Below are 72,089 nucleotides of genomic sequence, written 5' to 3'. Positions count from 1 at the left end.
ATTTCTATGTTGGAAAAGAACTTAATGATCATCGATTCCAACTAATACCTGCAAGAGAGTTTCTCATGTCATGTACCCAACTAATGGCTTTTCAGTCTTTGCTTGAATATGCCTTAGGAGGTGGAAATCATCACCTACTACTAAGCTCATTCTAGTCAGTCAATCTATTTATTTAGCTCATTCTGTGTTCCAGGCATTGTGTTCCAGGTGCTGAAGAGAAAAAAAAAGACAAAAAAGGCCGTGCCTTCAAAGAATTCATATTTTTTTAAATAATAGCTTTTTATTTTTAAAATACACACAAAGATAGTTTTTATCATTCACCCTTGCAAAACCTTGTGTTCCAAATTTTTTCTCCCTTCTTTCTGCCCCCAACTGTGTCCCATAGACAGCAAGTAATCCAATATAGGTTAAATGTGCAATTCTTCTAAACATATTTCCACATTTATCAGGCTGCACAAGAAAAATCAGATCAAAAAAGAAAAAAATGAGAAAAAAGCAAGCAAACAACAGGAAGAAAGATGAAAATACTATGTTGTGATGTATTCTTAGTCCCCATAGTCCTGTCTCTGAATGCAGATGGCTCTCTCCATCACAAGTCTGTTGGAACTGGCCTGAATCACCTCATTGTTGAAAAGAGCCACGTCCATCAGAATTGATCATCATATAAACTAGTTGTTGCTGTGTACAATGTTCTTTTTTTCTACTCCATTTACTTCAAGAACTCACGTTTTAATAGGTGAGACAATATGCAAACAACTTTGTATATAGAAGATAAGATATACGTAGGATAAATTGGAAATAATTTCTGAGGAAACTCGCTAGCATAAATTGGGTTAAATTGTCTAAGAGACATATCATCCTAAATATCCACAGCAGGCATTTAAAGGCCACTTAAGAGAGCTCCAATTTTTTTTTTTTAATTAAAGCTTTTTATTTTTCAAAACATATGTGTGGACAATTTTTCAACATTAGCCCTTGTGTTCCAATTTCCCCCTCTCCCCTAGAAGGCAACTAGTCCAATATATTTTAAACATGGTAGAAATATATGTTAAATCCAATATATGCATACATATTTATACAATTATCGTGGAGAGCTCCAATAACTGGAAAGTTTGTTTGATTGGTTTCTTTAGTATCAGATCTATACTGGTCTCTTCATGGTATCCATCTCTTGCTCCTTGATCTACTCTCTAGAGTAGGGGTAGGGAATGCTTGCCTGCAAAATCATTTACAAAAATTTACAAAATCATAAGACATTACAAGACACAGGAGATAATGAGCTGAAAGTTAGTTAAACAACCTCTCAGTGCTTGAGTTCTATAAATTGATAATTTTGTATGGCTCTTGAATGAGGTTATAAATATTTGAAGACCCTTGGCAGAAAAAGGTTCCTCACACCTGTTTTAGAGCCAAGCAAAACAGATGCATTACTTCTTTCATCTGACAATGCATCAAATAGTTGAACCACTGTCCTGTCAACTCCAAGTTTTTCCTTCTTGTGCTAAGCATGCCTTGCTCCTACCACTAATCTTCAGATAGCATCATTTCATGAGCCTTTGTGATCTAGTCTCCTTTCTTCTGGATGCTTATCAATGTCCTTCAAAAAATATGATGTTCAGGACTGAACAGGACCAAAACAGGACTCAATGAGATGATCCCCTTTAACAAAGCCTAAAATTCTGTAATTTTTTGTGCACAGTGCTGATTTCATATTTGAACCTAAAAGCCTGAAGCTATATTTATCTACACTATTTTGTTTTGTCTGTTTTGTCTGAACTGACTGGCCAAATGTCAACCAATTCAGTAAGAATTACTTGGTTGACCAGTTTCATGACTCAACTGACCTGCCAATTGAGTTAAAATGATCAAATCAGTTATGATTTGTAGAAAGTATGAATTTGAGGTCCCATAGTGAATGCTCCAGCAAATTCATTCAGGGAATAGAAAATAAATCCAAGGGCATGAGTATTCTTTTATTACAGGTCAAATGCCTTTAGAAACTACTCTTTTTCCCAAATCTCTGAATAACAGAAATGTTTGTAAGACCCAGCAAATGGGTCACTTTTATCAGACAATATTCAAATTGACAATTCATGCTCAAAAAGATTTGGGGGTTTTAGGGGATTGTCAACTCAATATGAAGTTATGAGATCCTGCGGAGGACCCTAGACAAGAAATTTAATTTCTTTTAACCATGTCATTCTCCTATTCAATAAATACCATTGGCTCCCTGATGTATCCAGGAGAAATTATTACCTCCTCTGGCCTTTAATGCCCTTCATTATCTAGCTTTAACCTACCTTTACAACTCTAATGTTACTCTTCATCATTTACTCTATAGTCCAATCAGACTGACTTTCTTACTATTCTTCATAAATGATGTTTGATTTGCACTCTCCACAGGATCATTGATTGAGAGTTACAAGTTACAAGCTTAGAAGACATGTAGATATATTTAACACCTCAGACTACACATGAGGGAAATCAAGCCCAGGGTCACATAGCTTCCAGATTCTTAAACTGTGAGTCACAATCCCATACAGGATCTCATAACTGAATATGGGGGTTGTGAAATTCTGTTTTATTATCATTAAATGTTTGATTTGTCTACCTATTTTATATACCTGTATACCTGGGGTCACATAAAATTTCTTGGGTGAAAAGGGATTATGAGTAAAAGAAGTTTAAGATGCCATGAAGAGTTTACAACTCTCTAAGGCAGGCTAGTACTGATCTTTCTGATCCCAAACTTAGCATTTTAGCTACTGTACCACCTGGCTAGACTCTTCAAATCCATACTATCTTCCAGGACTCAATTCAATAAAACGTTCTACAAGAAGTATTTTGATTTGCCCTCCTCCCTAGCTGCTAGTGATCTTCCCCATCCAAATCACCTTGGATCTATTTTGTATGCATTGATAAACATACCTGGTATCTATCTCTCCTTATAGAATATAAGCTCCATGGGGGAATGGGGTATTGTGCTTTCTTAGTATCTTATATGGTATTTAATCAATTCTTGTTATTGATTTGAGTTTGTTGCATCTCATTTTTTTTCATTTACAAACATACAAACTCTCCCTCCAAAATGGTAGATTTTTTCTATGTTGAGATAAAGATCAAAGACAGGATTGCACTATTTAAGGGTAGATGGTGCAGTATAATAGAAAAAATGAAACTGCTTAATACTTATTTTGTTTCCATTTTCTCTGTTAAAGAAAAGATATTTGCAATATGAAGAAGAGAACAATAAAAAGTCCCAGGTATCCAAGATAAATAAGACAGTAAGAGTAATTGAATGCCCCTTATAGTTCCAGTCATCTGACTCACATGAACCATATCCTTTGGGAATGAAAAAACTGATTCAACAACTTTCAATGATTCTGTACTCTAAAAAAAAATTCAGTTGTGTTTTCTAAGAGATTTTTCCCCTGAGTTGGAAATTAAAAAGCTAGATGGTACAGTGGAGGGAGTATCAGATTTAGAGTAAGGAATAGTGGAATTCAAATTAAATCTCAGACCCTTAATGGTTCTGTGATTTTGGATAGGGTACTTAATATCTCACTGCCTTGGATCTCATCTGTAAAATGGGATTCATGATAGCACTTAGCTCACAGGATCCGTGTAAAGATTAAATGAGATAACATATGTATAGCCCATTGCAAAGTTTAAAGTCATATATAAACCCAAGTTATTATAACAAAAATTTCAGAAGTCTTTTCTAATTTTAAGATTCTGTGACCTATTATTAATTCAGCAAGATCCTAGTACAACGACAGAATTGGGAATCTAGATTTTTCCTTAGAGATAATTAGAAATGACCTGTCGAAATAGCAACCTTGCCAGACAATATTAGAAATATCTGTCTAGCTATGAATTAAAATTATATTAAGATTTCATAAAGGTTGCCTTCACCCTCTTCTGTTCGAGGTCACAGAGACAAGTTTTGTATTAGATAATATTTATGTGGAGCAAAGAGAAAAAGAATCTGGTGGAGATAATGAGATTTCCTAAAGATGAATGAATTTTCACAGTAGTGGAGTGGGTTGGAGGGAGAAAAGGGAGGAATAGGAGTCCCTAATGAGATTATATTCAATTTTATTGCTTATCCTGACTTTCAAAATAACTAAGCCTTTGAAAAATTAATATTTTCTGTGACTTTTAAAAAGTTTCATAAGGATTCTTTGATACAGGAAAAAGAAGAGAGGTACACAATGTCCACAATTAAATAATTCAATAATTCAGTTTTATTTTGGAATTCTGGAATATAAATGTCTATAAAAGTTCAATATTCTATTAGTTAAGTCCTCCACTTATGGCTTATTCAAAATAGGAATAAGAAATGAACCTTTAATGTCATTGAGAAAGAGAATTTCGAGATGAGCAAAATTTATATCAATGAGAGATTACCTTCTTTGCAATTTATCATCTTGGAGAATTGCCTTGGACACTAAGAGGTTAATCACTTGCCCAGGATAACACAGGCAATGTATGTAAAGAGGCTGAACCTGAGCAAGGTCTTCTTGTCTCTGACATCAGCTCACTGGACATGCTGCCCCTATTGATATTTACCATACTTTAAGGAATATCTAATTTTTTTTAAAAAAATTTAATATCTAATTTTAAGTACTACTTATCCCTCGATAATTTTAATTGATGCTGATTTCCTTCTCTGAATTTTTATTGCATTGTTAGCTAATATCATCAAGAATAACATTTAATCATTTTTTGTTTCATACATTGTCATATTTTATAGTTGTATGATCCTGGGCAAGTCAAATGCCTCCTCTATACATTTATCTGTAAAACAGAGGGATTGTGAAGATCATATGAGATATAAAGTGCTTTGCATATTGTGATGTGCCATATAAATATCAGTGATGATGATGACCATGATGAGTATAATGATGATCTTGTCAGATCTCTCTCCACAACTAGATATCATGTTTCTTGACATACTTCACAATTTTACCTTTAACCATAATAATTGACCCTCTTATGCCAGTATATAGTTCCCCTCCCCCAATATATCCTCCTACATCTCTTGCTTAAGGATCGATTATTTCACCAGTATTATTGTTGCTCTAATTAAAAAAAAAGTGACTATCTACTACTCCAAGACTTCACTTATAATCCATGAGATCCTGAGTTTTGAGCTTCCTAAACCAAGTTTCCTTTCTCACCAGTTCCAGTAAAAATACCTCACAACTATCAAACTATCTCATCCCCATTCTTCCTGTTTCTCTTCTGGAACACCCTCTGGAACACCCATTCTACTAACAACAAAATACCCTTCATATCTGTATTCCACCCTTCTGAAAATTAGATATAGTACTTTCTTAATCATTCTGTCTCTCCTTCTTCTTCTTCTTCTTCTTCTCCTTCTCCTTCTCCTTCTCCTTTTCTCCTTCTCCTTCTCCTTCTCCTTCTCCTTTCTTCTCCTTCTTCTTCTCCTTCTTCTTCTCCTCTCTTTCTCTCTCTCTCTCTCTCTCTCTCTCTCTCTCTCTCTCTCTCTCTCTTTCTCTGTATCTGTGTATCTCTCTCTCTGTATCTGTGTATCTCTCTCTCTTTTCTCTCTCTCTCCTTCATGTATACATTTGTATGTATCTATATAAGTATATGTATTTAAATATATACAAATGTCAAGAAAAATATTTTTCTATACATATAATCAATTTTAAGCACTTAAGTGCTTCTTATTTATATAAATATTTTATTAAATGCTTTCATTTTTTGTTTATTATTTATATTTGTTTATATATATATTATGTATGTTACATATAAATGATATGTTATATATTATTTAAATGTTTTTGTTTATTTAATAATTACTATTTAAGAATAATGCTTATTGTTAAATACGATACTGGTCTCATGAATAGAAAAAGTAGGTAAGTGCACTACTAGCAAAATTTAAGTGTAGCCCAGGAAGGTCTTCCTCCAGTAGCATGAAATTTCATCATATGAAATCTTTCCGTTAATATTTAAATTCTCCAATTAAAATCTTTATAAGCACCTAAATACTCCTTAGAGATATCTTAGACCTCATAAGCCTAGACTTATAGAATGAGGAGACAACTTAAAAATCTGATAGCATGCAGTTTATGGCATATGCCAAATCTTCAGTAAATATTTGCTGAACCAAAATAAATTAGATTTTTCTTAAGTTACTGGTAATTTCTCTAAATATTTGTGAGATATAGATACAAAAGTGAGACAATTCCTCTCCTCAAGGATCTCACAATCTGATAATATTATGTATAATTTAATTTTTAATATTTAATTAATAATAATATTATCTATACATGTTAATACATAAGAGTGATAAGCAGAAAAGGGACCATCTGGAGTGTCAGAGTGATGGGGAGTTGATCCATGAGCCTGTCATTTGATACCTCCTTTCTAGAACAATGATTTCATAGTCATATTGTATTGATTTAATAACTGAGCTCTGAGTGAGTAATGAAGAAGGAATCAAAAGCAGGAAGTATGCAATGATAGGTGTATGACAAAATGACCCGTATAGCTGACTGCATAGGATTGGAAGTATGGTCTGGTCTGGTGGTCTTCAGTCATCTAGATCTAGTAGACTGATAGAATTTTAACTCTTTTATTTACCAATAAAGATAAGCTAACAAGGGGGGAAAAGTGAGAAAGGTTGCTCAGTAGCAAGTGGAGAACTTACAAAAAGATCTATCCAATAGGCAGGAGACATGAATGTGTCATGATGTGCCTTTTTGGAGGGAATACCTTGGCAACATGTTATTCCATTGGAGAAATGGAATTTTGGAGTATCTGTCATCCTGCAGATGAAGGCAATTTGGACTACAATTTGTCAAGGTATTTTTTACTCAAAAATAAAAGATCATGTTAGTCTTAAGGTGTCCATTCATCCTTGATTTAAAAAAGGGGGGCTTTTTTCTTCACCTTTTCCTTAATCCAATTCTGTATTTTTAAAAATACAATGTTGATCTCATGAATAGGTAAAGTGAGTGTGCTAATGGCATGATATAAAAAAAGACCCAGAAGGTCCTCTGATATTTCCCTCACCATCATAAAATTCTTTCATATGACAAGTCTTCTTGTGAATTTTGATTCTCTCCAATTAAAATTCTCACAAACATCTATATATTCTGAAGAGAGATAACATAGATCTTAGATCTCGGTATCCTAGAGGATTAGAATAAAAAGACAATTTAGAAGTCAGACAACACATAGCATGTTGCATATGCTAGATTCTCTGTAAACATTTGTTGAACCAAACTGAATTAGATACAGAAGAATGTTCCCATTTTCTCATAAGAAAATAAAAGGCCAAAAAGATAAAAATTATCTGCTCAAGGGCACAAACTCATTGTCAGTAGAGCCGGGATTTTAATTATTTATTGAATGGAATATAGAGTACTTCATAGAAAAGCCTGAATCATTAAAAATTGTTAGGACAGGAGCACTGATATCTAGAAAGCATTTTAAGGTCAACAAAATACAGTAGAATGTAAGCTCCTTAAAAGCAAGGACTGTTCTGTTTTTATCTTTGTCTCCTCAGTAGCTAGTACAATACTTTGCACACAGAAGGCACTTAATAGATGGTTGTTAAATGAATCACATTTTATCCTCCCAACATCCCCCTGAGGTAAATGTTAAAGGTATTATCATCTCCATTTTACAGATGAAGAAAGTGGGATGTAAATAACTGGGAAAAGAGTCAAAGCCAAATCTTCTTGATTCCCAAATCCAGCACATCATCCACTACACCATATAGTTCTTTCTCTGTGTTTGTAGATATGAAGAGCAGCAGAATTAGTGAGTGAACATGGAAGATGTATAGTAGAATTCACCCCAAATCTAAATATATTCTAGTATCTTAGAAAAAACAAAATATATTTTGGTCATAGATTCAGAAAAGATGTTAAAGATCATATATTCCAGCCCGTTCCTTTGCAGGGAAAGATATAGTGACTCAAGGATATTAAATGGGCGAATTAAAAAATAAATTTAATAATAATTTATTGTTATATTTATTAATATATTCATTTTTTATAAATTTAATAATAACCAAAAAGAACAAACATTTGATAGAATGTTTATTATGTGCAGAATGCACTCAGAATACAAATATAAAAACAGAGACAATCTGTTTTCAAGAAGTTTACATTCTATTAGAAAGATAACACATATTGGTGACCAGGGAAGAAAGTGTTGGTCTGGAAAGAGTTAGTGAGTTAGTATATATTATGTGTCCTTTCCAGCAGTGATGACACTACTAATTTTATTTTTGCCCCCAGAATAAGGAGTGGAAGATGAAAGAGTTGGATGTGAGGTAGTCAGGTAAGTGTTACTGGTGTAGTATCAGGCAAATGGGAAGATGTGAGGTCAAAGGCTGAGTGACTAGATAGGATTTGCAAGTATCTCCATAGGACTGGTCAGCAGATAAGTGGGCTAAATGATTTAATTCCTAGGAAGTGGATTGGGTCCTGGGCAGCAAGGGGAGTCCAAAAAGTGAATTAGCTTAAACAAGAGACTAGAGCCAAAGATTCTGGTGGTCAGGATATGGAAATCTAGGTCCAGGGGGAAGGTTACTGGCCATGGTAGTGTGAAGTTATTGGCCATGGTGGAAAGAAGTAGGACAGAGCAGCAAGCATAAAGCAAGCTGTTTAATAAGATAATATATATGAATGCTTAGCACAACATGTAGCACATAGTAAGAGATTACTATTAGTGGACAGAGCACTGGATCTGGAGTTAGGAAGACCTATCAAATCTGATCTCATGTCCTCACTAGCTGTGTGACCCAGTGACTCAGTGACAACTGAGACCCTCGATTTGTCTCAATTTCTTTGATTCAGAAAAAATAATAATAGTAGCTCCTACCTCGCAGAGTTATTAGGAGATTCAAATGAGATTACTTTTTAAAGTACTTAACACATAGATAGACTTAATAATTTTTTAAAATTTTCTTCTGTCCTTTCTTGCTTTCTTTCCCTTTCTTCTTTTTTTTTCCTTCACTCCCTTTCTTCCCTTCTTTCTCCTTTCTTTCTTTGTTCCTTCCTTTCTTCTTGCATGGACAACTGAATGAGATGTGAAATTGAAAGTGTCCTGTCCAAAGTCATATAGGGAGTAAGCAGGGGAGATGGAATTTGAACCCATCACCTCTGACTTTAGAGAATAGAGAATCTTTGTTGTTCCATATTGCCACAGACAAGAACCAAACTTATAAGAAAAACTATGTAGGATTTATCCCAAAGCGATTATGCTAGCATTTTCCTTAGTCTGTGTTAACATGTACCTTCTATTGAGATTTCCACTTCAGGAGGAAAAAGCTAATAAACAATCATAAAAGAGAAGTAAAAAAATAAACTCCATAATTCCTTGTTGTAGCAAAAACTGGGATTTTAATGCCAGTGTATATATTTTCTTAAACACAAATAACACACATAAAAAATTTCCCTTAGGTTTTGATTCTGATTACCTAATCACTTTCCAACATGGTATGTGTCTTATTTTGCTTACTATTATGGAATCTTTTGCAAATTTGGAGTGCCAAATTCATCTTGGTGGGAGGGGGGGGGGGGGAATGGCTGTCCAAAGGATCAAATGCAATAATACCTGCATAAAATTTGGCACAAAGCATAGCACAGAATAGGCAGGTATTTACCAGATTCTCATTTCCTTTCTTCCTTCTTTCTTGGGGGGTGGAGGAGAGGGGGAAATAAATGGTATGTGAAAATGACATGTAATATAGCTAGTAAGTATAAGGGGTGGGACTGGAAACTTTGGAGTTTCCTGAGAGGAAGAAACATTATGGCACCCTTGAGGAAGAAATCAATTATATTTTTCAAAGCTCATCTCCTCAGTAGTGTCATGGAGCAGCTGGAAATCAAAAATGTTCATCTTTTTCTCTCATTAGAAATTTGCATTTAAAAAGACTATATAATAAACTTTCCCTTGAAAATAGATGAAGTTTGCATAAAAGCAACTTTATAAAAAAGGAAAAAGCAAAGCCAATATCATTTTGTCCCTCTTCTCTATATCATTAAAATTCTCAAATATTGGGAAATTTTCCAAATAGAAATCCCAAATATGGGATAATTTTCAAAGAAAAATGTAGATTTCATTATAGTTTGTTTTTAGCCTACACTGCTTCATGAATACAAAGAATAACTTTATTGGACAAATGACTTTCTACAAGAATCTTTTGACATTCACTAAATTCTGTTATGGATCTGTAGCAATAAATCTTGGGAAGATGTTTAAAAAAAAAAAAAAGAAACTCCACTGCAGTAATGAGATTACTTAGAAAATAAAGCGGTGGATTAGTAAAATCAAATTTGGAAGTGATGAAGTGCATGTGATGGCAAGTAATTATTTCTGTATAGTCCCTGTCCATGGGGAGCTCAGAGTTATTGGACACTGCACTATGTTAATGATGTTGCCTTCTGACATTTCGTTAAACATGCTGACTGTCTGCTCTGTCAACTCCCCTTTGTCACTTCATTGACATCACTGGCCACAGAGGCTGCATTCATAATGTTGCAGAAGGAACAGGCCAAACAGATGAAAATGTTGATGAGCAGGGATGCAAGCACAAGATTTGGTTCTTTGCTATATGGTCTGATCCAGAAGCATCAAATCCTGATGCAAAGATCCCAACATTCTCCTACACATATCATTAAAAATCAAAAATCAAATCTCTCTGAGTTTTACTTGGAAAAAGAAAAGGGGAAAATCATGAAAGAAACAAACCAAGTACATAATTTTAACCTCTTTTTAAGCCCATCAAAGAGAAAATAGGATCATGAATTGAGATCTGGAAGTACTCTTACAAGGTGTACAATCCAACTTCCTCATTTTATTTATAATTTTTAAAATTAACAAGCATTTATTTTCTCTCTTATCACTTCAACTTGAAAGAAAAGACTTGTAATGAATGAGTCTAGTCAAACAGCAAATTCTTTTTTTTTGAATATTGATGCAAAATTTTTATTTTTTTACCTTTTTAAAATTTATTTATTTAAAATAAAAAAATAAAAATTTTGCATCAATTTTTCTCCCTCCTTTCTACCCCCATCCCTCTCAGATGGCAAGTAATCCAATATATTGGACATGTTCAATTCTTCTATACATATTTTCACAATTATCATGTTGCACAAGAAAAATCAGATCAAAAAGGGAAAAAACAAGAAAGAAAAAAATGCTAACAAAAAATAACAAAAAAAAAATGCTGTGTTGTGATCCACACTCAGTCCCCATACTCCTCTCTCTGGATGCATATGGCTCTCTTCATCACAAGACCATTGGAACTGGCCTGGATCACCTTGCAAAACACAGCAAATTCTTATTGTCCATGTATCTCTCGGTTAATCCTTGATCAGTGTTCTTAATTCTTTTAGGATTACTTATTTTTTCATTGTAGTATAGTATAAATTATTCTTGTTTTATTCATTTTACTCTGCATCAGTTCATTCAAGTCTTCCCGGGTTTCACTGAAAGCACAGGATGGGAAGTCATGGATGGACTGTGATGAGCCTCATTGTAAGGAGTACAAACATCAATGATATCACAGATCCACTGAACTTTTTGATATATTTATCTGTGTATATATTATATCTTCGAGCACTATTTCCTGTTAGAATATGAACTCCTTTGGGAAAGGGGAATTTATTTTTGTCCATGTTATCCCCAGTACCTACTACAAAGTACTGCATACAGTAAGGTTTTTGTTATGTTTTTTCATTTTTTGGCAAGACAATCAGGATTAAATGGCTTTTATAAGGTCACATAGCTAGTAAGTCTTAAGTGTCTGAGGCTAGATTTGAACTCAGATACTCCTCACTCCAGAGTTGGTACTCTATTCACTGTGGCACCTATAGCTGCCAACATAATGTTTTATTGAATAACTTGAATACCTGAGAAAATTTGACTTAGTACAGGAAATAAAGTAAGAATCAGTGTTGTCCAGAGGATAGAGTACTTGCTATCCAGGAAAGCCTTGGTTGGAATCCCACCTTTCAGGCTTCCTAGGAAGTGCAACAATAGGTAATTTACTTTCTCTCATCCTCAAACAGCCCTTCAAGATTATAAATTATGGATGAGTTAAAAGTAGAAAGTTCTCAAAAACGACTGAGTTCAATCAATATTGTTTTGTGACTATATTTAATATCTTTTAAAGAAACCTTTTTTATAAATTCACGAATTTTAGATGAATTTGATTTTAAAAACAACAAAAAAAAAAAACATTTCTCCTCTATAACTAATTATGTCTATGAGGTCATTTTTCTTATTAGATTTTCATGAGGAAAGAAAATTAATATTGCTAAATTATTTATCATTGACTGCTAATATTCCCTTATTGTTTTTTGTCCTTAATTTTTAAAAGGATCATGACATCAGGGAAGTATGCCATGATAGGCAAGTGAATTGGATTTAAGTGAGGGAGGGCTATGCAAGATCACCTGCCTCAGTTTTCTCTCTAAAACCATCTGGGTCCAGTGGCAAGATATAGATTAAGACAAGTAGAGATGGCCTTTATACTGATGGTAAATGCTATAGGTATTTGGGAAAGTGACTATATCGGTGTGGATTGAAATATCCAGGGAAGGCTATGGGAACTAGATGGCCCTTGTCCTGAGCCTTGAAAGGAGAGAATTCTGAGCAGTAAAAGGTAAAGCAATAGACATCGTAGACATGGAAAATAATATTAAGAAAGAATAATTCCAGATGTGGAAAACAAAAAAAAGGAAATTGAACATAGTGTCCAAACAAGGTTTTCAAATACAACTCCATCAGCTGATGCCTTTGGAAAAAGCATGGTGCTAGGAATGGTTGGGGAGCAGGGAAATATGTAAACAGAGAAACCTGTAAAAGGCAACCTAGATCCCTTACTCATAGATCAGAGGCCAGACTGTCATAAATCTCCCTGTTGCTTTATGGAAATTATTATCACTCTTATAAGTAGAGGAAAATATAACCTTCTTTATGACTTCATAAAGCAAACTACTGGACTCTGAATTTACAGAGGTGAAATTGGGCTGAACATTTAATCAATGCTAACTACTAAAGGGAATATAAAAAAAATTACTATCGTAACTGAAGGTTTGATTAAAACATTCATCATTCTTACATTGACTAAAACCTGATAATTATTACCATCATTTATTTTTCACGGAAAAAAAATACTGGAATATTCTTGAAATACTTTTTGTTGTTTGGTCATTCCAACCATGTTCAACTCTTTGTGACCCCTTTTGGGGGTTTTCTTGGCAGAAATGCTAGAATGGTTTGCAATTTCCTTCTCTAGCTCATTTATTTTTACAGTTTAGGAAATCAAGACAAATAAGGTTAAATAACTTGCCCAAGGTCACACAGCTAGTAGGTGTCTAAGGCCTATTTTGAATTCAGGTCTTCCTGACTCCTAAACTAGCACTCTATTCACCATCTAGCTGCTTGGAATTAAAAATATATATATATAATTGCCTTTTCTCTTCTATCTCATTCTTGGGGATAGGGAGAGGAGAGAATATTACCCACTCTGATATTCATAATTCAGAGCACCATCCTCGATCCCCTGCCTTGGAGGGCCACTCATTCAATTCTGGTTACTTTGAAGTATTCTCTATCCATTTAGAGCTGCTAAGTGAACCAGAAATGGCAAAGAAACTCTAGTAGTTTCTGAACATTGATGATGCTATAAGACTTCTCAAGTGAATAATCATTTACTAAATTCCTACTTTATTTTGAAAAAAGCAGTCTAGTAAGAGATTACAAATGAAATCAGGATGCAGGAGTAAGCAGGTCAGGATTACAGTGAAAAAAAGAGTATGAATCATTGTTAAGATGAGTTGTCCAAGCTTCGGAGTTGAGACATTCACAAGGTCATAGGAGTGCCATAGACCACCCACTTAGACATCTTAAATAACTTACGATTCTGGGAACCTGAATCTTGGCATTTTGTCCCAAAACTAGAGAGGGGGAAGGTGGATGGATGGAAATAGGCATGGGTGGAAGCTGTATTGATTGAGATCAAAGATGTTTTCATTGTTTTGTTGTTACTTTTCTTAATTTAAGCTGTATCTTTCCAATAAAGTTAACTTAGATTTCTTCTAAGCAAAATTATACAGTCATCTCTTCATCTGAGTTCAAGGTCACTGACACATAAAATGTCACCTACAGAGAGCTGTGATATCCTGTCAGTGGGAGCTAACATAATCAAATGAGCTCATGAGAAGGATTGAGCCTGACTCAAGGGGAGATGTGATTTAGTTATGATTTTTTTTGGATCATAGCTTAACAATTTTAATTTGAGCTTAATGACCAAATATCGTATATCCCCTTAGATACTCTTTTTGGATAAGGAGTGCCACTGACATGGATGTGATGGAGATGTGAGAACCAAATTCCAAATCCCTAGAAAACTTCTACCTCTTGACAGATGATAATTGAAACATCAGCCTTTGTACATAAAAAAAAAGATTTATATGGTATTCTAAGTCAAATAAAATAAGAAAGCAGATTGAGAAATTGAGAGACTAAGTAGGATTCAAAAAAAAGACCATTAATTTTTTTCCTGTTTTGAAAAATCATGGAACCAGCTTTGCAGGATATGGTAGAAGGAAGTATAAACACACACATAAATTGCTACCATATTGTAATTTAGAACCTTTTAGCTTATAAGAAAATCCATGAAGGGTGGATAATCTCCTAAATAGTTAAAGAGTAAAACATATACAATTTGTCCTGCATTATTCACAATCATCAGAGCTCCACATTTTCAGGTATTTTGTAGAAAGTCCCAATCCTAGTACCTTGGATTTCTTCTTTTTAAAATCAATACCTATGATTTCCTAGCTCATGTTGCAATAAGATATTTTAAAGTCTTTTTCCAATACTTTCTTATGGTGTGGAGGTGACCATTAATTCTCAAAGGCTATGTCAGCAGAAGGAACACAAACATCTAACAGTTCTTAATAAACTAAAAATGATTTTAGGGTAAGTCTGGAAATATCCCATGGGAAATGAGGACTCACCTAGCTAAACTGGAAAATGCTCAACATCAGAAGATGAGCCACCAGCTGATGAAAGGAGGCTATAGGCCCTTTACTAAGGCATAAGATTTAACACTTGTGTTAATCTAGGGGGTACCTGCACATTTGAAAGTTTCTATCATTTTAAAGAAAGTATTAAAATATGAATAAAGTATAGCTACAAAAAAAGAAAGTATTAAAATTAGAACTCTGGATACTTTAGATTCTGAGTCATAACAAAAATAGAATTTGTCCAAGGTCATGGTTAGTGCTAAATGTCACAGAAATGTGGTTTGCTGCTCCATTTTGCTCCATTCAGACTACTGATAAGGTCAATCCATCTGGAAAGAATGATTAAAATTATAATAGACCAAAATGAAAAACTTTGGGATCCTAGTTATTTTTGCAATAAGTTGTTCACTCTAGAAATATAGGTTCAAATTTTATTTCAGTTATTTACTAGTTCTGTAATCATGGGCAAGTCATTTAATCTCTCTCAATCTCAGTTTTATTATCTGTACAATAGGAAGAACTATTTATAAGACCTTTAGGCCTATGATTCTATAATCAGTTATTATTATATTTAATTACTATTACGACTTCACCTAAGTCTACTTCTTTGCCCCAACCATCATGGCCCCAGTAATGGCTCTTGCTTTGCAGCTTTTCTTTAGTCTTTTAGAGACACTCTAAACAGTCATGAATATAGAGAGGAGGTTACCCAAGGGAAAAGCGACTTTAAAGAGAATGACTTCTAAGAGTAGAGAGTTGGGCCATGAACCAGAGCAGATCCTAAGAATACAGTTTAATAACATGCCCAAAAAAGACACTACATCTGCTCTCAGGCATTATAATACCAGAGTTGCAAGTTTTCTCTGACATATGTATGCTCTATGTGTACCTCACTACCACTGCACTCTGTCTTCTAATGTACTGTCTTTAATTCTACTTATATTTGATTCTATTTGTATTTGTGCATGAATGTGAGGCAGGTCTATGGGGTGAATTTTTGTAGCTACTGTTTGTATTTTGTCAAATTAACAAATGCTTTTGCTAAGAGCCAAACATCTTTATTGATTGATTGTAAATGAAAAGTATGGCCCATAAGTTATAATTTTAGAAGTTCAGACCCTCCAGGTTACCACTAAAGTCCAAGATGCTTTCTGACTTCTAAGGACCCAGCTCTGGAGAGAGGCAGAGATAGACAGAGACAGAAAGACAGAGACAGACAGAGAGAAAGAGAGAGAGAGAGAGAGAGAGAGAGAGAGAGAGAGAGAGAGAGAGAGAATGAGAATCAAATCTTAAGTGAAAGAGTTACTAATATCTTTCTACCACATCTGAATTTTCATAGAATGTCTAATTTTTATAAATTAATCAGGAAATCTAATTAGCACACATATTAATTGCCAACAAAGCCCTAAAACATGTATTAGGAATGGAAGATGTAAAGTTTTATCTTACTTATTGTACCAGCCTTTCAGAACTTATAGTCTAGTTGCAGAGGTGAATCACAGACATCAAATCCAGACTGTCTGGTTATATAAAGTTGCTCAGTAATAGCCCTTGGCTCAGGACTGTTTAGTGTGCTGAGTATTTCCCCTTTTTTCCCAGTAAGCAATCCTCACAGCTAAACAAACTTTCCAGCTACTAAAATGAGGTAGCTTTTCTAATTGGTCAGACACAGCCAGCCAGGAGGTCAGGAGGGCATTTGTCTCGTAGAAATACCAAGCATTATAATAATTTTGAACCAGTCCACATAGGGAAGGATTGTCAGGAGGCAGAAATATGGCAGAAGAAGTTCCTTGAAGTGCCATGGAAGCCCTAGCAATACTAATCAATTTGAAAAATATTCAAACAAACATGACTGTTGTTTTGCAAATGTGAAAGCAATCAGACAGAGCCAAGAGAAGTGGGACATTATTCCAACACATTTCAGTGAATGACAGAGAAGCCCAACGGTTTCTTTGTTTCAGGCATTGCAAAGTTTTGGAAATTCAACTACTTAAGTGAGATGCTTCCTGCCCTCAAGGAGTTTACATCCTAACACAGGAAAACAACATATTTGTATAGGGGAGTGGTGACTAAGGAACTGTCCAGAGTAGATGAACATGAGATTTGGTCAGAGGCAGACAAGATAGAAAGAGATGAAGTTTCTCTTCCTTTCTCATCAATCAAGATAGCTCAAACATAGGGCAGATAGTCTATCATTAAGTGGATTAACCCTTTCAAGGAGGGGAGCTGAAATAAACTAAATGTAATACAGAACTATTGAAAATATAGTTTTTTAAGAAGCTTTCTAACTTTGGAGAATAATGATTTAACTTGTCAAAGAAATATGCAATGGAATATATGTGAGTTTAACTTTCATATATGTGGAGACTCTGAGGATATAAATAGTTTTAAATGTTTTTTGTAAAGAATAAGCTTTAATTCTTTGTAAAGAGACTGAATTTATTTCTTATGAGCTGGAGAGTCATTGATGAAGAAAGATATGAAGATAGAATGAGTATTAAGAAAGAGCTTCTTTCCTAAGAAAAGTATTTTAGCCTTTATATTACTAGGAAACATTATAATGAAAATCCTAGGGAAGCTATTTTAACAGTATCCTGAGTGAACTGAATGGTAGGACTGTGTGAACAAAAGTTCAAAGTCAAGATTAACAGTGATGGCTAAAAGTGGCTGGCTGAGATCTTGGCTAAAAGCTAAAATTTCTAAATCATTTTTGTGGGATAATCAGTGATTATATTTTTAATAAAAGAAGACAAATAAGAAGAATTTATTAAATGCTTTTTAGACGTCAAGTACTGTGTTAAATACTAAGTTCCAAGGATAAAAATGCAATCACTAAGAAAAACAGTACTTCCCCTTGAGCAGTTAACCTTATAATGAGGGGAAACAACAAATAAAAGGGAACCATGATGGTAAAGTCCAGAATGTGAGCAGCACAACCAGGAAATAGAATGAAGAATTACTGGACTGGACCATACCCCAAAATGGAGCTCTTGGAATGAATTCACCAACGGGATAAAGGAGCTGGAGCAGAGAGAGGTTCCTAAGGAAGAAAGCCTCAAGTGCTGGGGGAAGTTCCTAGGGAGAAAGTACGGAGACTTGATAATAAAATCTGGATAGTATTGCAATAATTTTGAGGTTTATTTAAGTTTAAGAGGATAGAGATTTTAGTATATACTACCACATTTGGTGATTTTATCAGCTCCTGTGAGATCAATTATCATCTTTATGTGGATAATTCCGAGACATATATCCATTTCTAGCATACCTCTTGAACTATAGTAATGAATCACTATTTCTTAGACATCTCAAGCTAGATCTGTCTCCTTGTAGGCATCTCCAACCCATCATGTCCAAAAGAGAACTCATTAGCTTTAGCCCCCAAACCCTTCCTCTTCCAAACTGCCTCACTGCTATTGAACCATTCTCCTAGTCCATGGGACTTAGAACCTCAGTGTCATCTTCCGTCATTCACTCTTACTCATCCCACTTGTCAAATCTTGATTCTGCCTTCAAATCATCTGTGATGACTATCTCCTATTCATTTAGATCAGTTCCTCATCGCTTCTTAGCTGGCTTACTGTAACAGCCTGAGAGTAGTCTTCCTACTTTGACTCTCTTCTTTCTCCAATCTATCTTCTGTTCATCTACTTTTTGCTGAGGCAATTGGGGTTAAGTGACTTGCCCAGGGTCACAAGCTAGGAAGCGCTAAGCTAGCAGAATTTGAACTCAGGTCCTCCTAACTTCAGGGTCAATGCTCTATCCACTGTGCCATCTAGCTGCTCTGTGACTTTTCTAAAATGTATTCCTGATCATCTCATAGTCCCTCTATACCTATCCCCTTCACTTTCATGATCAAAGTCAGAATTCTCTGTTGGACATTTAAAGCTTTTCATAAATTAGCCCAATATTGTCACACTTTAATGTGTTCTACATATGCTATAATCTAAATTTTTCTAGCCTAGTTGTTTCTTTATATAACACTCCATCTTCCATATCCATGTATTTGTACTGTCTATCCCCCATGCTTTGTATGCTCTTCCCTGTTACTTCTACCTCTTAGTTTAATTAGCTTCCTTCAAAATTTTAAATATGCTTCTTCTATATACTTATTTATTTACATGTGGATTCTCCCATTAGAATATAAAGTCTTTGAGGGCAGGGACAGTATTCTGCCTTTCTTTGAACCTCCAGCACTCAGCACAGTGACTGGTACTAGTAAACACTTAATAAAAATATGTTGACTCACTATACAAGGTGTTCCCAAATTCTTAGGGCAGTTTTAAGCTTAATTAAAAACTACTAAAGTTTGAATTTTAAATGTTATTTCTGTACCTGAGGATGGTAGGAAAAGTAGTGCATTTTGACTCAGCATTATTATTATTATCCCTTTAGCCAAATGGCACCTTGGAAGAGAGTACCTATTGAATGTGGAATAGCTGAAACATTTTGACATATAAATGTTTTAACTGTTTAATACTTTTATTTTCTCCAGTTAACAATTTTTTACATTTGTTTTTAAAATTTTAAGTTCCAGATTCTTTCCCTTCGTCTTCCCTCACCCCCATTGATAAAGAACATGTGAAGTTATTCAAAACATTTCCCTAAAAGTCACATTTTTTAAAAAATCTTTTAAGAAATTGTTTTTAAGAAAATAGAGATTTTCCCCCTCCAAAAAAAAACCCTCAAGAAAAAAAAAAAATAGTATGCTTCAGTTTGTGATCGGACACAACTGGTTATTTCTCTGAGTATGGATAGCATTTTTCATCATAAGAACTTCAGAATAATCTTGGATCATTGTATTCATAAGAATAGCAGTCATTCACAGATGCATCTTCCTCAATATTGCTATTACTTTGTACTCAGTACATTTCACTTTTCAGGAGCTCATGTAGGACTTTCCAGGTTTTTCTGAGAACATCCTGATCATCCCATCACAACCATATACCACAATTTAGTCAGTCATTCCCCAGTTGATAGGCATTCCCTGAATTCCAATTCTTTGACCTGAAAAAAAGAATTGCTATCAAGATTTTTGTACACATAGATCATTTTCCTTTTTATTAAAAAAAAAATCTCTTTTGGATTCATGCCTATTAGTAGTATTGTTAGTCAAAGGATATGCATATTTTTATAGCCCTTTAAACATAGTTCATGTCTTGATTATTTATCAGTTGGGTGATGGCTCTTATTTTTTTTTAATAAATTTTATTTAGTTCTGTTTATTTTTGAGAAATGAAGTCTTCATCAGAGAAACTTGCTTCAAAGTTCTTTTCATAATTACTATTGCTAACTATATTTTCCCACTGTTTATTCTCTTCTTTCTCTCCTTTTACCCTATCCCTCCTCAAAAGTGCTCTGATTCACCCCTTCCCCTAATATGCCCTCTCTTCTAAAACTATCCCCCATTCTTATATCCCCTTTCCCTCCTACTTTCTTGAAGACTAAGATAGATTTCTGTAACCATATTGACTGTACACGTTATTTCCTCTTTGACTCAATTCTGATTAGAGTAACATTCACTCACTTCCCTCCTATCTCCCTCTTCCCTCTACTATAAAGCCTATTTCTTGTCTGGCAAATAAATGTGATAAAATATGTTTTTGTCTTAAGAAATAATCATTTGGAATACTAGGAGCTGAGCAGTATGCTTCCAGAAAAGACCTGGGAAGACTTAACTAAAATGAGACAAAGTGAAATGAGTACAACCAGGGGAAAACATGGTATATGGTAACAACATTATACAATGATCAATTGTGAATGACTTAGCAATTCTCAGCAATATAATGATCCAAGATAATTCCAAAGCACTCAAGATGAAAAATAGTATCTCCCAGAGAAAGAACTGATGAAATATGAGTACAAATTAAAACATATTATGTTCAACTTTATTTTTATTTTTCTTGGTTTTTTTTTTGGGGGGGGATCTATGTTTTCTTTTACATGAGTAAAATATAAATATGTTTTTCATAACAATACAAATATAATCTATTACAAATTGCTTGTTTTTTCATTGTGACAGAGGGAGTGAGGAAGGGAAAGAATTTAACTCAAAATTTTTCTAAAATAGTATTAAATATTTTTACATGTACTTGGAAAATGAAAGATAAAAAAAACAACTACTAAAAAGAATTAAAAGAAATTCAAGGACATTGAAGAATGGATACACAGAAAAGAAAGCAAAACTAAAAGAACATATATAACGATCCCACTAATGTAAATGAAAACACTATGGAAAGATATTAGAATGCTGGTTGTTAGACTGACCAAACCTGACTCCCGATGACTGATGACAAAACATATTTTCTTCCTTTTAATAGAGAGCTAGTACTCTGTGGTTATAGGATGTTGCATGTTATCATCCTAGGTCTATGTGTTGGTTTGTTTTTCTTTTTGCAGGAGGAAGTTTTATATAGGAATTCAGGGTGAGTTATTGGGAAATAATAGTAATGTGAAGAATTATGTAAAAAACTTTTAAAAGAATATGCTGTTATGAATTAAAATAGAAGCCAAGAGAAAAAAAATTGATCAGGAAGATATGAGCTAAGATAATGAAGTCAAAGCTTGCACAATCCCGGTGACAGAGTAGGTAGAACACTTGAATATGTCAGGAAAAAATTCTGTCTGAAATACTTAACAGATATATGACAAGTCACATAATCTCAGTCTACTTGTTTATTCATCTATAAAATAAAAGCACTTATTTATCAGATTTGTTGTAAGGATAAAATTAAATATTTGCAAACTGTAAAGTGATATATAAATGTTAATTTTTAGTATTATAGCAATTATTCATTTCAAAAATCTCCTTCAAAAAATTCTTTAATTATTTTTTCATGAATTCAAACTGAAAGAATAAAGCTAGTGATTGAATGCTTATCTGTGCCAAATGTCACAAAACTACAGCATCACCCCCATGAAAAGTCTTAAAAGAAAAAAAAAATCTATTCCCCTCTCCCCTCCCTCCACAGCAAAAATATAAACAGTCTACCCCAGGAAATAACCCTCTTAAGAAAAGAAATGGATTGGGGCAGCTAGGTGGTTCAATGAATAGAGCACCAGTCCTGAAGTCAGGAGGACCTGAGTTCAAATTTGACCTTAGACACTTAACACTTCCTAGCTGTATGACCCTGGGCAAGTCACTTAACCCCAATTGCCTCAAGGGAAAATAAAGAGTAGAAATGGATAAATAGTGCCAGAACTTTTTATATGAAATACTGATAATTATATGTTGATGTCATATTCGGAGAAACAAAATGACTGCTCTGGATTATAGTAGGCTGATGGAGAAAAAAATTACATGGAAAAAATCAGATTCTTAGATTTTCCTCTAAAAATTGAGGTTTGGGGAAATTGTACAAAAAAATAGACATGTGTAAGTGTGTGGGACAGTGACCACTAACCTAAAATAATTCAAATTGACATTTTTCAGAGTCAGAGCAGAAAGCACTTTATTCAATTCCTGCAGGAAAAAATTGTCTCCTCCACTAGCATAGTGTAGTGGAGTGAGGCAGAGGATGGGCAACAGAGCAGTTTTTTTATACCTTAAACTTGGGCCCCTGCTGTCCCTAACTGAGAGTCAGATTCACAATTTGCTCCGGGAACCCATTCCACTTCAGAGTACAAGAGCAGGGGGACTATAGATTACAAAGTGGTTTGTGTGAGATTAAGCAAGGGTGAAAAGAAGAGCATTTTCCTGAAGCTGTAGCCCTAAAACATGGCAGTGGTCATTTTTCTGAGAAGGCCTCATGTCCATCCCACTCAGTGGGTAAGAGATTTATGAAAACAAATAAACAAACAAATCAGTGGCTTACATTTACATAGCAATTTGCAAATATCTCAGTGGAACCTCAAAATAATGTTGTGAAGTAGGTTCTATTATTATTCCATTTTACAGATAAAAAAAACTAAGTGAAAGGCTAAGTGACTTGTCAAGACAGCTAATAAATATCTAAGACAGAATTAAAACTTAAATATTCTCGATTCCAAGTTCAGTGCTCAGTTGTACCTGTCGCATGAATGGACAAGAGACCCTGGAACACCCAAGGACATATAATGATCTGGCTGGATTTATTTACTTAGATCCAAATGTATATAACTCAGTTTCAAATCTTCATAAATAATGATACCATTGGGAAAGATTCCAAAATTACCCAATGCATTTATTTCCCTTTAGTCAGTCAGTCCACAAGCATTTATTAAGGACTTACACTGAGTTAAGTGCCAAAAATTTAAATAGAACCTTAGCAAAAACTCACCATGATCCTTAAGGAGAGTTCATTAGCTTGATATTCACAAACACAGCAATGAGATAAAAGCATTACACACCAGTCTGTAGATCAGATTTCATCTTTAAACATTTCTTTGCAATCTAGTCATACTACCATGACATCTTCCCCAGTGCAGTTAAACTCTTAATGATCAATTTACATAATTCACGAGTCTCTGTCCTTGTAAACAATATCTACCAGCTCACCCATGTTTCCCAATATGTTTCCCATGCAGAAAAGGGATTTTTATGGATTAAGAACAAAGCTGTAGAAGCATTTAAGTAAAACATGTGGTCAATTATTTGGAGATTATTCCAATTCAGATTTTTAGGGAAAACCAAATTTTTTTTAGTCTCATCCCAAACCAAAATGGATTTCCGAATTTCCCACAGGGGAAAAGAAGGGATAGTGAAAATTTTTTGTACCTTTGACACTGAGTGCAATGAGACAAAAGAATTAACACCTTAATAGAGAAAAAAAGGCAGTGGAAATTCGTTGGGGAAAATAAGTGGGAGTAGTTGTAAAAGTTGTGACGCCTCATTTGCAGCTCTGATTGCAATTGAAAGAAGAAATATGAAGTGAAATCACACAAATTACAATGGAAATTGCAATCTCCTTTAGAGCATGCTTTTCTATCCCCTAATTTCTTTTAATTGGAACATTTCAAGCAGAAGAGTTGGATTGTTCATGTAGCAAGTCCTTTAAATTAAATTGTTTATTGTTGTAACATTTTTATTATTGATTTGGCTTAGCATTGGTGCTGAAAGTCTTAGAATTAACCACAGTACAGCAGGATGGCTTCTGTTGTATTTGGAAGCAACTAAGGCATTTGGTTAGATTGTTAAAGGCTTCCTAGGTAAGAAAATGAAATTTGAATGTTATTTGCCACTCAAAGAACATCATTATAGAATGAAACAAATAAAGGAATTCTGAACAATTTTACTTCATTAGGAAGCCTCTTATGCATTAAACCAATAAGCACTATAATCCTCATTGCAATTTTCCTTGGCCTACTACTCATTTATGATACTAGTTCTTTGGAAATAAATGTTCCCATGAAATAATTTTGCCTACTGTTAAGTTCCCAAAAGCAGGAAATGTTTCAGTATTATTCTTGTATCCCTCTCATTAAACACAATGCCTGGCACATACTAATTTATCAATAAATATTTGTTGATTAAATGATTGATTAATGATGACTAAAGAAGTGCTTTCTATGTGTCAAGCATGAAGTTTACCTTCTAATGGATAATAAATTGGAAGACTATTGACTGTATTATCTGTTTTTCAAAATCCCAGCCAATTTTCTCCTATCTATTTGCTTGTTTGCTTCTACATATTGTGTCCTTTATCTGTTTCACTAACCAAACTTTCTATTTCTTAATCAGCGCCAAGTTATTTTGATGATGACTGCTTTGTAGCAGAGTTAAAGATCCAGTATTGCGAGATATACATACTTTTCTACTTTTAAAAAACTTATTTCCCATGATAGATAGCTGTGACTTTTGTTCCTCCATATGAATTATGTGATTTTTTTCTAGTTCTATAAAATAATCTTTTGATAAATTGATTGATAACAACACTGAATAAGTAACTAGTATTGACACTGGTTTGTCCTACCCATGAAAAATTAATAGTTCTCAGATTATTTAGTTCTATATTTGTGTAAACTGTGTTTTGTAATTATGATCATCTAGATCCTGTACATATCTTAGCAACTATTTTATATTTCCTGTAGTTGTTTTATATTTTCCATATTTTTTTATTTTCTGTAGTTTTTTAAGTGGAATTTTTCTCTCTATTTCAATTTCATTTTGTTGGTAGTATATAGCAATGCTGATGATTTGTATAGGTTTATTTTATATTTTCAACTTTGTTGAAATTGTTAATTATTTCAATTGGTTCAATTTTAGTTGGCTCCCTATGAATCTCAAAGTAAACCATCATGTCAACTGAAAAAATAAATAATTTTCTTTCCTACTTCCTGCGTTTATTCCTTCAATTTTTTTTCTTTTATATTGCTATAATTAGTTTTTCTGGTACTATATCAAATAATAATGGTGCTCGGTTCATAATCTATGTCCCACTTTCGAACTATAAATACACCTCAAGATTCTGACCTGTGCCACCTTCTGTTTTCTCTTTTTATATCCACTCTTTTGAAAATCTCATCCATATGGGTGACTATGAGAGTTCCATATCCAATTTCTAGTGTCTCTTTCAAACTCTAGTCTTGCGTCACTAATTGCCTGTGTTGTATACTTTGAACTGGATATCCAATAAACATCTCAAACTCAACATATTACAAATAGAAGTCACTCCCCTTTCCCCAAGAATCCCATTTCTTTTCTAACTTCTCTGTTTCATTAAGGATATCACCTTTCTTTTTTCTAGCTGCAAAAATTCACAACTTTGGAGTTCTTCATTTATTACTCTCCCTCACCACCCTCATCCATTCATTTACCAACTTGTATTTATTCTATTTCTAGATCATCACTAATATTGATTCCTTTCTATCAATTCACGTGGCCACCACCTTAATTCAGACGTTGATCACCTCTCAACTGGATTTCTTCAAAAGTCTCCTCATTGTTCTCTTCGTCTTGAGTTTTTCCTCTCTTTAATCTATTCTCCCTTTTTCCATAAATATAGGTTGCCCCACATCAATACCCTGCTCAAAAAGCTCCTAATGATTCCCTATTGCTTCTAAGACCATAAACATTCCTCTGATTGGAATCTAAATTTCTTCATAATCTGACAATAGTCTATTTTTCCAGATTTATTATTACGCATCATCAAGATGTTTATCAGATATCCAGTTTAAAATGTCCAATAGTAATTAGTGATGGCAAGACTACATTAACTAGATTTATTATTGTACTTTATTTCCTTCCAAACAGGCCAATTTGCTATCTCCTGCACACCACATTCCATCTACCATGTCCAGGGGTTGCATAGATTGTTCATAGCCCCAAAATGCATTGTCTCCTTCTTACCCTCCTTGAAGTTTTTTTTTAATTCCCTTAGTTATTTAGTTGCTAAAATTACAATATAAATATTTTAGATTTACTAAAATTAGTATATACTGATTTTGCCAATACATTGTAAAACTCTTTGAAATAAGGGACTATTTGATCTTCATTCCTGAATCTGCAGATCCTGCAAAGTGCTTGGCACACAGTAAGTGTTATTAATGACTAGATTTATGATATCATCTGTGTAAATGAAGTTCCAGGAAGGAAAGTCCCTTCACCAATGCAGATCAGCCACTATTCAGTAACTTATAGTTTTAGAGCTTCCTGGAACCTTGAGAGGTTCAGTTATTTGCCCAGGTAACACAATCAGATGACCAAGATAGAACTTGAGTCCAAGACTTCCTGATTCTAAAATCAGGTCTCTATCCAATACAGGTATCTAAGCACATGAGATAAGCACTGAATAAGTGCTTATTGATAAAGTGATTTAGTTAATCTTGTTGAATCAGTTTCTTCATCTATTAAAGGGAAACAATAATATGAAAAAAGCTCTAATAACTGAAAGCTCTATATAATGCATTAACAAGTTGACAAAGTTTGTGAAATAATATAGAAATTTCTGATACCTTTTTCAAGTTTTTCATTTTTCTTTCACAATATTTTAATATATTTCACTGCACTGGTGTAGTCAAAGATTTTGAAATGAGAGATTGGAAAATATTTATTCAAAGAGAAAACATTGTCTTTTTGAATCCAACAAGTCAAAGTTTCATGTCAAAAAGTTCTTGGTACAAGGAGACTGTCTTTCAAAGATGCTCAGTAAAAGAATTGTGGGAGCTTTTGACCTTAATAGAACAAGTCCCAAAGCAGTTACATACATCCTTTTCCTCCTTCCTGCCCAGCAAGTTTACAATCCAGAGTCAAACAGAGTACAGATGTCTACAGATGAAAAGAAAACACATTAAATTCTCCTTTGCAAGCCAGAGAAGATCTGAGCCATTCCAAATGGGAAGGTCAATTTCACAGCTGAAGTAGAAGAGAAAGGTAAAATTTTGGAACAATTAAAACACTCTCCACTGACACTCAATGACACTAAAAGGCCAAATTATCCCGATATTTGTGAGGGTGAAAGTAAGACTTTTAAAATATATATATTTAAGCTGTCACCCAGAATGAAGAATTTCTAATTGGATCCCTAATTATTCAGAGCCATCACCAACAGCCAGAATGTAGGGAAATAAAATTTTATATTGCAGATGATGAAATGTACCATCCACCTTCTGTCAGAAAATGGTGATGAGTTCAAGGTTCAGAATAAAACATACATTTTCAGACAAGGCAAATATGGGAATTTGTTTTGATAGACTAGGCATATTTGTTACAAGTGTTTCAAATTTTTTTCCAGTGGAGTCCTTTGGAATTAAAAGAGAAATAGTAATAGGATATCTCTCCTCCCACATAAAAGAAGGAAAAGATCATTGAAAAAATGTTTTATATATAAAAGAGAACAGAAGGATGTCCAGAAGGAAACATAGACAAGCAGGACAGCTTTAAAAGGTCATGTTGAATTTATTATACCTAAAAAGAGAAACAAGCTATACATAATAGAAACCCACAGATTCGTATGTAATCCTATTTTTCTGTCCTACTTTGCATATTAACATGTTTATTTTATTTATTTAATAAGTCCAAAATAAAACTAAATTAAAAACTATGGAATGACTTCCCTAGAAGCTTCCAAAAACTCTTTTCATTGAGTAATATGAAAATGAAATGACATATTGGTCTACCAGCTGCTTTGTGATGGAAAATCTGCTCTCTAGCTTTTACTGTAGGACATCACCTGTTATTCCCAAATCTCTAGCTGCTCTTATGCTCTTGAGTCTCCATGTCTTCAGAAATCGTGGCAAATGAGACTTTTCTGATTGCTATAATTATAATTAAAGTGTTTTCAAACCACATTCATAACATAACTATATATTACTAAAAAGAAAACATTGGAACCCAGTTCACAAAAGTTAACACTAACCATCATCGTCCTTAAGTCATAGAATCAGATTAAAAGAGAACTCATGAAGCATTTTTATACTGAACAGAAATCCTTTCAACAATGATCTCAACATTTACATCTAATTTCTGCTTATAGACCTCCAGTGAAAATCTCAAGAAAAAAGTCTGAGTTTTAAAGCCTTTCCTTATATCTCCAGTGCTTGGCACATAGTAGACGAATTGATTTGGGTACTCCTTGAATTAGGTTATTCTTATTGGGGATGTCCCTCGGTGTTATCAGGCTTTTAAACTTGTTGTTTTATTTTATTTTATTCTGTATTTTATTGAGCTGAAATCTCCCTAAATCAGACTTCAATTCATTCTTCATAATTTGACCTCTAGGATCAAGGAAAATGGATGCCTTAGTCTTTAGTCTTTGTCTTACCTTTATTTTTATCTTTCCTTTACAGTCTTTATTATTCCTTAAAAAAAACTCTTCTTTGACCAATGAGACTTTCATTTAAAATTCTAACCCAAAGTTTTCATATATAGGACCAAAAGAGGCAAAATATTTTCAAAATCCAAAATGGATTCCACGGCATAAATTTTTTAGAAAAGAGCAATATGACAATTCACACAATCTTGAATCTGACAATTCTTTTTGAGTCATCTATCTGAAATTCATAGCTGAATATGAATCCCTTCCACGGCATTTCTAAGAATGAGACATCCACTTTTCCCATCCAATTTCTATCTGAAGATTGATGGTAATTCAAGAATGTCCAAAGCAACCAATTAATTCAAGTTCAACTTGCCATCCCTATCTGTGTCTATGTTTTGTCTTCTTCTAGTAAATTTTAAGTTCTTTGAAGACTAGAACTATAATTATATTTGTGTTCCCCCTCTGTATGTGGTACAATGCATAGTAGGTATTTAAAATATATTTGTTTAGTTGAGTAGAATTAAAAGGAAGAGATTAATTCAAAAGTTCCTATATGTTTCCTATATGTCCTGAACTCCTTGGGTAATCTGGTGAAGTCTATGATCCTCTCCTTAGAATAATGTCTTTAAAGGTGCAAAATAACACACTTAGAAATTATGACTTATCCAAAAAAATTCATTACTATAAAACTTAGAATTTACCTTCATACTGTTCAAAAACCACATTCACATTTGTCCCAACATCTGCTTAACAATCTTGCCAGTCTTGGAGTGACTCATCCATGTGGTCTGAAATATAGACTATTGTTGATGTTATATTGTGCATGGTATAGTGAAAAGTGTGCTAGGTTTAGTAATCCACAAGGTCCCACTTCAGATATTTTCTCTGAAACATTAACACATCCTTTGTGTGTTTGAAAAGTTCTTTCATTTCTCTGAACTCAGTTTCCTCATCTACAAAATGGAGATCCATAAAATCTTCTGTACTTAGTGTACTTGGCTTTCAGAGTCATTGTGAAAATTGAATGAGATAGTTTAGAAAAGTTTAGAGAAGATATTTTGCAAACATGAAAGTGATATGAAAACACGAGTTATTATTTACTATAAATTTTCTGTAGAATAAAATTTGATGTTCTTTCATAAGATTTTACTAGTACTACTGGTAGGTTTTTTTTTTTTTTTTTTTTTTGCCTTTTCATCATTTAATAATGTAGATCATTATTTCACCATCAAATATCATTTTCCATTAGAGTTAATTTAAGATAGGGGAAAGAAACAAATAATCCCCATATAGACCACATAATGTAATAGAATATATCCATTATAACTTTTTTTGAATGGAAAATGGGTACTGTGGGGGAACTGGCCTTCAAATTAAAGAGGGATAGCAATTTTCCAAATAAATCCTCAATGCCCCTCATTGTGGGGGCTCCTGATTACAAAGTTAACTTTTTGCAACTGGACTGATAATTCTTTACACTCACAAAATTAGTCCCTCAAAGTTGGAAAGGACTACTTGAACTTCCAAGAGAACACATCTAGAAAATGAAATCCCACTTCCTTCTGAGGCAACATATTCCTTTCAGGTAGTTCTAATTTTAGGAAGTCTTTTCATTGTTATTGTTATTTTACATTCATTTCTCTTTCTCAGCTGTGTCTGACTCTTCACGATTCACATTTGATGTTTTATTGGCAAAGATATTAGAGAGGTTTGACATTTCCTTTACTAATTCATTTTACAGATGAGGAAACTGAGGCAAACAGAATCATATAGCTACTAAGTGTCTGAGGCTGAATTTGAACTCAGTTGTGTATAGGCCATGTACTTGAATCACATTGTTGTTGTTGAGTAATCTGTGGAGTCATTTGGAATTTTCTTGGCAGAGATTCTGGAGTAGTTGGCCATTTTCCTTCTCCAGCTCATTTTACATGAGGCAAACAGGATTAAGTGACTTGTTCAGAGTCACACAGCTAGTAAGTATCTGAGGTCAAATTTGAACTCATGACGAGTTCCTGACTCCAAGTCTGATGCTCTGTGCACTAGGGCACCCCCTAGCCACTATTTCACCTGGATAAGGCATTTAACTTCTCTAATACTCTGTTTCCTCTTCTTTAAACCGGGGATAATAGTCACATGACTAGCCTCATAGGATTATCCTAAGGGCAGCTCTTTGTAAAAGTTATACTGTCCTATCTATGCTTGTTATCATTATTTCTCCTCCATGACTGCCCTTCCCTGTCCATTATCCCCTCAAACTCATACCATGCTCATTCTCACCTCCCCACCTTTGTCTACACAACTGAAAAGAACACTAGATTTTTGAGTGCTAGACATTTGCTAAGCACTGGGGATACAAAAAGAGGCAACAACCCAGGTGTTCTTGACTCCAGGCTCAAATGAGCCCTTCACTAAGCCATCTAGCTGCCCCCCCCCCCCCATCTTTCCATACATGATTATTATGACTTCTATGTGCAAAACAATAAGTTAGGCACGGAGGCTCCAAATATGGAAACAATTGTCCCTTCCCTCAATTGTCCCCTTCCTGGTAGGGAGTCTTAACATGGAGGTAATATGACACAGTAAAAACCATTCTGGCTCAAGTGCCAGAGAATCAGGCTCTGAATGCTGGGTGCTTATTGTCTGTGTGCCCTGAGTAAGTCATTTAATTACTTTTACCTCCATTTCTTCAACTGTGAATGAAGGATGTGAACTATATATTTTCTAAAGTCCCTTCCTACTTTGGATGGATTATACCATGTATAGAGATGAGTAAGAACAAAATATATATTTTAAAACAAACACAATGTAAATTTAGTAAAGAGAGATTGTCATGACTAGGGTGTGTGGATCAGGAAATGAGACACTGAATTGAACATTGAAGGAAGCGGATTCTAAGACCCCAAATCGCACCTAAATTTGCCCCTCTATGACTTCTAACCATCACTGCTACCCATGTCCTATGAAAGTCCAAGTCTAATCTCTTCCAAATGGCAACCATTCAGTTAATTAAAGGCAGCCCTCATGTCCTTGAGACTTCTCCATGCTCAACCTCCCTGTTCCTTTAAGCACTCCTCATTTGGCATCATTTTATTCCCTTGCCCATCCTGGTTACCTTTCCCTCTATGAGTTCCAGTTTGTTGATGCCATAATTAAAATGTGGCACCTAGAAGCAAACAACATACTCCAGATATGGTCTCACTAAGACAGAATCCTGCACTCCATTTTCTTTAATATTCCCTGTATTCTAGACATTCCTCTAGAAAGAGCTTCCATTTTATACTCTGTCCTTCAGTCACCCGACCACCTCTAAAGCTTTCATCCCTAAACATTGTCCTAATAGAAAAAATATCATTTCCATCACTTAGCTAAAAGAATTGATTGTTCAATGGCGTCCTTTCCTTCCATTCTCTCCTAAAGTGAACTTTGTGTTGAGAAGTAGCTATTAATTCTCATCAGATCCCAGAAAAAAAAATGAGTTAGCTCTTATTCCATGTTTTCAAACACTGGTATCTATTATTTTCATGAAGTTTATAGCAGAGTTCTCTGGAGACCTCATTCCTAGATTTGATTTGTGTCTGAGTGAAAACTGTTGGCCATTTGGCAGCAGGGTTAACAGGTGACCAGGGAGTCATTTGTACTGTTTGATACTCATGCCCTCAGCTTGCTTACACAATGGCAAGTTTGACCTAATAGCAGCTAATGAAGCTGGTTCCTCTTTTTCAGCAGACACAATATCTAGAGAGCTATGTATGATTTATTCAGTGCAGAATAACACCAAGGAAAAATATTGACCAGAGGTTAGAGCTATAATAAGGCAGATTTCTGCCCAATGTTTTCAGAATAACTCTCATCAGGAGAGCCAGCCACCAAGAGAATAGTCTGATTTACAAATTAGGAACTGGAAGAGTTGGATGATCATTCTTAGAAGAGATTCTGCAGAAAAAAATTCCTAAACTTACTAGAATTTCACCCTGAATGACCTCTAAAGTCAGAATACAATCACAGAATATTTGAGCTGGAAGGGACCTAGACCAATGCTAGCACATGGAAGGCACATAATAAATGTATGTTGATAATTTATTGATTAATTACTATAGCAATTAATACTGTCATAGCCTGAGATTACATGATTTTTTTTTGGCTTCCATATCATATCACTGTTTGGTTTTCACACTAAAATCTACAGTTCTGTATTTTACATAAGCTGTACTTCTTATTCAGTTTAAATTCTTCTCTTTGACTATGATTCTAAGAGATATGTGTTTCGATTCCAATTCTCCCTTGGAAAGTCCCCCTAAAGGAGTGCAGTGGTGATGAGATAAATAATTATAAATCAAATTTACATAGTCAATATGCTTTATTAAGCACTTGACTCTGTGCTAGAGGTTTGAGATACAAAAACAAAATAGTCCCTGCCTTCAAGCAGCATACATTTTACTAGCAACAACATATAAGAAGAAAAGTAAATATAAAATGAATGCAACACAAATACAAAATAATTTCTCTTATGGGAGAAGGCACTTAAAAGGAAATGCTCCATAAGAATATTGTCATATTCATCCAAAAAGAGATTGCTATGAAAGGGAAAATATATAGACATAGAAATAAAAAATAATAATAGCTTTCACATCGTACATTACACACTGCAAAGCACTTTTATGTATTTTAACTCATTTGATTATCATAACAACCCTGGGAGGTAGGTACTATTGTTATTTTCCCCATTTTATAGATGAAGAGACTGAAGTTGAGACAGATTAAGTAGTACAGAATCATGGCTAATAAGTGTTCAAATTTGGATTTGAACTCCTCTTCTTGATGCTTGGTCCAGTGTTTTATCTATTATGCCACCAAGTTACTTCATAAAATATGTATATTGATATGTATCTATATAGCGTAATGCATATATATGTATATATAATACATGTATAATATATATGTATAATGTGTTTAGTGAATATTTGTATATATGCATATGTATATCTAGTTGTTATCTGTCATTCTTTTTTTTAACTAAAATATTTATTTTAAAATAAGTAAATATCTATATGGGTTGCTGAAATCCACAGACAAAATATATTTGGATTTCATCAAAGCATCATCCTTCATTCTTTTCCCCCCTAAATGATAGCTTTTTACTTTCAAAATATATGCAAAGATAGTTTTCAATATTCACCCTTGCAAAACCTTGTTTCCCAAATTTTTTTTCTCCTTCCCTTCCCCTATCCCTCCCCTAGACAGCAAACAATCCAATATAGGTTAAACATACAATTCTTCCATATATATTTCCACAATTATCATGCTGCACAAGAAAAATCAGATCAAAAAGGGAAAAAAAATGAGAAACAAAAAAAATCAAGCAAATAGCAATAAAAAGGTAAAAATACTATGTTATGATCCACATTCAGTCCCCACAGTCCTCTATCTGGATGCAGATGGCTCTCTCCATCACAAGTCTTTGGAACTGGCCTAAATCACCTCATTATTGAAAAGAACCATGTCCAGAATTGATCAACATATTTTCTTGTTGTTGCCATGTATAATGATCTCCTAGTTCTGATTATTTCACTTAGCATCAGTTCATATAAGTCTCTCCAAGCCTCTCTGTATTCATCCCACTGGTCATTTGTTACAGAACAATAATATTCCATCACATTCATAGACCACAATTTATTCACCTATTCCTCAAGTGATGGGAATAAACTCAGTTTCCAGCTCCTCGCCACTTGCTGCTACAAACATTTTTGCATGTGTGGTTCCTTTTCCCCCGCCTTTGTGATATTTTTGGGATATAGGCCAGTCATCCTTCATTCTTGAAGAGAACCAAAATGGCATCATTGTGTTAAGGTACAATGTGTCAAACTGTGGGTGATCAGACCTGTACAAGCTCAAAGGTTCTAGCATAGGATGGGCACACCATCCATGTATATATAAATGTATATATCCACATATATATGCATACAAACATGTATACATATATATTTGTGTGTGGATATACACCCACACAAATAACACCACTTTTAAGTCATCTTCAGATTTTATGTAAGCAAAGTCTGGGGGGGAAATGAGACGTAGCAATAGCATATGTTCCCTTCTGATTCCAACATATTGTGGTCCTCAGAAAACATTAAATATTAATTCCTCTTCATCTTCATCAACAAATACTTATTCAGTTTTTTCCCATGCATGTGGAGAGCATTACACAGCATTAAGTTCTGTGAATGATTTACTCCTTATAGAGAAAACATGGTCTCTGCCCTCAGGAAGTTTCCTTTTTAGATGAAAGGAAAACAGGGTAGATAAATCTGCATGGCATTAATAAGAGCACAAGATAAATAACATACATGTGGGTACATATGCCCTTTATGTTTAGTCAGTTTGAGTACTGGCATGGAAGCCAGCAGAGGTGGGTCCAAATTTAAGCCCTGATGTTTAGTGGGTACATCCTTGAACCTTCTTTATTTGTCTCAAGCACATCACAAGGACCTCTCTGTGATGGATGGAGATAATTTCTGATTTGCTCGAGGGAGTTCCCACACTGGGAGCTTCCCATGTTAACAAAAACATGAATCCTTCAAGTTGTCACACTATGAAGTATTTTCCTCACCACAAGACTGTAAAGTGAGTGGGAAGAAATGTAATTCATAAGGAAAACAGAAGCTTAGAGAGATGAAAGTCAGATGATATCAGAATCAGGATTTGAAATCTGAGTCCTTTGGAGAGGATATATAGAAAGTGCAAACTTCTAGTATAAAAAAAAAATCTAAGGAGATAACAGGGTGCTGTCTATCCCTGGAAGCAAACCATACATTATGTATTTGGGGGGGGAGGAATATGGAATTTTCTGATTTCTCTTGATATTAAGTGGCAAATTTGGACCCCAGGGAAAAAAGCACAAGCTATGTTGACATTCTAATTTAAAGGAAATAAAATATGGTTTGTAGCCTGAGCAAGGGAGAAACATGGGGTATAGAGGTTAAAGCTTGGAAGTAGGAGGGAGAATACCCCTGTTCAACTGGTTTACTAACTGGGTGAGCTTAGGGAAGACAATAAAATTCTCTGAATAGCAGTTTCCTCAACTTTGAAATGAACATGAAGACAATGCTTGTTGCTACCTCTGTGTGCTTAGGCAAATCCCTTAATAATATTGGTTCTCTTTTTCTTCATCTATAAAATGAGGAGGTCTGATAGTGTCTGGGACATAGTAGGTGCTTAATAAATGTTACAGGGCAGCTAGAAGGCACAGTGAATAGAATGCCAGGCTTAGAGTCAAGAAGACTCAAGATACTACAAATTCCAAAATATCTCATCCCTGCCAGAGTGTTTCAAACTGAAAAGTCCCCAAAGGGGTGATCAGGAGCATAATGGGTTCAGGAAGCAGAGTGAAAGCTCCTATAGGGGCAGAGGTTATTTTCTGGTAGTAGTTTTTCTTTGTGTTCTCCTTGTCTGGCACATAGATGCTTCATAGTGAAGTAATCAATTAAATAAATAGTTGAAATTCAGAATCCAAGTATTCATAGTCAGAGTCACAGACTTATCCCTAAAAGAAATATCAGAAATCATATCATATGTCACCATATGAAAATAAGATAGGAACAACATTTTAATCTGGTTTAGACTGTACTCAAGAGTGTCGTAGACCTCATGAGAGTACCCAATTTCATGTTTCTCACCTCTGCTCTTGAGTATTTAAGTTCCAAACTTTAAGTCATATGATATTATAAAGTGGGGCAAATGGGATTTTAATTTCTAAGTATATGGGGAGAAAGGAAAAGGAAGATCAAAAGCAAAGGTGCTTCTAAGGTTTTTGAGTGAAAATGAATGTTGGTGCTATTGAGAGAAAAAGAGAAGGAAGGATGGAGAGATGGTTGTTGGGGAGAAGGTGTTAAATTAAAATAATCTACCAGTTGATTTAATGATTGACCTGACATGAATTTGTGACCAGGAGCAATTTTGATTTTGAAAAATTAATATTTTTAAAGTACAGGTCCAAATTATTGCCTGAAATGGGTCATCATAAAAATAGCTGAGAGGCAACAACTGCTGGCAAGGCTCCAGATGAATCTGGCTAATACATATGTTAAAAAGCACGCAAGATGTGTCTTACTTCCAACTAATGAGATTTTGAATCCGCCCTGATTGGCCCCTGTTTACATAGGGAAATTAAAAAATTGATTGGTTGCTTCCTCCTCGGCATGTGTCCACCTTGATTGGCCAACCACTGGTGGCTAGGCAACCAGGCGGAGAATCTTTGGAACAAGTAGCAGACTTCATCACAGCAGGGGCCATGAGGCTTGAAGCTCTGGGATCAATTAAAATGCCAGGCTTTTCCAGGCTGGTTTCCAGCGCATCTGTGCATGATTCCACATAAATTTAGGGAATTAAAGATCAGACAAAGGTAAACATTTCCTTGCTTTGCTTAGCATTGATTTAGAACGAGAGGATGAAATATGACAAGACCATTTGGGTCCGTAGCAAGGTTTACACCTTCAGTTTATTTTTTTACACTGGATTTCTTTATTATTTTAGGTATGTTGTAATTGGAGGCTGCTTAAATCATCTGTGTTCCTCACTCCTTTTTTTTTTTAAAGTGAAACAAAGACAGTATCTATTCCTATTTTAATGGGAAATCCAGTTAGGACATAGCTCATTCTTTACCATAAACAATTGAAAGGAGAAATTATTTTATTTATGTTTCTAATGTTCTAGCTTCCAGCCTGTTTGGTTTAGTCCCTTGTGCTCAAACAAATTCATCTGAGCCCCCTCGGAAAATGGGCGATTATTTTCTATATGTGAGGCAAGTCGAAGAATGACCTTTGGGGTGCTTCTCATTTTCTCTTCGTTGAGGAAACAATAGCTCAAGCTATTCCCCCAGCAGAGAGGATGCTGTATTCACTGCCCATATATGAAAGAGAAATGCCAGACCCCTTTGAACCTGAGGAGTTAGAGAGTAGACATATCTCTGAGATAGCTGCATAATCAAGCAATAAACAGAGGGAGAAAGCCAGAAAGATCCAGAGGGACAAAAACAGGGCAGACTGTGTGAAAGAGCATAATATTATTTTCAACCCCAAAGAACAAAATCCATTCATGTCATATCCAATTTGTGAGTCTGTACATTTATATGGAAATAAAAGTTTGGGGATGCAAGCAAAAAAAAAAAAAAAAAGAAAGAGAGCAAAAGTCTCACATCTGGTGCCCAGCATTCAAAGGGAAGGAAGACTGAGGCAACTAGCTATAATTTTGGGCAAGTCCTATAACTTCTCTGAAATTATCTCAGTTATCTCACCTGCAAAATAGAAAAGTGTCAATAGTGGGATGAGAGCAATGGTGTCAAACTCAAATAGAAATGGGGCCCCTAACCATTATTTAAGGACCCCAAAGCTGCATTGACTTAAAAAACCATATATTACTGTTGTTTATGGTCTGTGGTCTTTTTACTTATTTTGTTAACTATTGATGGAAAGCATTTTAATATAGTAGAGGCCCTATGTTTGACACCTCTGGCTTAGAGAGGTTCTCCAGTTTTAAAATTTTATGATTCTATGAATTAGATGCGTAATTAAAATAATAATGGCCTTTTTAACATAGCTCTTTATAGATATCATGTTGTACTGAGTACTACAATCTCACTCTCTCAGAACAAGACCAGAGACATCTCCCCTCAGGCTTCGAAAGGTACTACTAACTATTAGTTCAAACCTTGATTCCAGGGGTTAGTTACCAGTGATTACCATCAGTTAGTTATATTTAACCAATGGATATCAATTAGCACTTATGTTATATATATATATATATATTATTTTTAATTTATAAAATAAAACAAATATTTCCATAACATAATAGTTTACAAAGGGCTATTTATTTCAAAAATGACAAGAAAAGAAGTACAAACATCCCCTCACAACCCTTTGGGGAGGCATTCTTTCCTATAACACCTCACTTTCTAGGGAGAGTAGATTCAGATTAAACACAATTTCCACGAAGATAGATATCAATTATTTATTAAGCACTTATTATATGCCAGACACTGTCCTAAGTTCTGGGGATACAGATATAAGTAAAAAGAAAAGTATTCCCTGCCCTCAAGGAGCTTACATTCTAATAGGGGAAGACAATACATAAAAAAAAAAAAACTAAGGAAAAAAATGATGGAGTAAAAGGAATGAGGAGTTCATAGAGTCAGAAGCACAAACAAGAGGGCAATAAAGAATAACTTGCCTATTGATTTAAGAAAAACCTAAAAAGACTTACATGAACTGATGCAAGTGAAGTGAGCAGAATTACAATACTATAACAGCAATATTGTACAATAATCAGTTGTGTATGACTTAACTATTTTAAGCAATACAATGATCCAAGACAATTTCAAAGAAGTTGTGTTTAAAAAAATGCTATCCATATCCAGGGAAAGAACTAGTGCAGTCTGAATACATATTGAAGCATACTATTTTTTACTTTTTTCATGATTTTTTTCTTTTGGTATATATTTTCTCTCATAACATGACTAATATGGAAATGTGTTTTATATAATTGCACATATATAATCTGTATCAAATTGCTTACTGTCTTGGGGAAGGGGAGGACAAGGGAAAGAAAAAAAATCTGAATTTATTTTTTAAATAAATAATAAATGTAATGTAATTACAATTACATTAAATAAATGAATAAATAAATTATTATTTAAATAATATTGTTAAATAAAATATTAACAAAAGAATACCCCTCCTGAACCCATTCCCTAAATAGATTCCCTAAGAAGAATTCATCAACAGGAGAAGGAGATTGATATAATGGAGGAATATTCTAGAGTGAGAAGGCAACTGAAGCATAGTGGCCAAATCTTTAGAACCAAAAGCTCACATGGAAAGGAATAAATAGCATGGCTATACTGGATCCATCCCCCAAAATGTATCTAGATAATATTGGCACTTCAACTGTGTGGATGATGTGCATTGAAGAAGGGAAAGGCTTGAGAAAGAAAGAGAGACAGAGACGGAAAGAAATACAGAGACAGAGAGAGATACAGAGAAACAGAAAGAGAGAGACAGAGAGACTGAGACAGATATATATATATATATATATATATATAGAGAGAGAGAGAGAGAGAGAGAGAGAGAGAGAGAGAGAGAGAGAGAGACAGAGAGAAGACAGAGACAGAGAGAGAAAAATAGACAGAAAAAGAGAGACAGAGAGGAATACAGAGAACGAGACAGAGACAAAGACAGAGAGACAGAAAGAGAGAGAGAGAGAGAGAGAGAGAGAAACTAATCGGGATTCTATTGCAATAGTTCAGGCAAGAGGGGATCAATGCCTGAACTAAAATGGAAGCCTTGTAATTGAATAAAAGGGAGCAAATTTTATAGAAGTGGAATTAAATGGATATTTCACGTTAAAGGGTTTTTTTTTTTTTAAATGAAGTTGAGAAAACATGGCATTTAATACCACAACTGAATAGTAGTCGGTATATATATATTTTTCTACCCACCTGAAGCACTTTTTTTCCTCAGGGCTGAATAATTTTAAAACTTTGAAGGGACTTATCTCAGATCTGCAGGTGGCTAACTCTCAAGACCTTTCAAAACTCATAAGGTCATAGCCACCAGTCTTCTCCACCTGAAACCACAAAACAAATGTTGAGGTAGAGAACCAAGGTTCTATAGCAATGATTCAAGACTTCTCCCTTTGTATCATTGTCCCAAATCAGAATGCCTCCAATCTTGAAGCAATAAATTTTCTTTGATCCTTTTCCATTAAGACAGAAAGAATGAGGTCAGCTACTGTCTTTTAAATGAATTCCCCAATTCCAGCTTCTCCACCATACTAATTGAAGAGGCTTCTTTTCTATTCACCATATAGTTAGAAGGCTAGAGTAAAATGTCTATGCTTGTACCAGTGGCCACATGGAAATTGCCACTGGACCTATTCACTTACTAGGGACTCTCAGAGGGAGTCATCCCCTTGTTACAAATGGATAGAAAGTCAGCCCCAGAATCTGGAAGACTTGGACAACACATATTGACTTTGTAATCTTGGACAAGTCAATCCCCTCTCCCTCCCAACAGCTCTCTAAGTCTATAAATTATAGAACAGTTATTGCTCTGTGTTAGTAGCAGGAGATTTTTCACCAGGAATTCCTATTCTAACTGCAAGCCCAGACAGACAAACGTCGCATTTTCCATACATGATATCATTTGAGGCACATAGCATAAGGACTTCCATTATTATTACTCTCATAGTACAGAAGAATAAATAGGCTCAGATTGGTTAACTGGCTTGTCTGTAGCTATAACAGACTGTTTATTAAGGTAGGTAAATGTCTAAGGCAGGATTCAAATCTAGAGGTCATCCAATTCCCAGTCCACCTTAATTATGATTATGCCATGTTTCTACAATTTCATCAAAAAAAAAAAAAAAGCCTTTCACTTGAAATATCCACTTAATACCCACCTCTACCAAATCCACCCCTTTCTCTTCAATCACAGAACTGCCACTTTATTTCAGTCTTGATCCCCTTTTGCCTGGACTATCACAGTAGGATCCCAATTGGTTTCTCTCTCTCTTTTGAGTCTCCCTTTTTCAATACTCATCTGCATGGTTACCAATGATATTCTTATAGCACAGAATCAACTATGTTGCTCCTCTGCTCAATAAGCTCGAGTAAGTTCCCTGTTGCCTCTGGAATCCAATAGAAACTCTTCTGTCTGGCCACAAAAGCTCTTCGCAACTGGCTTCCAATTCACTTTTACAGCTCTGCTCACATTATTCTCTTTCACTGCCCATTTGGTCTGCTTCCTGTTCTTCATTTATAACCTTCTATTCCTCCATCTTGGTGCCTTTTCCCTGTATGTCCCCTTTTCCTCATATGCCCTCTCCTTGCTTCTCACTCTTCGATTGCTTTTGTTCTCTCAAAGACCAGTTCAAATGAAAGTTCTTTTTCTGAAGCCTTTCTGAACTCCTAGCTGCTCCCCACTCAATTACTTTGAATTTATATTGGGTGTGCTTAACAGATGAAAACATTGTCTCTTTATATATAATGCAACAATTTGGAATATTCATTGTATCCTTATATCTCCAGTGGCTACTATATAGTTGTTATTCATCTTTTGTTTTCAAAGAGATATCACAATGTTAGGGACAGGGTTTGGTGGATTTGCTTATTGTTGATCAATAAACACTTAATAAATGCTAACTGGTAATGCCTTTGATGGAGAGAAATCCAAATTATCTGGACAAGGAGGAGTCTCATTTCTCAATTTTATGTCATGTGTGTAGACACCGATGCAGGATAAACATGATTCTAAAATATCTGTTTCCACTAGGACAAACAGAAATGACAAAAACTTTAGTTTATCATTTCAAGCTATTTTTTTCCCCTAGCAAAGACTATAAAGGAAGAAGTTTCCTATTCAGACAAGGCGTGTGAGACAGTGAAGAGCTAGGCGTTACAGCCAGGTGGTCTCTGCCTCTAGACACCACCAGAATAATTCAATACAGACATTGCCAAGGAACACAATGAATTTTTTTAATAAAAAAGAAAGTGGAAGCATAAAACCCAGGCATCTTGTGGAGGTGAATTTTAATCTTCCATCACACTCAGTGCATATAATTAATGCTACTTATATACATCTGGCATATTTATGACTAGTGTTTCTTTCATATTCATTCTTCCTTTCCCCTACATATGAGCAGTGTTCAGAGACCTAGAAACAACTGGCTTTATTCCAATGCTGACCAAGTTGCTGGAGAAATTTAAAAAAAAATAAAAAGAAGAAGAAAGATTTGTTTTTAGCTTCAGAAAGTCACTCTGTCCTCAGGGTGGATTCTGCAATCAAAATAGTGGTGGTGCAGCACAACAGAAATCCAAGTGGCTTTAGAGGTAGAGAACCTGGCTTCAGATGCTCTCTCAGACACTTGAGACCTCTGTAACCTTGAGTAATCCCCTATATAAATGTTAGCTCTTATTAAAATTTTACAGCTGTCAAAACTAAGGGTCAATTAGGTTATATGACTTGACCTGATTAGGATTACATCAATTCTGGGTGCCTCTGTCTGACTTTGGTTAGTGAGGTGATAGATAGATATAGATAGATAGATGGATAGATAGATAGATACATAGATAGATGGATAGATGATAGATATAGAGTGTTGTATGTATCTAGAATATGTATGTATACATACTGTATATATGTGTATGTATATATAATATGGTTGATCAATAATATGATTGATTATATATATACATATGTGTGTATATATATATATATATATATATATATATATATATATATATATTGGTAAGAGCACTTAAGTGACACAGTAGAGTGCCAAGTTTGGATTCAAATATAGCTTTACTAGCTGCAGGACATTGGGCAAGTTACTTCACCCTGTTTGCCTCAGTTTCCTCATCTATAAAATGAGCTAGAGAAGGAAATGGAAAATCACTCCAGTATTTTTGCCAAACCTTTTCTCTTGCTTAAATGGGATCACAAAGAGTCAGACATGACTGAAGTGACTAAACAACAACAACAACATATGTGCTAATAATAGATTAAGCCACTTAAAGACAGTCAACAAGCATTTATTAAATACTAGCTATGAACCAAACACTGTGCCAAGGCTGAGAATACAAAGAAAGGCAAAAGAGATTCTCTAAAAGTAGATAATTAAGTAGTATTTGTAGTTCTGTTCAGAGAAAAGTTAGAAACTCACTTGAAATGTGCTAATTCTCTCTCAGTAGTTCCCATGAGTGAGCCCTCAGCATACCACAGAGCGTGGAAGAGTCTGCCACAGCAGACAGCTCCAAGGTTTAGCCAAGGAAGCTACCAAAAAATAGAATAAAGACCTAGTAATCTATCTTCAAAGGTATAGGAAGAAAAGAGGGTTTTCTTTTTCAATGATTTGTAGGGAAGGATGGGAAATCTGCCAGTGCTGAAGTAATGCTAATATGTGCACAGAGTAAAATTCAGTCACTGTCTAAGACACTTTATAGAAGAAGAGATAGACAGCTAAATGGATCAATAACTAGAGTACTGGGCCTTGGGTCAGGAAGATTTGAGTACAAATTCAGCCTCAGACCCCTACTAGCAAATCACTTAAACTAATTTGTCTCAATTTTCTCACATATAAAATGAGCTGGAGAATGAAATGGCAAATCACTTCAGTATCTTTACCAAGAAAACTCCAAATATTATCAAAGAGAGTCAGAATAACAATAACAAGAGGTGGAAAAAAATTGAAAAAAAAAAAAAACTCCATCCTACAGGCTGTCATGTATAAAGAAGTGTTCTTTAAAAGAATAAAGTCACCAGAATTCTTAAATTCAGAAGACTGGGCTTCTATCAGATGGGAAGGAATCATCCAAAGAGAAATAAGACTAAGAAAAAGGGCAAGAGCAACCAGTGACTTTTGAATGCTCCCAAATCCTGGCTTTGGCTCCTGTTCATCATATGGTTAGCAGACCAGGACCAGTTACCAAATGTCTGTGTATCCTCTAGACCAGGACCAATTACCAAATGTCTGGGCATCCTCCAAATCCCTCCAAGTTACTTCCATTACATATTATCATGGCTGTAGAAGTAGAATCCCTAGTCTCTTCCATGTGAGAAATTAAAGTAACAATACTCTATATATGCTCAAAAGGAATGGGTTCAATGATTATTGTCCTATTTCACCATCATATATCACAGAATTAAAATTGGAAAGGATCTTCAAGCTTTTCTATATCTTCCCACTTATTTTATAAATGAGATGTTAAATAATTTGCCCAAAGTCATGCAGTTAATAAATAGAAAACCTAGTATCTGATTCTACATTTTCTGATGCCATATACTATTTTGTTTCCACCACATGGAGAGCATTGTTGTTTGGTTTCAGAAAACAAAAATCAGGAGCAGTACTTGAAATCTACAGAGAGTCAGATAGAGTGCTTAGATCAAGGCTTAGGAAGATCTGAATTCAAATCTTGCTCCCAGTTACTTAACTAGGCTGACGCTGGACAACATTCTTCACCTTTATCTCATCTCAATATCTTCATCTATAAAATGTCTAAAGTTTTTATGAAGATCAAATGAATTTATGTTTACAAAATTCTTTGCTAAGCTGAAAGCACCATGTAAATGGCATTATTATGTTACAGGCCACTTTAAGGAAAAACTCTCTAAACAGAAATATTTAAATTAGAAATATGTTACCTTGAAAGAATTGGGTGTTCTTCCAAGGGGCTTCAAGAAAATGTAATTGATCATTTTTCAGTGATGTTAGAAAGCAAATGATGTATCTTTTAGTGGTTCTATGAATGCATAGCTTTGGAATTAGAGAACTGTCACTATTTGGCTCCCAAAATCCAAAGCAAGTCTTTAAGGATAAAAGGATAAAGCATTTCATCCTTCTTTAAAAAAATAGGCTTTGAAGATCTATTCATTCCTGACAATAAAACATCAATCTTAACACTTTCTTAGGTTAGTTTTCTTTGACTGTTTGTTCCAGGAAGATGAATTACTTTTCCAGCATTGCTAAAAAAAAAAAAAAAGTTTAAATATATTGTGAGTATGTATAGATCTCTTTACTTATATAATATTTTAATTTCTCCCAGTTACATGTAAAGATAATTTTAAACATTTATTTAAAGACATTATTTATTTCTTTTGATTGTACACAATAAACACTGTAGTATTTTAATGGGATGTCAAAAATGTATATATAAGGAAATAGCATGGAATAGTTGTTATCATATGATAAATTCAGAATCTGGAAGACCTGGATTTAGGAAATATTTGGATAAGTGGAAGCAAAGAATAATCCTTATGGTTCAATGTCCACTTGTAAATCATTGTGGATGTTTAACATGGATAAGAAAGAGCTTAGTGGAAATATTATAGCTGTCCAGGAGTAGCATACCATCTCTGATAGTAAATGTGTGACCATGGGCAAGTCTTCCAGTGGAAGAGACTCAGTTTTCTCATCTGAAAAATGAGAATTATGCTAACTGTAATACCCAAGTCACAAGATACAAATGAGATTATGAAAAAAAAGTAAACTTTATGGCATACAAATGTCAGATGTCATTAATAAATACTTATTGAGTGGAATTCTTGGTATTATTGCCCAGGAGAAAGAGAAATCAGAAGATTTGGACTTGGAGGCAAGAAGAACTAGCTTCTTACCCTGCCTCACCTGCCCACAGGTTGTGTGACCATATCAAGATACTTTATTTCCCCAAGCCACCACTTTATTTCCCCAAGCCACCATTTATTTATCTGTATAATAAGGTAGCTGGACCTGATGACTTTTAAGGTTCCTTTTAGCTCAAAATTAAGATGCTGCAATCTACTTAAATCCTTGCTGCTGCTGACTATCTGATCTTGGACACATAACCTAACCACTCTGTGCCTCAATTTCCCCATCACCAAAATGAAGGCACTTGACTCAAATTTAATTCCAGCTCTAAGTCTTTGAGAGGTACCATGAGCCTAAATAATGTTGTGCTATCAAACCATATTGTTGGTAATATTTTTGGTACTGTGTGGCTACAATATATGGCCATTTGTGTAAAACTTTCCATTCTTTTGAAATCAAAAGATTATGTTATTGATATTAATAAAAACAACAACAAAAATAACAATAACGGTACGTATTTCCCAAATCAAGTAGATGGCATGTCAGACACTCAATCCTTCCACTAAAACATTAGAATCATGAGGATTATTACGCCAGGAGTGGTAATGATAACTCCTATTTTTGTAGGTTTTGAAGGTTTATAAAATGCCCTACAGATATTATCCTACTTGAGTCTCACATCAACCCCACAGACTAGAACTGAAACGTAAAAGACTTTTTGTTAAATCCATAAATGCCAATGTTTATGAAATTCCTCCCAAGACTATATATACTATGCAGTTGTTTCTTTGAATGACATTTCTATTAATTTTTTAAAGAAATCACAAAAATATGAATGCAATGCTGGTGTTTTCCAAAAATTCTAAATTATTCACAGTCCCTTTGGAACTGACCCCACAAACTAAGCCAAAAGTCATTTCCAGCTTTATTTTAGTTTCAGGAAGAAAAAAGGGAGGCAAAGCATTTAATTGTAGTTTTCTCTCCATTCTCAGCCACTTAGGATTTTATGATTTGGATACAATTCTGTAACTAAAGTCAAGTCTGTGTCCCCTGCCAAGCCCTGAATCATATTACCTGTCCCTCCCCCAAACATTACCGCCAGCTTGCGTCCTGTGGCTGCATTAAACCTTGGCCACCAGCATCTCCAAGGATTGGGTTAGCAAACTCAGGCCAAACTGGGCAGTGGTGAAGCTTTCCCACAGTGAATAACGGACCATTCTTTTGTTATGTAGCATATCACCATTTTTAAACCCATCATTTAAGACTCCAAGATTCCAATTAATTCAAATTAAATTAACCAAGAATAGCCTTATATGATACTGGACTACTTGCTATTCCTCCCCCATTTGTTTCTATTTTATACAAATAAAATTTTAAAACAATTAAATAAATGGTTAAAAATAAAACAAAACAAAATGCTGACTCTCCAACCCCTTGATACTCTTTGAGTGAACTTGTTTGTAATCAGACAAAATTTTTCTCATCTCCTCAATAGAGAAGATGAGCATTATAGAGCATCGTAAACCACATGAGAGCAGTCACTGTAAATTAGGTGAAGTCATAGGCTGAGTCCAGATTTTTAATTCATATGATTGCATAAATTTGCAAGTGAACCTGAAAGAATCAATCCTTAGATTAAGCTAATTGATGATGGTATTAGAAAACAATGCTCTTAGAGTATGATCACCCAACCTATAGTTGGAGTCATATTCACCTTCTAATTTAAGGTCAGGTTCACCATGCATAAATTATTTCTCAACTTTCTTAGTGATTCAATATTTAATGCAATTCATTTCAATGAGTATTTGATCTTCTATGTGACTTGTATAAATTTTCTACATATATACAGTTGCCTTATACATATCCACAAGTTGTCTTTCCTGGTTATGCTGCAAATTTCTTGAGAGGTCAATACTACTGACAGGAGAAGTAGGTTATATCAAAGCCTTTTTAAACTGTGAGTTGTGACCCATATGGGGTCATATAACTGAATATGGGGGTCACTAAAATTTGGCAGCAGTGAAAGGTTTCTGAGTGCAACCAAAAATTAATTCAAACACATAATGAATCCAAGGAGTTTGGGAGTGTTTTGGGTAGAGTTCCCTGTATTGCATCATGTGACTTCTTCGCAGCCCACATTCTGAACATACAACATGTGTATTTTTCACTGTGAGTATATGAACACTGTCAGAAACACTTCAGGTCAGATTCAGCTGGGATCAGGTAAAAAAAAAATTCTTGCATAAAAAAGGGTTGTGAGTAGAAAAAGTTTAAGAAACCCTGGATTATATTTTTTTTCCTTTTTTTTTTTTTCCTAGATTACATTTTGATTGACTGCTTTTCAATGCCTACTGACCAGCCTGGCAAAAATTTAGTCCTAAATCCCTGGTCCAGAATATGTAACCATATTTTCCCCTTTAATCCACCTCTGGGAAATTCTTAGGGACTCTTTCCACTAGGTAAGTAAATGCCTGATATTCACAAAGGTACTGAGTCTAGGACTCATGGTATTCTGTAGTTGGGGATATTCCATTTTAAGTGTCAGAAGAAATGGACTATGTCGGGACAGATGGAAAAAAGATATGATTATAACTCAGATGAGTATGTGGTTGGCCCTAGGCCTGGGCAGTGTTTAACGACAGACTGGGGAGAAGCAAAATCTGATATCTGCCTCCTAAATCTCCTGGTTTTCCCCAATCCATGTGCTGCACAACCACAGAGAATCATAGATTTAGACCAAGAAGGGACTTTTTTGCTCAAGACAAGTCAAGCAAGCATTCATTAAATACCTTCTATGTGCCACACACTGTGTTAAATACTACATAGTCCAAATTAATGCTATATCCTAGATTAATCCAGTCTCCCTCATTTTACAGATTTGGATTTAAGGTTCACAGAGGTTTAAGTGTCTTCTTTATGGTCACACAGGTAGCAATCAACAAAATCAGAACTTAACCTTGTTAATGGAAAGAACACTTGTTCTTTCCATTACATTATGAGGTCTCTTTTTTCCCAGGCACATAAGGAAAATACAGTGAGAGCAATCACTTTAGCCATGACCAAAGGGGATTGGGTGGAAATGCAGTGCCAACTAAAACTGGTGGTAGCCTCCTCCTGAGCCAAAAAATTACTAAATGGGCACTGCCAAACCATACAAAAGTTGATCTTCCAGGGCATAGACACTTCATAGCACATCCTGACTAAGGATCCAGAAATGAACTAGTTTTATCACAGTCTTTTCCCTTACCAGAGATAGAAAATTCAATAGTTGGTGATCTGGATACCAAGAAAAGTGTCAAAAAGCTTCTTTGAGTTCCTCAAAAAATGGGTTGGGGTGAGAGTGGGAACAATTAAAAATGATTTAAGCATGTCAAAGAACATTATTTACAATGGGGTCACAAAGAGCTAGCTGCAACAACAATAAAAACTTTCTGAGAAAAATGAGCATAGTGATTGTTGTCATCATACAGAATAGTCTGGATTCTAGGCTAGAGCAAGTCTGGGATAGCAGTTCCAATAGGCAAGGCAAGAGGCAGGAACTGAGTTAGTAGAATAGTTGGTGATTTGGCAGCTTGTCTCCTAGCCACTTTTTTATAATGAAGGTTCTGCTACATCAGCAGGACTAGGAGCTTTCGAACATAAGCTCTGAACCTTGAGAGGCTCAGGGGGTTTACACTTAGAAGGGATCTGATCTGGTCCAAATCTCCTCATTTTACACATGCAGTAAGGGAGGCTCAAAAAAGATTGAGTAACCAACACTAATAAGTCCTTGGAAAGAAACCTAAAATTAGCACAATGAGCTTGACAAGTGCTATTGTTTTCACTGAAAGGCATAGAGGGAAAGATTTGGTCCTGGAGAAGATGGGGCTCACAAGCATGAAGGGAGGGGAGCGGAGGGCAATGAATAGTATTCTGGACTTGGAGTCAAAAAGTTGTTTTGGGCCTAAACATCCTCATCTGTGAGATGGATGGTTGGATTGGATGTACATCGAATAAGTAACAAAAGGCAGATCCAGCACCAACTCCCATCCCTACTATACCAAGCTAACTCAGTTTCCATATAGGTCAAAAGAGAGTAATAACATTTATATTACTATCTTCATGGATTCATTATGTAAAAAGCTCTCTGCAAATCATAAAGTAGAATTTAAAATGTAGGTACCCTGGAATACAAGCTAGTTCTGGAGTGCAAGGTCCTGAATTCAAATCCTGCCTTAATACCTTTGTGACCACAAGTAAATCACTTAACTTGAGTCTCAATTTGCTGATTTTTTAAAATGAGAAATAGACTAGATGATCACTCTTCCTTCCTCTAAACTTCCACCTCTAAACCTTCAATTCTTTCTATACCCCTGAGCTTCCTTCCAATATCATCGACAATTCACACAGCATTGGATGACACAACAGTACGATGCATTTTTTCAAACCATTTTCAATTATAATTACTAACACTAACAGTGATCAAATGGTTAAAACCAAAGAGGCTCCTAAGAAATTCATCATAGTTGATTAGCTAAACTTTTTTTTTCTTTTTCTTTCCCCCAAAATAAAGTATTGGCTTCAACTGCCACAGAATATCTTTCTCCAGCCTCAGTCGCTGTAAAAATTTTTTAAAAGTTTCTAATGGCAGCCAACTCATTACCCTCACAAGATTACTACAACACATGTGGCTGAAAATACAACACAGATATTCTCAACTTGGCATGCAATAGTGAGCCAGAGGAACACTCTCCAAGAAGTGATTTAATTTCTTTGGTTTCATATATTAAGTCACATTTTTTGGCAGGCAACCTAAGAAAGGGAAATTTGTGAGCAAATGAGCAAATTGGCCAATGGGATACAAAATCAACATTTCAAGATTCTTCTGTAGACCATCTACCTGTTGGACACAATAGGTAGAATTTAGGTAATTGCTGAGGCAAACAAACCCTTTTCTCTAAGTTATCCTTTGGCGGATTAGCTTGTGGCTCCTCTGCACTGTCCACGGTCCTTCATTTTCATCTGGTGCTGTTGAGAAGTCTCTTGAAGGTATTCACATTCTTGTCTGGATGTTAGCCTGCATTCCTCGAGGAAGATTATCCAGTTGGATCAGAGGCAAAGACCTGAAGCCAGCACCAATAATTCCTTTGAAAGAATCCTGACATTAGCATGATGAGTTTGGTCAATGCTATTGTTTTCATTGAACGATGGAGGGGGAAAAATTTTGGTCCAGGAGAAGATGAGACTTAGAAGAATGAAGTATGGTGGAGTCCCAATGAATAGAATACTAAAATTGGCATAAAATCCTGTTATGGACTTTAGCATCCTCATCTGTGAGATGAGAATTTGGATTAATGATCTCTAAGGTTCTTTTTATTTAGAACCTATGATCCTCTGACCTCTATGAACCCATTATCTCATCTGCAAAATGGGGACAATAACAGCATCTGTTCTTGTAAGACCAAATGAGATGATGTTTTGTAAAAAACTCAAAAAGGTATAAATGTGAGCTGTTATCATTATCATTGATATTATTCATCTTCTTCTTGTCTTTTCGGATGGAATTTGGATAGAAATAGTGCTGGAACAAGTAGCCATATATACTATTATTGTTATCTTTTATTTAATGTTCTATGAAGGAAGTTGAAATAATTGCTTTTTGCTGTTAAATAAAAATATTATGATATGAGCTCATCTTCTTTAGGCTCTCTGAAAATATTTGCATTATATCTTCAGAAGGAGATAGACAAATGATATATAACTTCATCCCCTCTTAACTGACACAGGGCATAGAATGCTGGACCTGGAGTCAAAAAGATATGAATTCAAATCTGGCCTCAAATACTTACTAACTGTATGGTTTGGGCAAGTTATCTAATCCTGTAACCCCAGTTTCCACATCTATAAAATGAGCTGGAGAAGATAATGGCAAACCACTCCAGTATCTTTGTCAAGGAAATGCTAAATGGGGACACAAAGAATCAGACATGATCAAAAAACAACAATATTTTTTTTCTTTTTTTATTAAAGCCTTTTATTTTCAAAACATCTGCATGGATAATTCTTCAACATTAACCCTTGCAAAACCTTGTGTTCCAATTCCCCCCCTTCCCAGAGCCCTTTCCCTAGATGGCAAGTAGTTAAATGTTAAATGTATGTTGAAAATGGTAGAAATATATGTTAATATTGTATTTAACATATACTTTAACATATTTAACATGTATTGGTCTACCTGACATCTGGGGAAGGGAGTGGGGGGAAGGAGGGGAAAAGTTGGAACAGAAGGTTTTGCAAGGGTTGATGCTGAAAAATTATCCAAGCATATGTCTTGTAAATAAAAAGCTATAATAAAAAAGAAATATATCTTAAATCCAATATATACATACATAATTATACAATTATCTTGCTGCACAAGAAAAATCAAATCAAACCAGAAAAAAAAAAACGGGAAAGAAAAGAAAATGCAAATAACAACAAAAGTGAAAATGCTATGTTACAACAATGATATTTTGAAAGCTTTCATGTGAGTAGAGATTATGAATAGTTGATATGATAGCAGATATTTAAAATGTTTTTCTCAATTTTTCATAGATCAGTGGTGTGATTATCTGATTATGGTCTGGGGGATTATGGGAAATATTTCTATCTATGATAATAATTAGGTTCCAGTAAATTTTACTTGATCATTTCTCATATTTTCATATCTATATTTGTGGTATTGAAAGTTATCAGTTTATTTTTAAAATAGCTTCTACGTACCAAGTTGTAACTTGTTAAGAAATATTGGATAGATGTAAATTTTTTTCAACCCAAAATGATACGCTCAATAATGTTTACTATTTCCTTGAATGTATAGGTTAATAAGTCCAGGATCTTTAAGGATCACCTAATTGTAATTTCTGATGGTTATGATTTGGTCCTGAATTATCATCACAAACTTTTCTATTCTTAAATATATATATTTTTTAAGATGGAGAATATATACACACATACATGAGTGTATATTCATATATGTATATGTGTGTATATATATACATACACATGTAAGTATCTGCATGAATGTCTCTCTACGGGTATATGTGTTGTGAATATATATATATATATATATATATATATATTTATTTATTTATTTATTTATTTATATAAACATATATATATATATTCCAAACAAAGAACTGTTTGCTAAATTTTGAACCAATATTTCCAACAATTAGATGATTTAGATCAGTTCCAATAATCTTGTGATGAAGAGAGTCTCAGAAAGAAAACTGTGGGAACTGAGTGTGGATCACAACAGTATTTCCACCTTTTTTTTGTTGTTGTTTGCTTGCATTTTGCTTTCTTTCTCAGTCTTTTCAGGATGATCCTGATCTCTTACCTCCTGACTTTGAGATGGCCAACCTCAGGATTATAATTGATGAGGTTTTTATCAATCTGTTCTTTCTATAAATAAATAAATAACATTATCCCACCTGAAGCTTGCCCTTAAGTTGGAGTTGATAGGAACTATGACAACCAAATGATTTGGATTAGATTGGGTCCATGCAAGAGTCAAGCTAGAAGAGGAATCCTGCCTAATGAGAAAAGATAAGGAAATGGAGAAACTATGTAAAGCTAGGTCACCAAAAGCCAAGGAGAAGCAGGATGATTACCAGAAAAGAGAAAGAGCCAAATTTAGCACTGAAATATTTTGACATACAGGATTTGTGAGTGACAGGGAGAAGGCGAGGAAGAAGAAAAGAGGGGGACCTATTTAGGCAATGAGTCAGTAGTTGGGAGAGGGAAAATAGCAACAGAAATAAAAATGGTTAACTCTGTGGTTCGCTCCACCCAACACTGGCTATAAAGAACAAATCCCATCACTACTTTATTCAATGCTCCCATGTCTACGTTATTGATTGTGATCCTTAGCCTGTTACCTATAGAAAGTCTTTTGACTCCACTCTGTTTAATATCCTCTTCCTGAGGTAGACCACTTTTGACCACATTCTACATGTAATGGCATATACCTAGTGTCCAGTGAAGTGTTTTTAAAGTAAGCTCAAGTCCCAATTAGTGTGGATGATGAATCCATGGCTGGTTGCATTATTCAAATTCATGTTGCACATTTCCACTAGAATGGAACCAATTACCATATTTTACATTATAACTTCAAATAGTAGAATTTGAATAATGCAACCATTCCATGGCATCCATTATTCACATTAATAAGGACCTGGCAATTTCTGTAAGTTTTTAAACTGTTAATGATGTGCTTGGAGAACATCTACAAATCCTCTTCCTCTTTACCATTATTGGTATTTACCAGTGCACTCAGTGGCTTCCTGAGAAGTTTTGAGAGAATTTTTACTTCTGTCCAAGATAGGAGAAGAAAGAAATGAGGTATCATTTGACATGGGCTCCTGGCCTCTGGGACATCTGTTTGGTAATTCAAGGGCTCATTCCAGCTCTGGAGTATTTAATTAACCCTGAGCTCTGAAACAGTAGAAGCCTTTGAAATGTGCAATCCTTCCTTGTTTATTCAGCTGAATTTCCCCATCTCTGTTTCTCACAATTGAATATAAGACTTTGATCAATAACAATGTATGTAAAGCTTGAAGTCTTCAAAAAGTTTACTCAAAAATGTCAAGGGAAAAGTTTCCCTTTTGGTGCCAAAGTGATGAAAACTTATGTCATCTTATTCCTGCCCCTGGCTTCTTTCCTGAAGCATTGCCACTGCCTTGCTCCAAGAACACTTGGGACTGTGCTAGGAATATCAAAGACATGGTGCTGCTAAGGAAAGCAAAACTTGTAAAAGAACAATTATAACAGCTACAAGGGAATGTGTATATCTGCTAAGTAAGACTGAATGCAACACATATTTAATGAACTAATATGGAGGCAGTCGTAAGATTTAGCAATTACTTCATTGTAGCTAATAGGATCCTTAGAAAGAGACCTTAGGGGCCATCAGATCCAATCTCCTCATTTTACAGATGAAGAAACTAAGACACAGAGTTATTAAGCTTCTTTCCCAGAGTTACCCAGCTAGTAACCATCGGAAGCAGAATTAGAACATAGATCTTCTTTGACTTCAAGTTCAATACCCTTTCTGTTATAACATGATAGCCTTAGTCAAAACCAAGAGATGATATTGGGAAGGTAATGAGAAATGAGAGCAAACCATCTCTATCAGCCTTCTGCCATGAAGTGATTGATCGTTCACATTTCAAGATAGATTCTTGCCCGGGTTTTGATTAGTTAAGAGTATATGAGCTCCCTTTCAACGTAGAGACACTTTCATAATGTAATGTCATATATCAATAAATTGGATGCAGGTAGGTGACACAGTGGATTGTGAGCCAAGCTAGGAGTCAAAAAGAGTCACAAACTAGTTATGTGACCCTGGGCAAGTCACTTAACCCTGTTTGATTCATTTTTCCTATCTGTAAAGGAAAGGATCATGAAAAGTCAGACATGACTTAAAAAATGTAAAATAAAAAAATCAATAAATTAGGTTTGATCTGCTTTCAGAGATAACATAAAGAAGATTCTTACTTTGGACGGGGATAGAACAATCTGAGGTACTTCTCATTTCTAGGATTCTAAGATTTTGTGATGAAGTGTCTTGATTAAATATGCTACAACTTATTTACTGACTTCTGAATTTACTGGCTTCTGAATTATGAAGTGCCAGAAAAAAAAGGGAGTCAAGACTTTTTCCCCTTTGTTTATTCTCCTGAGTCTCATTATCTTTATGGATCAATTCTAAGTAGTAATAAGTCCAGTGTCTAATAGTACATACAATGGCTCCCCAAGAGAAATGGGGTATTGCAGCTCTAACCTTCTGAGTTGGTCAATTTGTAAAGGACACTTCTCTCAAGCCATATTTAGTCACAGAGTCATCAATGCATTGGCTTAGAGCTGGTGGAAAGCTTAGCAATCATCTAGTTCACCTCACTCATTTTTAGTATGAGAAAACTGAGACAAAGAGAAAGGTCATGCAGTGAGAATCACGACCAAGAGAGAGCCAGGTATAGAAGCAACTGCTAAGAAAACAGCTAAATTCTGCCTTCATATTTTCTTTCCTGTTCTAGAAGTTACCAGTTATTATTGGGCAGAATGATTTGGGGGAGTCAAAACATCTCATAGGCTCTGATGTCACATTATATGCATTGTAAATATTCTTTAAATTTTAATTGGTGATGCAAGGGTTGAAATTATGTGAATTGTGAAATTAGTGAAATTAGTAAAATGATGTAACAAATAAAGAATCTGGGTAATTTAAAGCAGAAAGTGTGGGGGGGGGGCTCTAGGTCAATCCACTTACTATACAGATATGGAAATTAGGCCCAAAGATATTAAATAACTTGCCCAAGTATCAAGCATTAGAGATGAGAATTAAAACCAAATCCCTTGATTCCAGAGCCAATGCTCCCACAAATTCTTCTATTATCTGTGGACATCTCCAAAGGCTTTGTTCATGGCTTTCTGTTCACGGAATATTTAATATTCTGTGCTTTTCCTCATATCATATCATCCTCTACACTTAACCTGCCTCTCCTCTTGACCTCTCTCTATTTATGGCACAATCATCATCCTAGACATCCAACTGCTGATTTTTTTCTTCTCCTTCATCTACCCAAACTAATCAGTTGCAAGTCCCATGGAATTTACTTGTACAATTTGTATTTAATATAGCCCATTCTCTCCATTTCTATTGTTACCACCCTAATGTAGACCACCATCACCTCTTCCCAAAACTAACTACATCTATAGCTTTTTTTTTTTTTGGCTGAGGCAACTGGGGTTAAGTGACTTGTCCAAGGTCACAGCCGGGAAAGTGTGAAGTGTCTGAGTCCAGATTTGAACTTGGGTCCTCCTGACTTCAGGACTAGTGCTTTTACACCAACTAGCTGCTTTACAATAGCTTTTAAACTACTCTCCTTCCAATATAGACTCACTCCAATCTAGCCTATATATCACACCCTCAAAATTAATGTGCAGCCCTTACACATAATCCCAAATTTGCAAGGATTTCATGTAGCCCAAAGCACATATGAGTAAGAATTCCTTCCACAACAACCCTTGCAAGTAGTTTTTTAGCATTAGCTTTCAACAGTGGGAACTCATTGTTTCTCAAGTTCTCACCATTTCATTTTTGGATAATTCTAATTATATGGAAGTTTTTGTTGTCGATTGCCTTGTATCACTTTCAATCAAGTCAAAATCTGCATCAGAACAACTTCCATTCATTTCCATGAGTTCTTCCCACGGGGGCCAATTTAAACAAATCCATTCCCTCTTTCTTAGCCCCTTGCCAATACATCAAGAATCTTTGATTTTGTTGATATAGTTGATATTGATATCATCAATAGAGCTGATGTTGATGATATAATTCATCTATAATTGAAAAGGCATTTTTAATTTTTAATTTAATTTAAATTTTAAAAGGCATTAAATTTTAAAATTGAGGAATTGCCTAAGCCTCAGAGATTAAATGATTTGCCTATGATTAAGCATCTAGCTAATGTCAAAATATTCTTTGTCCTCACTCTAGGTCCAGGACATCATCATCATCATTATTGAATTCAAAGATTTCAAAGACATAGGGGAGCACTAATATAATGCCAAAGAAACTGAGGCAAGATAGAGATCAGACTTTTTAATATTTTATTTGAGAGGGAGAGATTGTGCTGTGGGCAAAACAGGATCCATATTGCCTCCAGGGCTGAATAAGTCTCAAAGTATCCAGCAACCAGTGAAGAATTACAGGGATTTTTATAGGGCTTCAGCAATCAGGAGAAACAAAGGCAGGGGTCGGGGTAGAGCACTGGTGAGAGGAAACTTTTCAGGAATGGATCATATATTTGGTTCTGACAGATTGGGGGTGAGGACTATAAATTCTTGATAACTTAGGAGGACCTAGGAGCCAGGATGTCCGAAATGAAGATATGCTTACCTATCTCTAAATAATCTATCTACAATTTATGGCTCTATGGAATGCTAATGGTCAAGGTTATTTATCTCTGTCCTAATTTATATCAGTTCTTATGGTCAGGAAGGGGAGGGGACCAGGGAGGCTGAGGCAGAACAATTCAGGAAAACTAAAGTAACTGAAGTAGAATAATTAAGGGAAACTGAGGTAGAACAATTCAAGGAAACTATGGCATAACATTAATAGGCTTAGAATTTGGAGGGCCTAGTTTTAAATCCCACCCTTGATACATATGAGTTTTATGTTCTTGGGCCAGTCAAAGGTCACAAAATTTCAAAGTAAGAAGGTATCTTGGAGGCTAATTCACTCTTGAATTAAAATCCCCTTTACAACATATTTGACAAACTGCTAAAACTGTAAGTGAGGGGGAAACTTGTAAGATGAATCACTTTTGATTAATTCCAGTTGCTAGAAAGACCCTACTTTACAGTAAGAATTTCTGTGCTACCTCCACTGCTCCTACAACCTTAGTAGGTTGTAATATGGTCTACATAAAGAGACTATGGTCTCTGATTCCAAGCAGAATAAATCCATTATTACTTCCTTAAGCTTCAGTTTCCCCATTAGCAAAATGGGCATCAGAAATACTATATGGCATCTCAGCTTTTCCATGTGTAGAATGGGTATAATAAATACCTGTAGTACCTTTCTCACAGGGCTGATAAGATCATATAAGAAAATGTGTGTGAATTGCCTTACTTCTTTTAAACTGTTATAGAAATATCAGTTATTATAATTTGGAGTGATTTAGCTGGCATTTTGGAGTGCCATGAAGAGATCTGATTATGATGGAAAGAGACAAAGCCTTGAATTTTTGAGAACTTGATTCTAGCAATTGGGGTTTTATTTTGGTGCGCTTTCTCGGTGCAAATTTCTCTGTGGTTGCCATGGGCATTTGTAATCAAGATGCTAGTGCTTTGGTTGTATTCAAAGTTGGTATCAATTTTCTCAAAAATCAATTGGGTAACACGCTTCTATTTGTAAGCTGCCTTCCTGAAACATCATGAGCAATGGTGGAGGTATAATTGCTAGGGTTTTGTAAATTGAATTTCTCTGAATTAAAACTGCTTTTTTTTCTGTCTTGTAATTTGAGTCCTGGGAAAAACTGGAAAATAAACAAGGTTCTGCCACCTATATTCCATAAAATCATCTTCCTCTTTTTTAGATGCTCCTCCCCAACCCTACTCCCACCCCATTCCCACAAAGCACTCATACTAAGACAATCCAGCATGATATAAGGGAAAGATTCCAGAAGAGAAATTATAGCATATGACTTCAAATCCTGGTTCTGTTATTGACTTGGCAAATCACAGCCTTCAGACCTCAGTTGCTTATTTGTAAAAGTAAAGGAATTGGAGTAGACATCCTCTAAGTCTCTTTCCTTGTCTAAACACATATTCTAGGACTCTACCTGAATGACTTGAAATAAGCCATTAACTTTTGGGTCTCAGTTTCCTCAATTGTAAAATGAAATATATGGTCTCCCCGAAGTCCAAAGTCTTTTTCAGTTTTAAATATGTAACAAATTGGTTGAGGATTGAAGTAAAAAGGAAAACACAAAAGAAGAGGTGAACTCTGATTGAAAAATCAGTCGGGTTCCTAGAGAAAAAACAACAAACTATACCTTTCTCCTCCTAGCTAGAGGGAAAAGAGATCATGGATAAAATATGTAGCACATGCTGTCAGCTGCTATCACAATGTCTATTTGACTTCATGAATTTTCATGGTTAAGAAAGTTCAATGAGGGAAAATATAATTGAAATCAAAAGCAACAATAAAACTTTTAAATTATATTATATTAATTAGATTTAACTCAGTACATATGTATTAAGTACCTACTGTGTGCCATTGATTGAACTTTTGATTCTTTTCTCATCTTCCTGAACTACTAATCAGTTTCAATTCCTACAGATTTTATTTAAAATATTTTGCCCTCTCCATTTCTATCACTATCCTAACCTATACTGGCAGTACCTCTCTCTAAGATAAATATAGATACATAGATACATAGATAGACAGATAGATAGATAGATAGATTTTATATATATATATATATATATATATATATACCAAAATTAAGGGAAGATAACATTTTTAAAAGCTTTTTTCTTAAATTGAAAGCTTGATTTAAAAAAATAAATTCTCAAAAAAAAGCTTTTTCAACAAAAAATTACAAAAATTTTAAATAACCCTTACCTAACTGGAAAATTAAATTAACTAGAAATTTTTTACTGAGCATTATTTTGCTGTAAAATTCATCTGTCACACCCAGGCCCTGTTCTAATAGTCTAATGGTTGCTCACTAATTGTCCTAGGACCTGATGCATTCCCTATCAGAATCCAAAATGCAATTCATTATCATGTTTATCTCATCATTTGCAGGATATTTTAACAAAAAGCTTGATTCATCTTCTGTCTTGTGCTAGAAAATGTTCTTGCCAGTTCGGGCTGATCTTTGATGAATGAGGCTCAGCTTCCACAATTAATATCTTGGTTTCTGTACCTGTCAAAAAGAAGCTGTTAATAGCTTATATTTGGAAGAATGTCAATGTCCAGACTCTCAGTTTCTGCCTGTAAATAGAGCTCATTTTCTTCTTCTGATATCAAAGTTCAAGGCCTAAGCACTGAATATTCCAATTGCTGCCCCTCCCCATTCTCTCTCTACTGCTTCTCTGCCTTGCAAGGTCAGTCAATTACTAAATTTTATTTGGAGAAGAAAGTTACTGCATATCTGAGGTCTTAGCTTCATAATGGGTTTTGCACAATGTTTACTGACAGGCTCCAGTTTATATAAGCCTGATTGCTGGGCATCTCTTGCATAAGAACAAGTTAAATTGGGTTTTAAAGGTTCTCCTGAGTTAATATATTAAGGAAATGGGAAAATGTCATTTTCTCTCCTCTCATATCCACTTTCAGCTTTCTCCAACTCTTAGCTAAAATAATCTCACCTTCTACAGGAAGTTTTTCTTGTTCCCTCATAATTTTAGTGTCTTCTTTTTGTTGATTATCTTTAAATTATTTTGTATATTCCTTATTTTTGCAGAATTGTTTGCATGTTATTATCTCTCTATGAATTCCTCAAAAACAAGGATTATCTTTTGCCTAGATCCTTAGTTCCTGGTCCATAATAGATACTTAATAAATTTTTTTACTTATTTTGAGTCTAAAGAATCTAAACATTCAAATCTATAAGGAGGAATTCTTGTATATAGAGTGATTTTTTTTTGAGGAGTATAAGATAGTACACAATAGCATGTCCTGATCTGGTGCAGTGATAGCAAGATGATGTCCATCCCCCAAGGTATCCTGCCCTCTTACCAAATCCGATGTCACAGCCATGGAACTTAAACAAAATTCTGAAACTTCTAGTAGGAAGCAGAGGGGATAATCAGGGAGTATAAAAACAGGAGAAGGAGGATCCTAGGTGTGAGCTGGACAATGCTATATATGGGATAAATTGGAACTAGCAGAAGGGAGGCCCTAGAATTAAGGTTTTGTTTGTTTGTTTGTTTGTTTGTTTTAGTTACATGATCTCAGGAAAATGACTTTGCTTATCTGCATCCTTTCCTACTTCCAAGATGATGGGATGTAGTAACTGCTGTCCCAAAGTCCTTTTAACTGTAATTGTCTCTGATTTGCAGGCAAAAGTAAGTTTTGAAGTTGGATTTCCTAGAGAGGCCATTCGTACCAGTCTTATGCCTGATATATGTGGGCATTTTATCAGGTTTCTTTGTCTGCATGATACACAGCTGAGATTGCACTTTGTTGGATGGGAGGCAAAGCACTGTAGCTTAATTTCACTAGAGCTGCAAGATTTGCTATAGGGAAGGGACAGTGGTTTCCTAAGGTCACTGAGCATGTTATTCATCATTTCTGAAAATTGCTTCCTGTCTGACCCCATGGTGTGACCTTCCTTATGAACCTAAGGCTTCAGACTCCAGAGCTAGTGTTCTTGAGAATATAAGGGATTGGTGACTAAGAGACTTGCAAATCATTCCAGATAATGACACTCAAAGGAAAGGGAATTATTACCTCGAAGAAGCAAAGACTTATGGGAAATATGATTACTGTCTTCAAATATCTGAAGGACTGCCAGGGATGAAGGAGCTTAACTTTATTCTGCTTGGCCCCAGAAGGCACTTAAATATTAATGACTGCTAGCAGTATGGCTAGAATCAAGGGCTCCAGATTCCCAATCTAAGAAATTTTCTACTCCTCTATATCAATCCCTCCCAAATGAGGACTCTTGTGATCCAAATTATAAGGAACTACCTTTTGGGATAAAGGGGACAACACCTTTCCATTTCCTTTGTATTTCATACTACCTAGCACAGTATCTATCCTATAGTGGGCACTTAAATTCTTGTTGATTGATTAGTGAATCAAACTCATAGCATAAACAAATTGCAAAAAGAAGTCCATATTATAATGGACTTTTTCTGTCATTGGAAAAGTATCATTTAGGCTTGATTTGGAAATTGCTTCTAATTGTCCCCATTCCATATAGACCCAGGTAATATCTTCACTTTAAGATTCTTAAATCAGGAAGTTGGTGTTTTAAACTATTTTTATGATAGTCTTTTGCTAGTTGGTTATATGTCTTTTAAAAAGTACTTGTTTTATTTATTTAGCTGGTTCTTGTGTGTGTGTGTGTGTGTGTGTGTGTGTGTGTATGTGTGTGTGTGTAGAAAGAGAAAGAGAGAGTTCTTTTTATAACCTCGTTATTTCTATTCTAGTTTGTCATCTAACTCCATAGGCATTCACAGCATGAAAAAGAGGGATAAAAATCAATGGACAGCCCAAGGACTCCATTGGTATACTTAGGTAGGTACTTTGTGCCAGATTATCAGGATGAAATAAGCGAGAAATACCAAATAGGACAGCATGGATAAGTATAATTATTCACATGAATGGCAGCACAGAAATATAAAATATTAGAGTATTTAAGTATGATTCTATTCAATGTAGAATATCTTCTATATTAGGAATTGGTTTAGTTAGTTTATAGAATGCAAGGATTATACTATGGTTTAATATGGTCTAGGAAACATAGATTATATAGACTAATATATAGTAATAATGAAATATAATAGTATAAGAAAAGCTAGTTGGCTCATGGATAGAGTACCAGGCTTGGAGTTGGGAAGATCTAGTACAAATAAATCCTCAGATACTTACTACCTGTGTGACCCTGGGCAAGTCACCTCACCCTATTTGCCTCAATTTTCTCATCTTTAAGATGAGCTGGAGAAGGAAATGGCAATATCTTTGCTGAAAAGATCCCAAATGGAGACAAAGAGTTGGACATGGCTGAAAAATTTCTAAACAACAATGCCATAATACTATAGTCTAATGCAAGGGTGGAGAACATCCAGTCTGTAGAACATTTAAGGCTCATGAAATCATTTTTACTGGCTCTGTCAAAGCAATTGGAGGTGATGGTGAGCTGGAAGCTAGATAGAACAACCTTTCACTGTTTGAGTTCTGTAAGTTGATAATTTTGTATGGCCTATGAATGATGTTATAAATACCCAAATGGCCCTTGGCAGAAAAAAAGTTCCCCACCCCTGGTACAGTATAATGTAGTATATGCTATAGTAGATTATAGAAGATTTGGAGCACAGAAAAGACTTACTTTCATTTCCTCATTCCTCTTATAACAATGCTGTGAGGGAACTAAGGTTCATAGAGGATAAGGAATGTGCTCATTGCTCTTTAATGACATTATTAGGAAATCAGGGCTAAGAACCAGGTATTTAACCTCAAGTCTCAAATTCCTCCTCCTATTGAAGTCCTGTAATTATTTCCATTGTTAAATGGAATTAAGACAAGACTCTAGGCCATAGGCATACTATTTGAGATCAGCTACAATGTACAGCAAAAAGTCCAGTGGTTTTCATATCAGAGGACCTGTATTGAAATCTGGCTTCTGACTTTACCTGAACACCCATGGCTAAGTGATTTAGTCTCCTTAGCCTTGGTTCCAACTACATGACCTGTCAGATCCCATTCAAACTCTTGACCTATTTCCTATGACCTTTTAATTGCTGTTCTTTCTAAAACTTATTGCTATATGTCATAGAGTGAAGAGATGACCTAAAAAATCAGAATATTTCAGGTTTGTATGTGCCCTTGCTACAAGTCTCCAGGGCTGAGATGAGAAGAAATCCCTCTCTCAGCTACCCTCAGAATCATAAACTAGGACTGGGCAATCAGAGCTTTATCCCAGAGTTCCATACTCAGAGGGTGCTGAAAACTCCTTTTGTTGATTCTTAGACTAGTGTGAGCTTCTCTGTCCAAGGTACCTTTCTAAGAGCATCCTTATACTAATGTCAGGGGATCTTTATGATACCTCTCAGTTACCCCCTCAACTGAAGTCACTTTTTGTGCCCTTTACTCCAGTCACAAAAATTTCCACTTACTGTTTAAGCTCTTTTCCTATATTCTCACAAACAATGAATTGTATTCTAAAACCAACCTGACTTAAAGCTTTGATTCTGTCATGTCAGAAAGGTAAATATATATATGTGCATGTGTGTATGCATTTATGTGTATATAGATATATTGTTTTCATTAGGCATAAATCTCAATATTAAAAGTAATATGAAGATTAAGGACCTTATCTGAAACCCCTTGCTCCTTAATTGTCTAGCTGTTTCAGGAAAGCATGTTGTATGGTCATGAATAATCTCTTGACAGTAGTTTAAATCCTCCATGTTGTCCAGAATACATTAACCCAACCCAAGTACGAGGAGGAGAAGTTTACGGAAGCAAAAAGGGCACTTTTTGATAAGGAAAATCACTTACAGTTCTTTGCAGAACAGACAAAGGCTGGCGGAAGTACAAGATCTGCCTTAAGTTATTACCCACAAATAAACCTTCGCTAATGAGGTTTGGGGTCCCTTGGTTGGAGGTTGATGATAAATCCTCTGTGAAACCGACTCTGACCCATTAAGCAAGCTTGCTTCTGCCATCGTGCTTGTTAATTTGACAGGACTGTGTCACATTAAGTAGAACAAACATGTTTTCACCCGTCAGCCATCCAGAACGGACATGGCTGTTACTCTAACAACTGGGTATTGATTGGAATCGCTCACCCCTTCTGACCTGCCATGGATATGTGAGAACCGAGCCCAGGTTGATTAAAGAATTGTGTGTGCCAGCCACACATGTGTAGTGGGTTTCAGGGAGCTGTAAATTTCTGATCATTTAGATACCTGTCATGTTCATACTTCAGCTATTAAGCCTGTGTTTTATTTTCTTCCGGGGGGACCTAGCTTCTGAATAAATCATTGTATGAATTATTTTTACAGCTCCGCCTACCCATCTGGTAGGACAGGCATTTGGGAGATTCACTACTATAAGACTTCCAAACAGGATACTACCCTGCCACAGGACAAAAGAATCCAGTGGGAATTAAAAAGGGAGATTTGAAAGTAACAGTCTCTTGGTATTTGTGGGTATATTTTCTTTTTTGTCTCTATTCTCCAATAGAAAAAGAAACCATTCATCATATTTTTCAATATGTCAATACTGGTTTTTTTCTTCCACAATGCTGTCATCTTCCAATAATCCCCCAAAAGAGCTCTCCAGGAGAAAGGAGAAAATTTAATCAAAGCAGTCAGCAGCATATGCCTCATTATGTCCCTGTAGTCCACCACTTCTAAGAAAAAAGGGAAATGATATTTCATATAATCAGCTCTCTAAAGTTAAGGATTCCTATATTTTTCATGACTGACTGGGTTAACTAGCCAACAAGACGAATATATGTTAGCTACCAAACTCATTTGTCAGCATAAAGCTGTTTTCAATGTTGGTTTAATCCCCATAAAAGTGTGAGGTGACAAACACCAGGACTTGCTGATCTTATGAAGGGGCAGTTTTGTGATGAATTTCTTTGCTATATAGGCTTACTTTGAAATGTCCTATGCCCTTTTGTATCTCAGTGGATAGTGAAACTTGGAGTGAAACTTAGCAGAAAAAATGCAAATGAAGATAGTTGCCAGTGAAAAACAAGTATATTTCATAGCACATCTCAGCAAACTATCATTTTGCCATTAAATGCTCCTGCTACTAATTGAGTTTTCCTAATTCACCACCAAGCTTGAGCTGGTTTCACTTGAAATCCCCATGAATTCCATTTGAGCTTCCTGATTTTTCAAATATTTCAATTTTTAATTTGAGCTTCTGAAATTACATCTTGATGATATCAGGTCCTTTCCCTGATCAATTTATTTTACAGATGAGGAAACTGAGGTCTATAGGATTAAATGAATTGTCCAAAATCACATTTAGGAAGTGTCTAAACCCAAAATTTTAACTCAGGTATTCCTGAATTCAGGCCTGGTACTCTACCCACTGCACCACCAACTGCCGATATTCCAGGCCTACTTTTGCCGAAATAACCCATAAAATTGAGAGTAAAGGAGGGATAAATATGAAATATCCCCTCTATGTTGTCCAGATAATAGAACTGTAGAATGTCAGAGTCAGAAGATTTCAGGAATCCCTCTACAGTATAACTCATGGCTAATCATCTAGGCCCACTTTAAAGACCTTCAGTAAGGGCCTCCCGAAGCATCCCATATCCATTTTTGGAAAATTCCAAAGGGGTAGTTTATCCTCATATTCAGGCTGAACATTCTGAAATTTCTTTATATTGTTCCTAATTCTGCCCTCTAAAGCCAAGCAGTAGAAGTCTAATAACACTTCCATATCACTATTTTTCAAACATTTAAAGACTCCTTTAGCAATCCCACAATTCCAAGTCTTCTATATGTTAAAAAATCTTTATTTCCTTCACATGATAATCATATTGCATCGTCTTCAGACCCTTTACCATCTTAGATGGCAGATAGATCTTCTCTGGTAGATAGATCAATGGATCAAAAGAGAGAGGAGGGGGAAAGAAGAAAGGCAAAAAGAGAGCTATATGAATGGATGGATGAATGGAAGAATGAATAGATAGATAGATAGATAGATAGGCAGACAGACAGAGAGACAGAGACAGAGAAATACATGCATAGAGATCTTAACAGATGGAGAGATGGCATAGAATGAATTAGAATTTAGTCTTTGCCATTTTCTCCATTGCTTTGGACAACTTTTTAGCCTCTCTGAATCTATTTCTTTAACTATAAAATGGAGGGACATTAGCGAGGACTGGAGAATTATGGTTCCTTCCAATCCTAAGACTCTGGATCCTCTGCATATATAGTTTTGTCACAATCCATATCAAGAGAACGGGGATGGCAGCAGTTTGGAAGATTACAGTATGACTGACCTTCAACGTCTTTGCCTCTTACCATGAGCTGTCCAGCACCCAATCCATCTCAGAAAAGGAGTCTGACACTGCACTGGGGAGGCTGACTCAAAGCAGCTGAGTGGGCAGGTTGATGGAAAGTGACTCTGGCATTGCTGAACTCAAATGGAATTAAGGATTCATGAGAACTGTACTAAGGAAGGCAGGCCCAGGACCCCCGCTGAATACCAAATGAGTCACAAGGGACACCCAGGCTAGCCTTCGAATGGCAAATAAGCAAGGAACTGCTTTTTGATGTCGCCTGGCTATAAATACCAGCAGTCCCCCAAATCAGGTTCTTTTTGCAACAGCAGAAGAGGAGTGCAGGAACAGCTGTGTATTTTGCAAATGGGCTGGATGCTTCACTCTGTCACTTTTGAAATCATTTTGAAATGATTGGATAAATTCATAAAGTGATCAACCTGGAACTTTCACTCTGCTGCTCACTGTCTGTGAACCAGAGGCAAGTCACCCTCAAAGCCTCAGTCTCCTCACTTGCGTCAAATTTTTATTTAAATCTCCCAAATTACATAGGTGATAGAGATTCCAAGTCTTTTGTTGTTGTTATTGAGTTGTTTCTCAGTATGACTCTTTGAGATCCCATTTGGAGTTTTCTTGGCAAACATACTAAAGTGGTTTGCCATTTCCTTCTCTAGCTTATTTTACAGATGGGGAAATTGAGGCCAACAGGGTTAAGTGATTTAAGGAGAAAAGAGAGACAAACAGATAGAGGCAGAGAGACAGAGAGACAGTGTTAAATGACAAGGGATAAAAATGTCAGGTCTGTTTATTTCACAAGGTTGTCATGAGAACAAAATGAGACCATGTATGTCAAGATCTTTGAATACTGTAAGTGAAGTCTGGAAAAGATCATATAAATTCTCAATTCTTAGTAAGTAAGAAAATAGCTAACTAGATTTGGTAAACTAAAAATGATGAATAGCCTGTCAAAATTCATATCTGAGATTTGTATAATTTTTTGAGAAGCAGCATCACCCTGTGGATAAAGTTGTCCTCAGGATAATTCTCTATAAACATTCATTAGTAGAAGAAGTTTCTCTAATTGATGAAATCATGAATCCAAACTTTAATATATTTGTGTATATATAGTTACTACATATACATATATATAGTTATTAGAATATGTCGCTTTCCAGCATCATCTCATTTGAACATCAGAACATCCTACACAGTAATGTGCATGACAGATATTATTACTCTCATTTTATGGATAAGAAAACAGTTTCAGAAGGGATAAGTGAATCACCTGTGATGATAGAGGTAGTTAAATGGCAAAAGAAAGATTTCCTGCTTTCTTCTGATTCTCTTTTATTTCTTTTTTTTTTTTTGAAGATCTATTTTATTTTTTATAAAAGCTTTTTATTTTTTAAAAACATATGCATGGATAATTCTTCAACATTAACCCTTGCAAAACCTTGTGTTCCAATTTGCCCATCCCCTCCTCTAAGTGGCAAGTAGTCCAATATGTGTTAAATATGGTAGAAATACATGTTAAATCCAATATATGCATACATAATAATACAATTATCTTGCTGCACAAGAAAACTAATTCTCTTTCTAGTAGAACTTCCACAATATGATGCTCCTGCCATTTCAGCAAGAAAACCTTTTATTTGAAATTTCCACTTTGAAGGGGACAAAGCTCCTTATTAAAGTTCCTTACCACCCTGCTGGTCCATAGACCGATTTAACGTTGGTAAATCACTTTACACACATTATTTTATTTTAGTGCAACAATGCGAAAAAGCTATTAACACCCTATATTTTTATAGATGAGGAAACTGGCTTAAAGGATTTAAATGACCAACCTGGATCAGACAGATGCTAACAGCCTGAGGCAGGATTGGAACTGAGATCTTCCTGAGTACCAGTATCAGCATTCTAGGTTATATGTTGGCATTTGGAGTCCTATGTCCATCTTTTCTTATTATTTGTTTCTCTTTCAGAATCCTTCCAGATACAACGGGAATAAATCAGGATCCCAGAGATGGTGTGCCAGTTTGAAAGATGATGAATATGGTATACCTGCCGACCCATCAATTTCTGCAGAGAGTGGGAGGTTTTATTTTCTTGATCCGGTGTCTACCTCATTTGCCAAAGGGGGCAAGTAGGGTTCTACACAACACTCTAATGAGAATACTTTCCACTTAGGTTGCCTTTTGTGTAAGTGGCAGAATTGATCTACATTTGTAAGTGCTTTGAACATGCATACAGTGTAGCATATAGTCTTTCCTATATAGCCTCCCATATCATGTGTCAAATGCTGGGAAATGAGCCCAGCCTGATTTAGGGGAAATAAATTATGGATGTAGGGGCTGGATCAACAAGGCTCTATGCCCCACTAACTCTCTGCAAGCTGATTAAATGCAAGCAGGGCTGGGCTCCCTCCAACGTGACCAGAATTTCATTGAACCTGAATCTGGGCAGGCTAGAGGCAGAGCACATCTTCTTTGTGCATGTTGCTTGAATATCTGTCTTGTTTTCCCCATCAGGATTTTGCAGCATGGAAGAAAGCAAGTCTCCTGGTACAATCTATAATCTGGTACACTTCCGATTTTTTATCTACAGAACTATCACCTCAAAAAATTTCATTGTGATGCCAGACAGATGCAAATGGAAGGTTTATCTGTTTGATTAATTATTTTAATATCTCAGAGCATTTGTCTTCTATTAAAAGTGCATTATTGTCTTTGTAGACTTTACTATGAGTTTCTGCAGTCTTTCCTTCTTTAGATAGTAATGCAAAAGAATTTTTTTTTAAAAAAAATCAATTTCCCTCTTCCTTCTTTTCATAAATAAGTCACATCTCATAAAATTTATAACTCCTTCCAATACAATAACATTACACTAGCAGGGCACTCATCTGGCATTTTTCATTATTAAAAGAAACCCTATGCTTTTCGACTGTTTTTTTTTTCTTTTTGGCAACCATGACATCTTGAAATTTATGAACCAAAATGTCCTTTTGTTAATAAAATATTTTCCCACATTAGTCTGCACATTAGGTCACACATGCATGTGGGCAATTCCTCTCGGGACTTGGACTTATATTAATGAAAAAAAACTAGTCATTTCTTTTCAGCATAAGATCACATGAAAAGTGAATTGTAGGTTGCCGAGTGGATTTGTGGCAAGACCAATGCATATTTAAAAAGATTAATGAGCTCTCTAAGCAGCGTATTGACGTAGGAGAAAGAGGATGGGACTTGGGATCTGGAGTCTAGGTTTGATTTTGGCTGTGTCACTAGCCAGCTGTCTAATCTTGAGAAAGTCACTTAACCATAGGAGAGAAAGATAGAGACACACAGAGATAGAAACACAGGGAATCATAATTGCTCGAGAGAACTAACCACTGAACACACTGAAAATTCTCTACCAACAAAATCACATCTCATTTTTATGTTATCAACCCCAATTTGTTCTGAGAATCAAATGAAAAAATGAAACAGTCCCTGTCCTCAGGGAGCTTGCACTCTATAGGGAAGGACAACATGTTTAATGTACGTGTATATAACAAAATACAAAAGAGACACAAGGTGATTTTTTGGAGGGAGGGAAGAAATAGTTCAAAGGAATCATGGAAGACTTGCTGTAAGAGGCAGGGTTCGGGCTGAATTTTGAAGAAGGGCTTCCTAGAGACAGAGGAAAGGAGAAAATAGAATTCCGGACATGGGAGAAAGACAGCCTAAGGAAAGACACAGAAATGGGATGGAATGGTGTATATGAAGAAGACCAATTTGGGTGGAACTGAAGAAAACAAATAGAAGCTCTTTGTACCTGCAAAGCACTACATAAAGGTCAGTTAATGTCATTGTTATTATATTCCTAAAGCAGTGATGAACAAAAAACAACAGGTCTATTGTTTTACAGATAAAACTGGAATATATTTGAAGTATACTTGTGTCAGAAACCTAAAGGCATAGAAAACCTGGTGCATTTTGGGAGATTAACTCATTAATTTAGACTGATATTCCATTTCTAAGGAAAACAGAAATTCTAACTCTCCCTACAGGGGGAGAGAGAGAGAGAGAGAAGAGAGAGAGAGAGAGAGAGAGAGAGAGAGAGAGAGAAAGAGAGAGAGACAGAGAGAGAGAGAGAGAAACAGAGAGAGAGACAGAGAGAGAGAGAGAGAGACAGAGAGAAATAGAGACAGACAGAGAAAGAGAGACAGACAGAAAGAGACAGAGAGAGACAGAGAGACAGACAGAGAGACAGAAAGACAAAGATAGAGATAGAGACAGACAGAGACAGAGAGAAACAAAGACAAAGACAGAGAGAGACAGAGTCAAAGAGATAGACACAGAGACACAGAGAGAGAGAGAGAGAGAGAGAGAGAGAGAGAGAGAGAGAAACAGAGAGAGATAGAGAGAAACAAGAGAAACAGAGACAGAGACAAAGAGAGACAGAGAGATAGAGACAAAGAGACAGAGAGAATATTCTAAGACTATTTCCCAAATTTAAAGTGGACAGTTTATAATATTACTAGTGTAACAGGGCCTGGCCCATGTGCAGAGAACTCAGAAGGCATCTCCCTATGTGAGAGAGCATGCTTTCAGAAGAAATATGATAGAAGTACTTGGAGTAATATAGGATAATGATCTTTATCTGGTTCTGGTTCAATTCTCATAGTTTACAAACAGTCTTATTATAGTGAATAGGAGACATTCAAAATTGAGTGGACCTTAGCCATTATTTTCCTTTGGCTGCATTTTGTTAAGCTCATGGATCTCTGACCACTTCACTTGGGGTGTAAGGGGAAGAATCCTGGATGTTCTCCCCTTGGAGGCCATGTGGCATTGTGAATAGAGACCCTGGATTCTCATTTGTTCCTGCATTTTATATGAGAGACAACAGTACTTCTCTTTCTTCTTTCAGCCTTATTCCCAATTAATTGCCTCTTGAAGCAGAAGCAGAGTCCCATTGAGAAATCCTTTATGCTATCTTTCCATCTCAAAATCTGGATTTTTTTGCCCCTGGTTCTTTATCAG

The 72,089-nt window shown here is 35.3% G+C and overlaps 1 long non-coding RNA gene across 3 annotated transcripts; it reads left to right on the top strand.

Annotated features, from left to right (window-relative positions):
• Positions 1-36,969: 36,969 nt before the first annotated feature.
• On the top strand, positions 36,970-69,804 carry LOC116419869. Of its 3 annotated transcripts, none has more exons than XR_004230197.1 (5): positions 36,970-37,103; positions 48,142-48,282; positions 62,516-62,603; positions 69,048-69,120; positions 69,594-69,804. It is a non-coding gene; the product is annotated as an uncharacterized LOC116419869 (long non-coding RNA). The 3 variants fall into 3 exon arrangements; XR_004230195.1 differs by having other exon boundaries at positions 69,048-69,264; XR_004230196.1 differs by lacking the exon at positions 62,516-62,603 and having other exon boundaries at positions 69,048-69,264.
• Positions 69,805-72,089: the final 2,285 nt, after the last annotated feature.

Source organism: Sarcophilus harrisii, chromosome 6 (assembly GCF_902635505.1).
Source record: "Sarcophilus harrisii chromosome 6, mSarHar1.11, whole genome shotgun sequence".
Classification (NCBI taxonomy): domain Eukaryota; kingdom Metazoa; phylum Chordata; class Mammalia; order Dasyuromorphia; family Dasyuridae; genus Sarcophilus; species Sarcophilus harrisii.
Note: the sequence above shows the minus strand (reverse complement) of the source record. Positions and strands in the feature narration are given on the sequence as shown.